General features: G+C 43.9%; 1 protein-coding gene across 4 annotated transcripts; it reads right to left on the minus strand.

The window, feature by feature from the left end:
* Window positions 1-5092: 5092 nt before the first annotated feature.
* Window positions 5093-50236, minus strand: s100p (S100 calcium binding protein P). Of its 4 annotated transcripts, none has more exons than XM_078202214.1 (6): window positions 50144-50236; window positions 32171-32281; window positions 11957-12052; window positions 11184-11351; window positions 8773-8968; window positions 5093-5577 (listed from the first exon to the last, which is right to left on the minus strand). In XM_078202214.1, exons 1-6 carry the CDS (start codon window positions 50194-50196, stop codon window positions 5290-5292), a joined length of 912 nt encoding a protein of 303 aa, XP_078058340.1. In that variant the 5' UTR covers window positions 50197-50236; the 3' UTR covers window positions 5093-5289. The 4 variants fall into 4 exon arrangements, with proteins under 4 accessions (XP_078058340.1, XP_078058331.1, XP_078058354.1 ...); XM_078202205.1 differs by having other exon boundaries at window positions 32171-32296; window positions 50144-50226; XM_078202228.1 differs by lacking the exon at window positions 11957-12052.
* Window positions 50237-72089: the final 21853 nt, after the last annotated feature.

The following is a 72089-nucleotide window of genomic DNA, read 5'->3' on the forward strand; positions in this document are numbered from 1 at the left end:
AGTCATTCCAGCTGATTAACATAAATTAGTTATTCAAATAAAAATGTACTTGTGGTGAACCATCGTTGGTTCACCACTGGGGGTTGTTACTATGTTACTGTTGGGCTAGGGTGTTGTTACTGTGGGGGTTGTACAATGTTGTTGGGTTAGGGTGTTTACCTGTTATAAGAGTTATCATGGCACATTCCAGTGGGGTCCCGCCTCCGGTGGCGAGGTATAAGACCCCCTGCTCCGGCAGGACCCCTTCAGTCTGAACTGGTGTATTCGTGTTAGTAGTTCCATTGTTACTCTATTAAAGCCTTCAATACCGAAGCCTTGGTTCCATGTGCTTATTGTCGCGCATCAATTTAATAGAGTAACAGAAAACTCACAGCTGTACAACAAGAAAAGAAAAAAACAGAGAGTATGGAACAGATCCTAAAACCGGATCGTCTGACACTGGACCCACGTGCGGTCGGTGCCGCTAACACATTCGACCATTGGTGGAAGTGTTTCGAGGACTACCTGGCAGCCTCGGTAGCTATCACTACAGACAGTGATAAACTCCAGGTCCTCCACGCTAGGGTAAGCGACACGATTTATCTAGCCATTCGTGCAGCTCCCACTTACCCGGGTGCCGTCAAGCTCCTAAAAAAAAGATACACGAAGCCACCCAACGAGATACATGCTCGTTACCTCCTCGCTACACGACGTCGGCAGTCGGGCGAAACCATGGAGGACTATGCCAATGAGCTCCTGCAGCTTGCCAGGGGTTGCGATTGTAAGGACGTATCAGCCGAACAGTATATGTACGACCTCGCCCGAGACGCGTTCGTAGCAGGGGTAGGGTCCTCGTACATCAGGCTTAAATTGCTGGAAAAGGGGAAACTCGACTTGACCCAAGCAATGGAGATGGCCGTGATGCTGGAAGCGGCGTCGAAGAGCTTGGCGCTGTACCCCGAGGACCACGTGCAGTCAACGTGGCTGGAGCAAGCTCAGCCCCCTCCTCGCCCCGCTAACCCGCGCTCCCAGATCGATCCGACGACGGCGGCAGCTCCAGGTGGCCAGCGATGCTATTTTTGTGGTGGGGCCAAGCATCCACGGCAACAGTGTCCGGCAAGAACGGCAATCTGCAGCCAGTGCGGTAAAAAAGGCCACTACAGCAAAGTCTGCAGGTCCAAGCCTAAAAACGGCAGTGCAGCTTGGTCTAAGTCTAAAAACGGCAGTGCAGCTTGTAACCCTCCAGAACGGAGACAATCTCCTTCGGCATCGCAGTACCCACGAGGTCCGACCACGTGCGAATCCAGGACGGCGCCATTGTGGCTGACGGAGGAGGAGGAAGACCACCAGGAGTCGCTGCGCTTGGCGCCCTCGCCCACGTGCGATTCATGGGGGCGGCCATCATGGTCCACGACGACTAGGAGCGACCAGCAGGGGTCCTCAGCATCCACATCGGCAGCATGCAGTGGCGCCCAGGGGCCAACGGTGGCGTCGATCTCCCTGGATCAGACCAGGCACTACAGACTCGAACATTCTATGATGGATGTAAAGGTTAGTGGTCGAACTGTGAATTGTCTGTTTGACAGTGGGAGCACCGAAAGTTTCATACACCCTGAAACTGCTAAAAGGTGTGGACTCCGGGTTCTCCCTGCCAAGCAGACAATTTCCATGGCATCTCGGTCCCGGTCTGTACCGATCCAAGGACGATGTATGGTAACTCTTGAGGTACAGGGCACAATTTACGAGCAATACAGGCTCCTTGTGTTACCTCACCTTTGCGCGCCAATTCTCCTCGGACTAAACTTTATGGCCCACATGAAGAGTGTGATCCTACAGTACGGTGGGCCACTCCCTTCACTGGCAGTAGGGAATCAGCCGCAGCCTCCAAATTGCCCAAAGCGCCCCGCATGCAATCTATCCACCCTGAAAATTACTACACCATCCCTTTTTAAAAATCTGGTTCCTGGCTGCAAGCCCATCGCTACTAAAAGTAGGCGTTACAGCGCTGAGGACCGGATCTTTATTAGATCTGAGGTTCGGCGGCTCCTCAAGGAAGGGATTATACAGGCCAGTGCTAGTCCGTGGAGAGCGCAGGTCGTGGTAGTCAAAAGCGGGAACAAACCTCGGATGGTCATCGACTATAGTCAGACCATTAATCGTTATACGCAGCTGGATGCGTATCCTCTCCCGTGCATTTCTGATATGGTCAATCAGATTGCGCAGTACCGAGTGTTTTCTACCATAGACCTTAAGTCCGCCTACCATCAACTCCCCATCCGCCCAGAGGACCGACAATATACGGCTTTTGAGGCGGATGGTCGTCTATACCAATTCCTCAGGGTTCCATTTGGTGTCACCAATGGGGTCTCGGTCTTCCAGCGTGCTATGGACCGAATGGTGGACCAGAACGGGTTGCGGGCTACCTTCCCGTACCTGGATAACGTCACCATCTGCGGCCATGACCAGCAGGACCACGACACGAATCTCCAACACTTTCTGCGCACTGCATCTCGCCTGAATCTGACCTATAACAGGGAGAAGTGCGTATTCCGTACGCGTAAGTTAGCCATCCTCGGATACGTGGTGGAAAACGGGGTCATTGGCCCTGATCCAGACCGTATGCGCCCACTCACTGAACTTCCCTTGCCCGCTAGCACGAAAGCACTGAGGAGATGCCTCGGGTTCTTTTCGTATTATGCACAGTGGGTCCCCAACTACGCGGACAAAGCTCGTCCGCTCATTAAGTCCACGACCTTCCCACTTACGCCGGAGGCCCAATTGGCCTTCAAGGTTTTGAAAAGCGACATCTCGAAAGCCACGATGCACGCGGTGGATGAATCCATCCCTTTCCAGGTGGAGAGTGATGCATCTGATTTCGCCCTAGCCGCCACACTAAACCAGGCAGGCAGGCCCGTCGCGTTCTTCTCCCGCACCCTTCAAGGCCCCGAAATTCGGCACTCAGCGGTGGAGAAGGAGGCTCAGGCCATTGTGGAGGCAGTCAGACACTGGCGCCATTACCTGGCAGGGAAGCGGTTCACCCTGATCACGGATCAACGATCCGTGGCGTTTATGTTCAGCAACACGCAGAGGGGCAAGATCAAGAACGATAAGATCTTGCGGTGGAGAATTGAGCTCTCCACCTATAATTACGATATTATGTATCGTCCGGGGAGGCTCAATGAGCCCTCGGATGCCCTCTCGCGCGGAACATGCGCCATTATGCAGGAGGACCGCTTGAAGGCTCTCCACAATGATCTGTGTCATCCTGGAGTCACCAGACTCTACCACTTCGTCAAAGCCCGCAACCTGCCCTACTCGGTGGAGGATGTCAGGTCAGTGACGAGAAGCTGTCGGATTTGCGCAGAATGCAAACCACACTTCTATCGACCAGACCGGGCACAATTGGTCAAGGCCACTCGCCCTTTTGAGAGGCTGAGTGTGGATTTTAAGGGCCCCCTTCCCTCAACGGACCGGAATGTCTATTTCGTCAACATAATAGACGAGTATTCCCGGTTTCCGTTTGTTGTCCCCTGTGCGGACACGTCGACTGCCACCGTCATCAAGGCATTCAGTGAGCTTTTTACCCTGTTCGGGTACCCCTGCTACATTCATAGCGACAGGGGCTCGTCGTTCATGAGCAACGACTTGAGGCAATTCCTGCTCTCATTCGGGATTGCCTCTAGTAGAACCACGAGCTACAACCCTAGGGGTAACGGACAGGTGGAAAGGGAGAATGCTACAGTCTGGAAGGCTGTCCTACTGGCACTGAAATCCAGGGGCCTTCCAGTCTCCCGTTGGCAGGAGGTCCTTCCAACTGCGCTCCATTCTATCCGCTCCCTCCTGTGTACGGCAACCAATGCTACTCCCCACGAGAGGATGTTCTCATTCCCTCGGAAGTCGTCCTCGGGAACCTCATTGCCAGCCTGGTTGACGTACCCAGGACCCGTCCTTCTGCGGCGACATGTGAGGGCTCACAAGTCCGACCCCTTGGTCGAACCGGTCCAACTCCTCCACGCCAACCCTCAGTATGCCTATGTGGCATATCCTGACGGGCGAGAGGACACTGTCTCCATTAGAGACCTGGCGCCCGCAGGGGACGTAGCAACTCCTGTCGCTCCTATTCCCCCAGTCACGAATCCACTACTCCTCATTGCTTCCCCAGACGTGGCGCGGTCAGCACCGGGACCAGTGCATAACACTTTTACTCCCATGTACAGCTTGCCTGAGACTCGGAGATCGGCGCCACCATCATCACCACCACCACCACCACCAAACGTTCCAGGATCCCCTGCACCATCGCCTCACCAGGGCCGGCCGGCCCGGGAGTCCTTGAGGGGACAGCCAGACGTTGCTTTGGAAAGAACGCCACCACAAGCACCTGCTCCGGTTTCGCAACCGGTGTTGAGGAGATCGCAGCGTCGGTGCGGTCCTCCAGACCGTCTGGACTTGTGAATTCTGTGAATTGTCTGTTTATTTGACCTGTTTTTCTTGCACCCCGCCACCTTTTGTTCTTAAAGGAGGGGTGAATGTGGTGAACCATCGTTGGTTCACCACTGGGGGTTGTTACTATGTTACTGTTGGGCTAGGGTGTTGTTACTGTGGGGGTTGTACAATGTTGTTGGGTTAGGGTGTTTACCTGTTATAAGAGTTATCATGGCACATTCCAGTGGGGTCCTGCCTCCGGTGGCGAGGTATAAGACCCCCTGCTCCGGCAGGACCCCTTCAGTCTGAACTGGTGTATTCGTGTTAGTAGTTCCATTGTTACTCTATTAAAGCCTTCAATACCGAAGCCTTGGTTCCATGTGCTTATTGTCGCGCATCAGTACTTCACATCGCGGCCTTAGAAAAAATGGATTGAAGGTACATTATTTCAAAACATGTTTTAAAAATCTCCCATTTCCACATGAAAGTTGTAGAAAACACCATAATAATCATGAGTAAACAGATGGGATAAATGTTAATGCTAATAATTATGTAAGTGTTTGCAAGCACTGCTTTCATCTGCTAACTCATTCTAAGAATGTGACTGTTTATCGTGCATTAACACCTCTGATTTTGGCTGATCAGATTTTATGATTATAGTTATCCATGTGCAAATTATTAGTAACACATTGCTAAGTCATTGTTTAATTGTGGAGATACTTGAGTGCATTTTACATATTTTGTCAACAGACGTTCTAATAAACATCACATGAAAATGTGTAACAGAGATAAGGAATCGTTTTCTGGTAGCATTTTGGCATAGCGCTCTTTGACATAACTATTTTGAAGAAACTTTGGTGAAAACTAGCTTTTTTTTCTCCAGGCTTTTCATTTCTTTGTCTGCAACTGTTCCTTGAGCATAGACAGGTACTGTGTCAACTTCACCATGACAATAAGTACAGTTCCACAACCAAATATAATAACAGGGCAAATAAAGGAATGTAACAAAGCTTTAGGAAAATCAAATCTTGTCAAGAGTACATTATTTTGTTTTCCTTCTGGGTCGTAGTAGCAAGGAAAAGAGATAGACTGGAATTGCGTGTTGTTGTCTGTTATAGAAGCTATTAGCATTTCAGTTTCTGAATGATTCACATTACACTTTGCAGCACAGAAACACTGAAAAAGAAAAAAGAAAGAAGATTCATTTTTATCTTGCAAATTTAGAGAAATCAACGTGATGATTCACAGCAGCTAAGTTTAAAAGACAGCACATAATTTCCCACTGAAGAATTACAATCTATAATGTTGTCCTGCATTCTAAAATGAATGTAAAGTTGGTAAAGCTGCCTTGTCACTTGCCCAAACCCGGCCTTGGAAGACCTGAGCCATTTCAGGTTTGGAACTCAGTTGAATGTAGTCGGTGAGCGATGGATGCAAAATGAATGCTCTGCTGCAGCTTACCAATTGTTGTGGGACAACAAATTATAAAATCATACAATGGCTACAGCACAAAAGGAGGCCATTCAGCTGATTGGTCCTTGACAAGGGCAATTCATCTAATCCAAGTCCCTCACACCCACTCCTCTGCTGAGCCAGCTGGCAGTTTAGGTCTATGGGGAGATCAGATACCAGAGTGATGCCAGGGTGGTGGTGCGAGAACAGGGTGGCAGGATGTGGGAATGCGGATTCTCACTATCCATATATTTCAATGCTTCTCTCTATGTGTGGGATCAGCACTCAGTAGGTTAAAACAGCTTTTAGTTCTGCTGAACAGAAATGGATTGTAAAAGGATGAGAAACTGAAAAAATGGGAATGTCACTCAGCCATGCTTAAAGGGGCTGGGGCATGTTCATAGAAACCCTACAGTACAGAAAGAGGCCATTCGGCCCATCGAGTCTGCACCGACCACAATCCCACCCAGGCTCTACCCCCATATCCCTACATATTTTACCCACTAATCCCTCTAATCTATGCATCCCAGGACACTAAAGGGCAATTTTAACATGGACAATCAACCTAACCCGCACATCTTTGGACAATCTATAATGTTGGTTTGGTCATTGCGTTTAAGAGTAATAAAGTCATTGTGCTTGGGTGTACCATAGATCCATGTTAATGGAATCTTGAAGGAGGCTGATGAACATAAGTATCTTGTTGAATCCATCTTGTCTGAAGTTTGCATTGTGTGTCCTTACATATATAATGTAGTTTAATGTGAGAGTGCATGCAATGTAGTGATCAAAAAGGTAGAATTGGTACATAAATGTTTACAGCAACCACTGTAAATGGGGGCACCAAATTATAGAATCATACAATGGCTACAGCACAAAAGGGGACCATTCAGCTGGTTGGTTCTTGACAAGAGCAACTCATCTAATCCAACTTCCTCACCTCCACTCCTATAGTGCAGTCAGGTTGAAACTGTGAAACTTGAAATTTTGAGCTTTTGTAGTGAATCGTGAACTCAATAATAAAGAATCATATACATAGAGTTGTATGTTTTGATGAAGTATTCATGTTGGATTGTACAACACAACAAATTTGTTGCTACAACTGATGTTTGTGCTTAATTAATGAAAAAATAAAACAGGAAAGCAGACAACTGAGTAAAGAACTGCAGTATTTTTAGAACCAGATACTTGTCCCGCATAAAAGAAAAAAAGTTTGAGTTCTCTTATAGAATAGCCAATACAGATTAGCCTTCCCAATACCTGAAACATGCTCTGCTTATTTGTACTGCAAAATGACAATTATAGAATCATAAAATCCCAAAGCACAGGAGGAGGCCACTAGGGTAAATGTATGGGGTTACGGGAATAGGGCCTGGGTGAGATTGTGGTCACACAATATATAGACCTTAATTAGACATTTAAACAGCAGAAAAAGCCAGAAAAAGCCATTTGCCCATATACAGGTCCACCTGAAATTGCATCAGGGAGATTCTGCCTTCAGATTCCAAAAGGTAATTGAGGGCTTCTTCCTCAATTTTCAGCTGCTGGCCTCTCAATTTATACCGAGAAATGGGTGGTGTTAAAATTGATCACATTTGACAATTGTGGTCACAGACCTTTGGACACGAAAATAGTCATTTTGCCATGCATGCTCTGTTTGTATTCCTTGTACACTTTTTACTGAAACAATTTTGCAGCCATTCATTTTTAAGATTTGAATTCCCTGTCAACCTGAATAATGCTCTTGAAAGCCTGTGGCATTGCAATAGTGTGAAAAATTAATCCAAGCTACCCCAGAAATTGTTCAAATACCTCAACTAGTGGAGCACTAAACCTATAAGAAAACCAAATTCTTGCTGGCAAAAAGATCACCATTAGGTGTTGGATTGGAGATGCAGGCTGTGGAGAAACACATCAGAATGAGTAGGACTATATTAGACCTAACGAGCATTCAACAACCTTAGAAGTTATTTTCACTTTGGATGCGAGCAGAAAACTGGCATTCGTAGATAGACTGCCCATTCCACACCCTGCCTGATTGCTTTCCTGGTTCATTAAGAAAGATGAAAAAAAATTAGTCTGGTTGCAGTGGCTCCTTTGAAGACTACAGGTAAGGGTTCTCTCTGTGAGACAACACTGGATAGATTGAGCTCAATGCATGACCTGCCTGTTGATCCTCAGAAATTGCAACAACAGAGAGAGGATTCCAATTTATAATTTAAAAATGGCTTTAGGAAATGGAGTGGACTGTTCATTTTTAATAATAACCCTGTTATTATGCCACAGGCATTCAAGAGCTTTATTCAGGTACAGGTAAATAGAGAATCCAAATCTTAAAAATGCCCCGCTATTTTCTGCTGGCAAAATGTAACCTTAGATTACCAATAATGTGTCAGAAAATTGTTGCATCCTTAGTTGACTCTATGCTACATTTCAGGAACTTAAATGATAGAAAATGTGCCTGGATCCAAACGTGAAGCTATATTTTTACTCTTTATTCCTCTCATACAATTTAGGGGTGAGTTTCTAAATTGTGTTCCTGGTGGTGTGCCTTGCATATAAGTTTATATATAGGAAGTTCAGATGAATATCATCCATGATTTTCCAAGCATTAAGATTAATGGTCAGGAACTTCCTGATATTTCTAGGAGGTGTGAAGTTAAACAAGCAATGATATAATTTATCCTGTTCAAGCATTTTCACAAAAGAAGATAAATACATCTTTACATCCAGCAAATACACGACTAGTACATTATTTTGCCCTGATTTGATCATCATATATTGCCAGGCCGTGATCTCTTCCTTGCAATACCACCATCCATCTCCCCCCCCCCCCACCCCCTCATTTGTCTCAGATATTCATTTGGTTGGCTCAGTTTCACTATCAAGAAAATGAGATCTAGTAGCATTGTTTCCTACCTCAGAATTGATGCGTACACTTTGTTCTGAGTGGTGTAGCAGAGCCCTCAACCCTGAAGAGGACAGGTTAACATATATCTGAATGCAAGGATACTGCGATGGCTTCTGACAATTTGACACACAGTTCTGCATGCAATTTTTGCAGTTTGTAATTCTTGCTTCAAGAACAGTACACTGTGATTCCGCATTCCAAACACTAAGCAACACAAAGAAAAACTGTAAGTTAGAGTATTGCCTTTGTTTCTTCAGTTAATTAATGGTGAGCAAAACGATTTAGGGCCCGATTCTCCCATCCGGACAGGCACGTTTTTTGATTCGTTGGGCTGGGACATGCACATGTCTGTCATTTCGCGAGATTTGCACATGCATTCCCGACGCATGTGCGTCTCCCACAGCTGGAGAGCAGGTACAGTCGGGACCGCGCTGGAAACTTGCGGGCAGATAGGTAAGTCATTTAAATCTGTTTTTAATGTATTTTAAATGTGATTATCGGGCCCGGCACGGAATTCTCCTGATAGCATCTCCCACCCTGCCAGGAGTATTTCACTCTGGCGGGCTTTAGAGTGGCTCCCCACTTGCGGGGAACTAGTGGGAGACCCCACCGGAGTGAAGGGGGGCTATCGGGGCTCCCCAGGGGGTCGGGTGGCGGGGAGTGGTGCCCCCTGGGCATGGGCACCCTGACAATGACAGCTTGTGCCCCCAGCATTGCCCAAGGGGCAAAGCGCCCAAGCCCAGGGGCACCTTGGCACTGCTCAATGCCCGGTGGGTGCTTATTGCGGGCAGTACCAAGAGGGTGGGGGGCCCAGTGCCACTCTGCAGATAGGATCGGTCGGGGCTGGAGGGAGGCCAGTGATCGGAGCTGGCTGGGGGGAGTGGGGTCTGCCTCCCAGGAGGATGGGGTGAGGGACTGGAGATTGCGGCACTCCATGACAGGGGGGGGCGATTGGCCCGGGAATGCTTGTGTCGACAGCGATTGGGTTGTGGGGGTGGGGGGTGGGGGGGGGGGGGGGAGCTGGGGAGGCACTGCAGGGGTCCTGGGCTGGCCAGCGATTGAGCTGTCCAGCTAACTGCAATCTGACAGATTGGGGCCACTACACATGCACAGAGGCCCGGAACTGTCAGACTCTGGCGTGAATAGCCACCCCCCCCTCCCCCGAGGTTTTAATCATTGTGACCTCTGCAGTGCACAGAGTGTGGGAGATTCGAGTCTGAATTCCCACTGAAAAAACTATCGTGGTTTACACCATCTTTCTCCCCAATTCAGCACTTTGGGCGGCACAGTGGCACAGTAGTTAGCGCTGCTGCATCACAGAGCGCCAGGGACCCAGGTTTGATTCCCAGCTTGGGTAACTGTCTGTGTGGAGATTGTACATTCTCCCCGTGTCTGCGTGGGTTTCCTCTGGGTGCTCCAGTTTACTCCCTGAATGACGTGCTAGTTAGGTGCATTGACCCGAATAAGCGTTGGAGTGTGGCGGCTAGGGGAATTTGACAGTAACTTCATTGCAGTGTTAATGTAAGCCTTACTTGTGACTAATAAATAAACTTTAATTTTAGAATTTTTTTGGGAGAATCGGGCCTTTATTGATCCAATAATACTTCCTGTAAATGAATTTAAATCCATTCCATCATTCACACAGTATGAATTTCAGTTTTGTAACTGATATCCAACACCAATAATTCCAAAGAGTTTATCTAAACTGCAAAAGTGTAAGAATAAATTTTCTAAGGGTTTTTTGGTTCATAAGGAAATAGATAGTCAAGTGAAAATTTCATAGTTTTTTTGAAAAAAACTCATTACATATTTTGTGAATGATAATAATTGGACAATGAACTTAAACACTCTAATCCGAAATCGGGTCTTAGCTGTAGATTCATGCCACAGGCTTCCTGGATCGGAAATGTGGCTGGCAGGGGTGTGGGAGAAACTATTAAGTCCTTCATTTTTGTCACCTTGCAGGTAAACCAAGGACCTACATTAATATGATATTTAGAGATATCGATATTCTCTGTCCTTTGTCAGTGGGAGAATATAGCTCAAAATTGAGTTTAACATGGAATTTAAGCTATAATTTTACCAAAAAGATTCTCACTTTATTGTACTTCTGAAATGGGACACATATACACATTTTTTCCTGAGTATTTTATGCCAGTCCTGCACAGTGACAAAATATACTGTCTGTTTAATCTTCATTTCAGCATTGGTAATGCAACCATACTGTATACATTTGGAGGAAATTAAAACTATTTTGAATCAATCCAACATTATAATTTAGTTACCTCATTTTAATTAAAACATACTATATGTAATTACTTAGCTAATTTGGTTCAGAAATTGGAGAACAATGTTTATTAGTTCTAACACCATCTATTCAATATGCAGATCCATCAAAAATAGATTTTTTTTCCAGTACCTTGCGTTGTAGGATTGGACCAGTTTTGTTCCCAAAAGGAAGGCAATCACTACTGAACACACCAGCATTCCCAAACCCAGATATATGGCCCTGTCCTCTCCTGCTTTCAGGGGAGAAACTGCTTTCCATTTTTCCAGAGTATCGTGCGCTGTTCTTTTTTTATAGTTTCTGAAATGCAAGCAAATGTGTTAGTATTGCTGATCTATTGCTTGAGGTAATAGTTTAGGGCCAGTGCAGATTTCTGTATACTTGTATTATTAGCTGTCGAGTCACAGGCGTAAAGGTTGACATGTCCAGAGTATTGGCTCACAATTGAAAATAAGCAGATTGAAAAATAACGAATTAGTGAAACACAGGAGATCAAATAGACAGAGAACCCCAATCGATCCTGGCACAAGTGCCAGGATTCACCAGCTGGAGACCATACCAAAATATGCAGCATGACGGGGAGGTCACCTCATTTAAATAGCTTCGATCATCTCAGTCTGCAGTCAGGTGGAAAAGGACATAAGGTACAGTTGGGGGTGATGCTAGGTCTGGAGGAACAAAGAGAGGAAGGATGGGTGGTGCCCCCACCACCCCCCACCCCCACCCTGCCAATTGTTGTCTGAAATGTTCCAAATAGTTCTCTGTACAAGAAGGCCACAAAATAAGCAATGTTTCATGAAAAGTGCATGCATATTGAGGATGTAAAGTTGAGCATTATCTGGTAGATTGGATGGTAAATTATAGTTTTATATTATATAAATAGATGATAGGTAAATTGCTCCTACCGAGAGGCGGCAGAGACACGACCGGCCGAACGGCCTCCTTTTCTGCAGTTACAATTCTGTAATTCTGATTCTGTATGCCTGTTACTAGTTACATCACTGCCAATATAAACAGACACAAAGTGGAAAGTTGATGGTAAATCAGAAAATAATATTTTCAGATTAATATTAAAAAATATTTTCTTAACCATCATCTCCAGATTATACTAGTACAAACATACCTTTGGTTTGGTTTCATCTGCCTTCCTAGCTGCCAACTCAAGCTTCACCCATAGGTGTGCAAAGCTGTTGCATTAGGGCCCAGCTGCCTCTCCCCAAGCTGAACTTCCTTCCCTGCATTTTTTGCTACCAGTCATCTTCCTCATCTCTGTGACATCAGCGTATATTCTGCTCCTATCTCTCCCTGTTCTGCCAAAACTCTAATCCATGCACAAAATGACTAGATGATAAGGCTATTAGACTCATTCAAGTTCATCTGTACAGGTCGATGTTAACACTTTCTACCAATAACATCATTTGATTTCCAAGTGAATACAGCATTTTTGCCTCTGCTGCTCTATCTGGAAGTTTATTCCACCCATTTTTGTATGAGGAATTTCCTAATATCAGTCCGAAAATAACCTATAATTGGTTTGAACCTGTGACCCCTTTTTTCTACTCCCATGTGGTGCATGTAAAATAATATTCTGAGTTAATGTTTTGTATAACTTTATCAATTTAATATACTTGTATAAGATACTTGACAAAGTCCCACATGGCAGGTTGGTTAAGAAGGTTAAGGCTCATGGGATACAAGGAGAAGTGGCTAGATGGGTGGAGAACTGGCTTGGCCATAGGAGACAGAGGGTAGTGGTCGAAGGGTCTTTTTCCGGCTGGAGGTCTGTGACCAGTGGTGTTCCGCAGGGCTCTGTACTAGGACCTCTGCTATTTGTGATATATATAAATGATTTGGAAGAAGGTGTAACTGGTGTAATCAGCAAGTTTGCGGATGACACGAAGATGGCTGGAATTGCGGATAGCGAAGAGCATTGTCGGGCAATACAGCAGGATATAGATAGGCTGGAAAATTGGGCGGAGAGGTGGCAGATGGAATTTAATCCGGATAAATGCGAAGTGATGCATTTTGGAAGAAATAATGTAGGGAGGAGTTATACAATAAATGGCAGAGTCATCAGGAGTATAGAAACACAGAGGGACCTAGGTGTGCAAGTCCACAAATCCTTGAAGGTGGCAACACAGGTGGAGAAGGTGGTGAAGAAGGCATATGGTATGCTTGCCTTTATAGGACGGGGTATAGAGTATAAAAGCTGGAGTCTGATGATGCAGCTGTATAGAACGCTGGTTAGGCCACATTTGGAGTACCGCGTCCAGTTCTGGTCGCCGCACTACCAGAAGGACGTGGAGGCATTGGAGAGAGTGCAGAGAAGGTTTACCAGGATGTTGCCTGGTATGGAGGGTCTTAGCTATGAGGAGAGATTGGGTAGACTGGGGTTGTTCTCCTTGGAGAGACGGAGAATGAGGGGAGATCTAATAGAGGTATACAAGATTATGAAGGGTATAGATAGGGTGAACAGTGGGAAGCTTTTTCCCAGGTCGGAGGTGACGATCACGAGGGGTCACGGGCTCAAGCTGAGAGGGGTGAAGTATAACTCAGACATCAGAGGGACGTTTTTTACACAGAGGGTGGTGGGGGCCTGGAATGCGCTGCCAAGTAGGGTGGTGGAGGCAGGCACGCTGACATAGTTTAAGACTTACCTGGATAGTCACATGAGCAGCCTGGGAATGGAGGGATACAAACGATTGGTCTAGTTGGACCAAGGAGCGGCACAGGCTTGGAGGGCCGAAGGGCCTGTTTCCTGTGCTGTACTGTTCTTTGTTCTTTGATTATCTCTCAATTCTCTCCCCAGCTTTTCAACATGTATACTAGTGACTTCCTTCCCACAATGTCACAGCTTTTTGCATATGCTGATGATTTGACTCTAGTTTTCCAGGTTAAAGAACTCCAGGACAGTGAGAAGATACTCACTGAAGATGTACACTCTCTGGAAACCTACTTCAGAAAATGGAGACTTTAATCAAACACTGCCAAGACTGTTGTTTCAATCTGCCACCTGAACAACTTGAAGGCCAGGGGAAAGCTTCACGCCCAGCGCTGTGGCTGATCACTCCAAAATACCTTGGCATCACTTCTGACCGTACACTACCCTACCAGCAATACCTGCAGAACACCGTAGCCAAGTTCAAGACAAAAGTGAATCTTACACGAAAACTGGCAGGTACCACCTGGGGCAGCAAAATCAACACTCTCTGCACTGCTTCACTCACCCCGGTCTGCACAGTACTGCTACTCAACCTGGCTCAGCGGCCACCACACAAATGCAGAACGAATCCACCTCCGGGAAACTATGAGTTTAACTTCTGGAACATCAAGACTGATACAGCTTGAGTAACTTCCTGCACTGACACATACTGAAACTCCTGATATCCGCAGGGAAAACAATCTCCTCAAAAGAACACCACTAGCTGACAGTTTATGAAGCACTCACACTGATAAAGGATTTTTTAAAAAACATGCACAGTCTGAAATCCTGTAGTCCCTAGATATTCCACACGCCACAAACTGATGACCATCCCATTTCTCGATGCCACACCTCCTGGTTGACTATAAAGATCACCAACCGCAACCAGATTAGTGACACGAGTGGAGAAGTCTCAGATTGGAACCTTGCACAGAAAATCTGGACAATTCTCAACTGCTTGAGGACAGGCCATAGAAGATGTGACCACTTGTTCACATAATTGGAACATGAGGAACAGCACAATTTGTGACTGTAGCCATCCAGGTCAGACCATAGCCCAAATATTGAACTCCTGCCCCAAGAGATCCATTTCTCATGCAATCATTCACACAGCATTAGCTGAAGCTGTTGAATGGATTATTAACCGTGACATTAAACTCTTCATTAGCCATATGAAAACAACATTTCTCCTTTACAAACTGAAAAGACCAAATTGTCTATCCAACATTTCCCTATATATCAGATGCCTGATATTGGGAATAGACTACAATGAACTTGTATGCACTGAGTCCAACATTTGAATGTCTCCCATGTTTCATGCTGACCGGAAATGGACACAATATTCAAGGTGAGATCTGACCATATATAGTTTCAACTGCACTTCCTCTGATTTATATTTCCCCCGTGTAGTTCAACATCCTTTCAGCAATGTTGGTTGCGGCTCTGCATTATTTGGATGTGCTTAGCTCTCAGTCGAGACCCTAAACTCTCTTTCAGTTTCATCCTTATCAATTTCATCTCCATTTATGGAATATTTGAGTCACTCATTTTCTTTAATAAATGCAGCTTTTTACATGTGTAGACATTACATTTCATCCACCAAGTATACATTTTGTCCCAAATTTATTCTGGCAGAAAAGAATTGCAGGGCCGTTTCAGCTGATTATTTTAAGGGGGGGGATGATGCAGTCTAGTCAGGGATCAGTTGGACCGTTCATGAGGACAAAACATTTTACCTTGTTAAACCGTATATTTATACACCTTTAACTAAGGGGCAGAATGAAGTACATAAAAATAATATTACACTTAAAATATAATGTATTGTACAACATGTTCCTTCTATTACAAATAGTCAGAGAATTAAACCAGCAACATTGGAATACAATGCTGAGTGTTAAACATGTGAAACTGAGATCACAAGTGAGCTTTGCGCACTAACAGTGGGAGAGAACATCCATCTGGAGTGCGACACAAGCAGAGTGAATGTAGGCATCAGGAATTTGGAGCTGAGTGGGTATTGAATTGAATTGAACTGGTAAATATTTCGCTTTCTTTGCAAGTTCACCTGAAGCCTGATTAGGGCCTCAATAGGTGTGAATACATTTGAAGTTGAACTGGTGTGTGAGTCACTTCAGCTCTTTGTAAGAAAGGGGCTTGAGCATGCACTCACAGTGAGCTTTGCACATGGACAGTGGAGGAGAGAACAACCATCCGGAGTGAGACACAGCTAGAGGGAGTGTGAGGATCAGAAACTTGGAGCTGAGTGGGATTTTGCTGCAGAGGGGAAAGAGAGGGGTTTATGCTTTTTCTCCTCATCTTCTAACTTTTAAGTCTTCAGAGAATGGTCCTGCCCTGCTGCAGTAGTAGAGGACACAAGGAAGAGAGCTGATTGGTAAGTAGTGGGCGGCACGGTAGCACAGTGGTTAGCACTGCTGCTTCACAGCTCCAGGGACCTGGGTTCGATTCCCAGCTCGGGTCACTGTCTGTGTGGAGTTTGCACATTCTCCTCGTGTCTGCGTGGGTTTCCTCTGGGTGCTCCGGTTTCCTCCCACAGTCCAAAGATGTGTGGGTTAGGTTGATTGGCCATGCTAAAATTGCCCTTAATGTCCTGAGATGCGTAGGTTAGAGGGATTAGTGGGTAAATATATAGGGATATGGGGGTAGGGCCTGGGTGGGATTGTGGTCGGTGCAGACTCGATGGGCCGAATGGCCTCTTTCTGTGCTGTAGGGTTTCTATGATAAGGTTGGGTAAGTATTTAATACTTTTGAGTTTCAGAGGTCTTTTTTGTGGTTCATAGTTTATAAGGGTTATAATCAGTACTAACAAGGAGCAGGAAAGAAGGGCTCTGGAGAATTGGATAATATCTGATATTAAATATCTTCCAAAAGTTTAATTTAAACAGGTTAGTCATGGCAGGAGAGCTCCACGCCGTGGTGTGCTCCTCATGCTCCATGTGGGAAGCTGGGAACATTTCCAATGCCCAGAGCCAGGTTGAGTGCAGGAAGTGTCTCCAGCTGCAGCTTGTGGCAGAACAAAGGAACTAAGAACAAAGAAAAGTACAGCACAGGAACAGGCCCTCCAAGCCTGTGCCGATCATGATGCCCTAAATTAAACTAAAACCCTTCTGCCTTACTCAGCCCATATCCCTCTATCCCTCTCTCTATTCCCTCCCTTTTCATGTACTCATCCAGATGCCTCTTAAATGTTGCTAATGTGCCTGCTTCCACTACCTCCTCTGGCAATGCATTCCAGGCCTGGGAAGCCTGGCTTTCAGAGCTGGAGCAGCAGCTGGGAACACTGTGGAGCATCTGCAAGGTGGAGATTATCATGGATAGCATGTATAGAGAGCTGGTCACACTGAAGGCTAAGATTTCCGACAAGAAGGGAATGGGTGACCACCGGTCAGTGCAAATGGGCGTGGCAGGCAGTGCAGGAATCCCCTGTGGCCATTCTCCTGAAAAACAGATATACCACTTTGTTGAATGATCTCTCAGGGAAAGCAGCAATAGCCAAATTTGTTGCACCTCTGTTGGTTCTGCTGCAGAGGGGAGGAGTGAAAAGTGTAGGAATGCAATTGTTCTTGGGGATTCAATTGTAAGGAGAATAGACAGGCATTTTTGTGGCCACAAATGAGACTCCAGGATGGTACATTGCCTCCCTGGTGCTGGGGACAAGGATGTCTCAGAGCGGTTACAGGATATTCTGGAGGGGGAGGGTGAAAAGCCAATGGTCGTGGTATACATTTCTACAAACGACATATGTAAAAAGGCAGAATGTAGGGGGTTAGGAAGAAAGTTGAGAAGTTGGACCTCAAAACTAGTGATTTCAGGATTACTAATAGCGCCACGTGCTAGTCAGAGTAGAAATAGCAGGATATACCAGATGTATATGTGACTGAAGAGATGGCCTGAGGGGGAGGGCTTCAGGTTCCTGGGGCATTGGGACCAGTTCTGGGGGAGATGGGACCAGAACAAACTAGACGGGTTACACCTGGGCAGGACCGGGACTGATGTCCTAGGGGGAGTATTTGCTAGAGTGGTTGGGGAGGGTTTAAACTAAAATGACAGGGGAATGGGAACTTATGCAAGTAGTCAGAGGAGGGGGAAATAAAGGACAAAAACCGAAGCCAAAAATTGGAATAAGAAAGGTGATTGGCAGAGAAACCAAGGGCAAGATTCAAACAGGAACCTCAATGAAAAATAGTGGGAAGAACAGGACCAGTAATGTTAAAAAGACTAGCCTAAAAGCTTTGTGCTTTACCACGCGGAGCATTCGCAATAAAGTGGATGAATTAATCGTGCAAGTCGATGTAAACAGGTATGACAGTCGGGATTACGGAGACATGGCTGCAGGGTGACTCGGGATGGGAACTAAACATCCAGGGGTATTCAGTATTTAGGAAGCACAGACAAAAAGGTAAAGGCTATGGAATTGTATTGCTGGTTAAAGAGGAAATTAACACCATACTGTGGAAGGATATTAACTCTGAGAATGTGGAATCTATATGGGTACTGCTCAAACACATGGGGCAAAAAACATTAGTAGGTGTTATATATAGACCCCCAAACTGTAGTGGTGATGTGGGAATGACATTACAGAGGAAATTAGAGATGCACTCAATAAAGGAACATCTGTAATTATGGGTGATTTTAATCTGCATATAGATTAGGCAAATCAAATTGGTCACAATACTGTAGAGGAGGAATACCTGGAGTGTATACAGGATGGTTTCCTGGACCAATACATTGAGGATCCAACTAACAGCAGACCATTCTAGGCTGGGTATTGTGTAATGAGAAAGGAGTAATTGGTGATCTAGTTGTGCAATGGATCAGCGACCATAACGTGATAGAATATTTCATCAAGATGAGACTAGGGTCCTGAATCTTAATAAAGAAAACTATGATGATACGAGGCATGAGTTGGCAATGCCAGATTGGGAAATGCTACTTAAAGGGATGACAGTGCATAGACAATCACAAACATTCAAGGAATGCATGGGTGAACTGCAACAATTGTTTATTTCTCTCAGGTGCAAAAGCTAAGCTGGAAAGGTGGCCTTACGATGGCTTACAAGGGAAATTAGAGATAGTATTAGATCCAAGGGAGAGGCAAACAAATTGGCTAAGAAAAACAACAGACTTGAGGATTGGTAGTAGTTTAGAAGTTAGCAAAGGAGGATGAAGGAACTGATTAAGAAGGGGAAAACAGAGTACGAGAGCATAAAAACTGACTGTAAAAGTTTCTATAAGTATATGAGGAGAAAAAGATTGGTGAAAACAAATATAGTCAGAAACAGGTGAATTTATAATGGGGAACAAAGAAATGGCTGACCAACTGAATACATACACAGAAATGTTGGGGAACACACACTTTAGTGAGAGGGAGGAACAGAGATCAATATTAGTAGAGAAATGATGTTGGGGAAACTGTTAGACTGATGGCCGATAAATCCCCAGGCCTGATAATCTACATCCCAGAGTACTTAAGAAAGTGGCCCAAGAAATAGCGGATCCATTGGTGGTCATCTTCCAAGATTAGGGTGACCGTTGGAAGGGGTAGGCAGTCAGTGCAGGAATCCCCTGTGGTCATCCCCCTCTCTAAAAAGTATACCATTTTGGATACTGTTGGGGAGGGATGGCCTATCAGGGGATAACAGCAGCAACAGCCAAAGCAGTGGCACCACGGCTGGCTTTTTTGTTAAGCTGGGAGGGACAAAGAACACTAGAGCAATCGTTATAGGGGATTCTATAGTTAGGGGTGCAGATAGGTACTTCTGTGGATGTGAAAGAGACTCCAGGATGGGATGTTGCCTCCCTGGTGCCAGGGTCCAGGATGTCTCTGAACAGGCAGAAAGCATTCTGAAGGGAGAGGGTGAACAGCCAGAGGTCGTGGTACATATTGGTACTAACGACATAGGTAGGAAGAGTGATGAGGTCCTGCAGCAGCAGTTTAGGGAGTTAGGTTGAAAGTTAAAAAGCAGGATCTCTAGGGTAGTAATCTCAGAATTACTCCCTGTGCCACGTGCTAGTGAGGCTAGGAATAGGAGGATAGTGCAGCTCAACACGTGGCTAAACAGCTGGTGTAGGACGGAGGGTTTCAGATATCTGGACCATTGGGGTGTCTTCCAGGGCAGGTGGGGACCTGTACAAGAACAATGGGTTGCATCTAAACTGGAAGGGCATAAATATTCTGGCCGGGAGGTTTGCTAGTATCACACGGGAGGATTTAAACTAGTTTGGGAGGGGGGTGGGAACCAAAGCAAAGGTGGATTAACTGAAGGAGAACCAGAGAGTAGGGCCAGTAAAACTCAGAGAAAGAGCAGGCAGGGTGTGGTTGCTAATTAAAGAGGGCATGGTGTACTGAAGTGCATTTGTTTCAATGCGAGAAGTGTAAGAGTTAAGGCAGATGAACTTAGAGCTTGGATTGGTACTTGAAACTATGATGTTGTTGCTATTACAGAGACTTGGTTAAGGGAAGGACAGGATTGGTAGTTTAACATTCCAGGATACAGATGGTTCAGGCGCGATAGAGGGGGATGTAAAAGGGGTGGGGGAGTTGCACTACTGGTTAAGGAGAATATCACAGCTGTACTGCAGGAGGACACCTCGGAGGGCTCATACAGTGAGGCAATATGGGTAGAGCTCAGGAAAAGGAAGGGTGTAGTCACAATGTTGGGGGTTTACTATAGGCCACCCAACAGCTAGCGGGAGATCTCAGAGGAACAGATATGTAGGCAGATTTTGGCAAGGTGCAAAAGTAACAGGGTTGTTGAAGTGGGAGATTTTAACTTCCCCTATATTGATTGGGACTCACTTAGTGCGAGGGGCGTGGAGTTTGTAACTAACAGAGTTTGTAAGGAGCATCCAGGAGGGCTTCTTTAAACAGTGTGTAGATACTCCAACTAGGGAAGGGACCATACTGGACCTGGTATTGGGGAATGAGCCCGGCCAGGTGGTGGATGTTTCAGTCAGGGAGCAGTTCGGGAACAGTGACCACAATTCAGTAAACTTTAAGGTACTGATGGATAAAGTTAAGTGTAGTCCACAAGTTAAGGTGCTAAATTGGGGGAAGGCTAATTACAACAATATTAGACAGGAACTGAAGAATGTCGATTGGAGGCAGATGTTTGGGGACAAATTAACATTTGGCATGTGAGAAGCTTTCAAGTGTAAGTTGATAGGGATTCAGAACTGGCACATTCCTGTAAGGATGAAGGATACGTTTAGGGAACCTTGGATAACGAGCGATATTGTGAGCCTAGTCAAAGAGAAAAAGGAAGCATTTGTCAAGGCTAGGAGGCTGGGAATACATGAAGCAAGTGTGGAATACAAGGAAAGTAGAAAGAAACTTAAGCAAGAAGTAAGGAGGGCTAAAAGGGGTCACAAAAAGTCATTGGCCAGCAGGATTAAGGAAAATCCCAAGGTTTTTTATACATATATAAAGAGCAAGAAGGTAGCCAGGGAGAGGGTTGGCCACTCAAGGACAGGGGAGGGACATGCATGGAGCCAGAGGAAATGGGTGAGGTATTAAATGAGTACTTTGTGTCAGTATTCACCAAAGAGAAGGACTTGGGGGGATGATGAGTCTGGGAAAGGGTGTGTAGATAGTTTGAGTCATGTTGAGATCAAAAAGGAGGAGGTATTGGGGTTCCTGAGAAACATTTAGACAAGTCCCCAGGGCCTGTTGGGATATACCCCAGAATACTGAGAGAGGCAAGGGAGGAAATTGCTGGGGCCTTGAGAGAAATCTTTGTAGCCTCACTAGCTACAAGGGAGGTTCCAGAGGATTGGAGAATAGCCAATGTTGTTCCTTTGTTTAAGAATAATCCAGGTAATTACAGGCCGGTGAGCCTTACGTCAGTGTAGGGAAATTATTGGAGAGGATTCTTCAAGACAGGACTTACTCCCACTTGGAAATAAGTGGATGTATTAGCGAGAGGCGACATGGTTTTGTGAAGGGGAGGTCGTGTCTCACTAACTTGATCGAGTTTTTCGAGAAAGTGACAAAGATAATTGATGAGGGTAGGGCAGTGGATGTTGTCTACATGGACTCAATAAGGCCTTTGACAAGGCCCCTCATGGCAGACTGATGCAGAAGGTGAAGTCGCGTGGGATCAGAGGTGAGCTGGCAAGGTGGATACAGAACTGGCTCGGCCATAGAAGACAGAGGGTAGCAGTGGAAGGGTGAGTTTCTGAATGGAGGGCTGTGACAAGTAGCGTTCCTCAGGGATCAGTGCTGGGACGTTTGCTGTTTGTAATATATATAAATGATTTGGAGGAAAATGTAACTGGTTTGATTAGTAAGTTTGTGGATGACACAAAGGTTGGTGGATTTGCAGATAGCGATGAGGACCATCAGAGGATACATCAGGAGATAGATCGGTTGGAGATTTGGGCGGAGAGATGGCAGATGGAGTTTAATCTGGACAAATGTGAGGTAATGCATTTTGGAAGGTCTAATACAGATAGGAAATATACAGTAAATCGCAGAACCCTTAAGAGTATTGATAGGCAGGGGGATCTGGGTGTACAGGTACACAGGTCACTGAAAGTGGCAACGAGGTGGAGGAGGGAGTCAAGAAGGCATACGGCATGCTTGCCTTCATTGACCAGGGCATTGAATCTTAGTTAGGCCGCACTTGGAATATAGTGTACAATTCTGGACACCATACTACCAGAAAGATGTGGAGGCTTTGGAGAGGATACAGAAAAGATTTACCAGGATGTTGCCTGGTATGGAGGGCATTAGCTATGAGAAGAGGTTGGAGAAACTTTGTTTGTTCTCACTGGAACCACAGAGGTTGAGGGGCGACCTGATAGACGTTTACAAGATTATGAGGGGCATGGACAGAGTGGATAGTCAGAAGCTTTTTCCCAGGGTGAAAGAGTCAATTACTATGGGGCATAGATTTAAGGTGCGAGGGGCAAGGTTTAAAGAAGATGTACGAGGCAAGTTTTTTACACAGAGGGTGGTTGGTGCCTGGGGAACTTGCTGCCGGGGGAGGAAGTGGAAGCAGATACGATAGTGACTTTTAAGGGGCATCTGGACAAATACATGAATAGGATGGGAATGGAAGGATATGGTCCCCGGAAGGGTAGAAGGTTTTAGTTCAGTCGGGCAGCATGGTCGGTGCAGGCTTGGAAGGCTGAAGGTTCTCCTTATCGAAAGTTCCTGTGCTGCAATTTTCTTTGTTCTTTGTTTGTCTTCATTCTAGAGACTCTGGAACAATTCCTACAGGTTGGAGGGTAGCTAACGTAACCCCACTATTTAATAAGGGGGGTATAAAGAAAACAGGGAAGTATAGACCAGTAAGCCTGACATGAGAAATGGGGAAAATTCTAGAAACCATTATCAAAGATTTTATAGCAAAACACTTGGAAAACAGTGGCAGGATCAGACAGAGTCAGCATGGATTTATGAAAGAGAAATCATGCTTGACAAGCCTATTGGAATTCTTTGAGGATATACTAGTAGGGTTGATGAGAGGGAGTCAGTGGATGTAATTTATTTGGACTTTCAGAAGGCTTTTGACAAAGTCCCACATAAGAGGATAGTGTGTAAAATTAAAGTACATGGGGTTGGGGGTAGTGTATTGAGATGGATAGAAAATTAGCTGGCAGACAAGAAACAGCAAGAATAAACGGGTCTTTTTCCAAATGGCAGGCAGTGACTCGTGGGGTAACGCAGGGATCAGTGCTGGGACTCCAGCTATTCACTATATATATTAATAATTTAGATGGGAGAACTAAATGTAATATTTCCAAATTTGCAGATGCAGGTGGGAGGGTGAGCTGTGAGTAGGATGCAGAGATCCTTCAGTGTGATTTGGACAAGCTAAGCGAGTGGATAAATGCATCGCAAATGCTGCATAATTTGGATAAATGTGAGGTTATTCACTTTGGTAACCAAAACATGAAGACAGATTACTACCTGAATGGCCATAAATTAGGAGAGGGAAATGTGCGATGAGACCTGGGTGTCCTCATACACCAGTCACTGAAGGCAAGCATGCTGGTGCAGCAGACAGTTCAAAAGACAAATGGTATGTTGGCCTTCATAGCAAGAGGATTTGAATGTAGGAGCAGGGATGTCTTGCTGCAATTATATAGAGCCCTGGTGAGGCCACACTTGGGGTATTGCGTGCAGTTTTGGTCTCCTTATCTAAGGAAAGATATTCTTGCTCTGGAGGGAGTGCAGAGAAGGTTTACCAGACTGATTCCTGGGATGGCAGGACTGATGTATGAGGAGAAATTGAGTCGGTTTGGGTTATATTTGCTGGCGTTGAGAAGAATGAGGGGATCTCCTAGAAACCTATAAAATTCTAACAGAACTAAACACGGTAGATGGAAGAAGGATGTTCCTGATGGTGGGGGTGTCCAGAACCAGGGGTCACAGTCTGAGGACACAGGGTAGACTGTTTAGGACAGAGATTAGAAGAAATTTTTTCACCCAGAGAATGATCAGCCTGTGGAATTTGCTACTACAGAAAGTAGTTGAGGCCAAAATATTGTATGTTTTCAAGAACCAGTTAGATATAGCACTTGGGGTGAAGGGGATCAAAAGGATTTGGGGGAAAAAGCGGGATCAGGCTATTGAGTTGGATGATCAGCTATGATCATAATGAATGGTGGAGCAGGCTCGAGGGGTTGAATGGCCTCCTCCTGCTCCTATTTTCTATGTTTCTATCACACCTTCTTCTGCTCCCTTTGAAGTTCGCTCTTTTGACTCACAGTGTGCCGCACTGCAGCTCTTTCTTTTATTAAAACAACAATTTGCTAAACAAAGCACTGCAAGTCACTGCTTTTGTGTCTTTTGGTTACTTTGGAAACATTGCTGACATATTAATGGCCTTGAAGGGTACTTAAAACCAGTTTTTAAAAATCTCAGCGTGTGGTGCTTGAAATGTAAACAATGACCACCCTTTCTGGTTTCCTTTGTAGGTTACTTTCCTTCAGTGGATCAAATTGTGCAACTGGGGTATTTGTTTTGTCAAGATACAGACTGAAGTAAATCTAACTGCTTTCTGTCTGTTCTAAAAGAGGGCGGTAAATTTCCTTCGCTCTTCTCCTGTCACAGACACCCTGTTTCACTAAACGTTTTGCCGAGGTTACAGCGGCAGTACATGAGATAACCAAGCGAATTCACCCCCACTAGCATAGAAAATATGAAAATCGCCAGCTGCCTCAATGGCAGTCAGCACACTCTGTGGTAAGTTCAGCGGCACTTCATTGAGGGCAACTCTTGCAGGAGAGGGAAATAAATGATTTTACAAAACCAAAAGCTATCTTTTCATGTTACTACCAATGAGAAAATTAATGCAGCGTTAGTACTGGTGCACTTGGTACAGCATTACAATACTATAAATTTATAACTTGGTTGTGACTGGTGGAAACTATTGCGGGGGAGATCACGACAAATTAACTCTATCGTTGTTCTCACTTACAATTTGCTAACTGCATTTTTGTTTTAATTGCTGAGATTTTCATCTCACACAGCAAGTTCTGTGGGAACTCACAACTGTCAGGAATGTCATTTTTCTCCTACAGCTGTTTATCAAAACAAAGCATCAATGGGAGCTTGGTTCAGTGATGATACTTTTGTTTCTTGGTGTGGTTAAAACAATAATATCGTTTAAAGCACATAACCCAGGTTAACTTCTGTTTAGCACTAAGGGGATGCTGCAGTGTCAGAGATGCCATTTTTCAGGTCCGATGGCACGCCACCGCTTCATCTGCTATTCAGATAGGTGTGAAAATAAACACACACAATGATAGGGCTCTTACACGTGTAGCAATACGACAGCAGGGCACATTTTCAAGCTGACAACCCCTGCAAAAAATGATAAATGAACCTCTTGTCACACTGACAACTCAAACAACAAATCCTCCGAACACATTATGCATGCACATTTCTTCACGTACAAGAGCTGCTGGTTGAGTGTTTGGGAATCACCTGAAAACTGTTAACAAACTGAAAACAGGAGGAAGCACCTGCATTGCAGGCCATTGGATCCCTCTGCATGGAGTATCCCAGGTAATCAAATAATCTGGGGAGAAAGGCTGAGGGTGAAACTTCAGAACTCTTTAAACTCAGGGGCAAACTTAAACCTGCACATCTCTTTTCACTCACAAGCTCACTGAAATTTGGTTCAATAACTGCACCCAAACTCCAGTCAGACCATGTGAAGTCAGAAACTTGCACTCAACAGCCAGTTAAACAACAAGTTTGACGCCCAGTGGATTTCCCTCTCCCCCCACCCCCTTTCCACCCGCAAAATTACTTTTCCTGGCCACAATTTCTAGCCCACAGTTTATTTTTTGTCTTTCCGAATTAGTTGAGGCAATCAGGTCCCAATTTAAAATTTTGAGTTTCATACATTCCAGTCAGAACACGCCGCAATCGTTCCATCTATCAATTAAAAACTATTTGATGTGTCCGCCCTCAAAAGCTCCCTGGAAACGTACGTATTAGACGGCATCCTCTTTTATCTCCACTTTGTTGACAAAGATCATTATTGTTGTCTGCAGAGACATAACCGCCAGCCACCACCAAGGGCATAACCCCGTCACAGCGCCACCACCAACCAGGTACGGAATTACACGCACGCCCCAAGAACATCCCGGACAACTGGTGTCTCCGGATTTCAGAGTTCTGGATTTCAGAGGCTTATGGTGCAATTTATCAAATTAAACTTATTTACTTCTCCTTGTCGTGTCCTCCTCATGATTTGAGAATTCTTTACATAAAGGGCAGAACCTGGACATAGACCCGATGTCAGCTAGGGTCACGCCGATGCCAGACACCGTCCCATCTCCAAAGAGTGGGCCAATGGCTGGGGTGGTCACCGATCATCAAGGAGAGAATTAAGGGTCAGCCCGCCATGTGGGTGTGTGTGAGCTGTGAGGGCGGGGGAAGGAAGGACGGTGAAGGGGGTAGGGCAGTGGTAAAGGGGGAAGGGATGAAAGGGGCGTGTTGCTGCCAGGGCTGCGAGAGCACGGGAACAAGAAGAGAGCGGATACTGTGATGGTGTGCAGCAGCAGGCTGGGTTACACTCAGGTTTGTCCCCAAACAGGCGCTGGAGTGTGGCAGCTAGGGGATTTTCATGGGATGTTTACAGTAACTTCATTGCAGTGTTAATGTAAGCCGACTGTTGATTAATAAATAAACTTTACCTCTATGTTTGCTAAATTTGCTGATGACACAAAGATAGTTTAAAGAGTTAGTTGTAAAGGACGCCTAAGGAGTCTTCAAAGGGATATGGATAAGCTGAGTCAGTGGGCAAAAAATTGGCAGATGGGGTATATTGTGGGAAATGTGAATTTGTCCACTTTGGGAAATGACCCTCATGTGAAAAACATTTAATACCGTTGTACCTTTCAATGCCACACTCATTGGGTGCCAACCCCCCCCCCCCACAACAGTTGGATGCAATGTCTGGGGCTAGCATGCCACACAAGCTGTAACAGTGGCTTGTAAAAGGTGAAGTATCCAGTCATCCAGCAGGTATGTCATTCTGACCCGGTACACACGATTGGCAGGGTGCAGCCTCCACCTGTGGTTCTTTCCCTGCTGCTGTCTGCCCTCTGAAGACCCTTGCTCCTCAGCAGGCTGGCCGCCTTCAACCACTTCTTGTGGTTCCTGCCCCTGTTCAGCTGGCCTCTTCCTTCTCCTTCTTCTCACTGGAGAAGATATCTCCAAGAGAATAAACTATGCCCATATTGTACTCAGCAGCATGTTATGTTAGATTACAGTGCTGAACAGTTTATCATCAATACCTCTGATACCATCCAGGAATTCATACATTCTAAAGGTTTGCCTTTGAAATGGCCTCCTGCTAAAGTCAGGCTTAGATCCACCTCCAGCCTTCATATCCACCCTTTCCAACAACAATGAAAAAACAATGTTCCTACATGATGTGTTTCATGTGCAGGCAATGTATTATGGCATGGGGGGACATATTATTGCAGTCAATTGGACTGCTAATAAGCTTAAGCAATCAGCAATTAGTAATTTCAAAATGAATGTGAGGACTTTCAATTTTGGAATCCATCCACCCACCCTACCATTGCTGACCAGTGTGATGAAGTCAAGTTCGCCACCCCGGACGAGAGCAGTCCTATTTGCAGAATGTAAAAATTAGCCCTTTATGTCTGTCTTTACTGCAGAAGACGCAAAGAACATCCCAGAAATAATAGTAAATCGAGAGGTGAAAGGGAGAGAGAAACCTAAAATAATACAATCGCCAGGGAAACGTTGCTGAAAAAATTATTAGAAGTAAAGACTGACATGTCCCCTGGTCCTGATTGTTTTAATCCTAGGGCCTTAAAAGTGGCTGCTGACGTAGTAGATGCATTGGTTTTAACTTTCCAAAATTCTCTTGATTCTGGAAAGGTCCCATCAGATAGGAAAACGGCAAATATATCCTCCATGCAAGAAAGTAGGGAGGCTGAAATCAGGAAATTACAGGCCAGTTAGCCTAACGTCTGTCAAAGGAAAACGTTGGAATGGATTATTAAGGAGGTTATAGCAGGGCACTTAGAACATCATAACGCAATCAGGTGGAGTAAACATTACATTGTGAAAGGGAAATCATGTCTGACTAATTTATTAGAATTCTTTGCAGAAGTAATGCAACATGGATAAAGGGGAACTCATAGTGCAGTGTACTTGGATTTCTGGAAGGCATTTGACAAGGTGCCACATCAAACGTTACTACTCCAAATAAGAGCTGATGGTTTAGAGAGTATCAAATTATCATGGATAGAAGGTTAGTTAGCTAACAGGAAACGGGTGGGATAAAAATGGCTCATTTTCAAGATGTAATGAGTGGGGTGCTACAGGGATCAGTGCAGGGGCCTCAACTATTTACAATCTATATCAATGACTTGGAGGAAGGGACGCACAGTGGCACAGTGGTTAGCACTGCTGCCTCACAGTGCCAGGGACCCAGGTTCAATTCCCAGCTTGGGTCACTGTCTGTGTAGAGTCTGCATGTTCTTTCTGGGTTTCCTCTAGGTGCTCTGGTTTCCGCCCACAGTCCGAAAGACATGCTGCTTGGGCGTATTGACCCAAACAGGTGCCGGAGTGTGGCGACTAGGGGCTTTTCACAGTAACTTCATTGCAGTGTTAATGTAAGCCTGCTTAAACTTTTACTCTAAACTTACTGATGACACAAAGATAGTTTAGAGAGTAAATTGTGAAGAAGGTCTAAGGAGTCTTCAGATGGATATGGATAAGTTAAGTTAGTGGGCAAAAAATTGGCAGATGGAATATATTGTAGAAAATGTGAACTTGTCACTTTGGCAGGAAGAATTGAAAAGCAACATATTATTTTAATGCAGAGATTGCAGAACTTGGCGGTACAGAAGGAAATGGGTGTCCTGGATCATAAAAGTTATTATGCAGGTACAAGTGTTTAAGGTGGCAACTGTTGTTTATTGCAAGGCGAGTTGGATACAAAAGTAAGAGTTTTGCTACAATTGTGCATGACACTAGTGTGACTAAATCTGGGGTACTGTGCACAGTTTTGATCTCCTTATTTAAGAAAGGATATAATTGCATTGGAAAAGTGCAAGGAATGTTCACATGACTGACTCCAGGGATGAAGGGGTTGTCTGAGAAGGAAAGGTTGGGCCTGTATCCATCGGAATTTAGAGGAAAGAGAAATTGAAACATAAGATTTTGAGATGTGCTCACAGGATGGATGCTGAAAGGCTATTTCTTCTTGTGGGAGGAACCAGGAGACACATAAAAATAGGGGAAATCCCATTTAAGACAGAGTTGAAGATGACATGGTGGCACAGTGGTTAGCCTCACAGCGCCAGGGTTCTGGGTTCAATTCCGGCCTTGGGTCACTTTCTATGTGGAATTTGCCCATTCGCCACGTATCTGCATGGGTTTCCTCCGGGTGCTCCGGTTTCCTCCCACAGTCCAAAGATGTGTGGGTTAGGTTGCTTGGCTATGCTAAATTGACCCTAGTTTCAGGGAATTAGAAGGGTAAATATATGGGGTTACGGGAATAGGGCCTGGATGGGATTGTGGTCGATGCAGACTTGATGGGCCGAATGGCCTCCTTCTGCACTGTAGGGATTCTATGATTTATGTAGAGAAATATTTTCTCTCAGAAAGTTGTTAGACTGTTGAATTCTCTTCCCCAGAGAACAGGAGAGGTCGGGCCACAGAATATTTACTTTAAACTTTAAATTTTGTGCAAGTCTCTTGAATGATGGGTTAAAGGCAGACAAATTGTGAGGTGGGATATAGATGCATATGAGTTTGTTCAAGATTGGACTTTTAGTTAATATGAGGACCAGTGAAGCATCCGTGATTCATCTTTATGGTAGATTTTCATCATCCACCACAGAAAGATGAGGTCATGAGCTGCTCATCCTCCAGGGTAAGAAGCCCTCTGGAGAAACGTTCTTGGACATCCCGTCCATCTTCGCTGATGTCTTGAGGCCTGAACTGAATCCCTCCATACCACTACAGTCTGAAACAGCCTTGAAAGTGCATTGTGGAAGGTCCATGCCTACTCAAATGTTGCCCTTCTACTGAGGGGACAGCAGTTCTAGCATCTCTGTGTCTCTGTCAAAGAGCTGCATATGGATGTGAGCAGCAATTTCTTCAATGGATAGCCCTTATCTCCTCTCAGTCAACCAGGTAGTCTCTCAAGTGGCATGAACAGCTGCTACTCCTGTAATTGCCTAAGAGTGAAGGAGTTGTAGCAGCCGCTCAAATACAGTGTATAGATCTGGTGGAAACACTTTTGGTTGTCACATATCAGTTCAACTTTGAGAGTGGAATCTCTAGCAATGAATGCCCTGGTTGTGTTGCCAGTGCCTTGATGGTCATGTGGGTGCAGTCAATAACCCCCAGCACCTGAAGAGTCCAAAAATTGTGAAAATCCCCATGTCTTTGTAGTCCCATTGGTGGAAAACTCAAAGTAATCCGATACCCTGTCCAACAGGGAATCCATTATCTCTTGTATGCTGTGATTTACAACTGCCTGAGAGATACCAGTGAGGTCAGCCACTGTCCCTTAGAAAGATCCAGAAGCAAAGAGATTAAGTGCCATGGTCACTTTGACAGCTACTGGCAGGATGTGCAAATATGGCCCTCCACCAGTGAACCCAATTCTAACACCATCTGCCTTGATAGGTTTTTCCTTTGGTAACATTGATACTCTGTTAGATTTAGAAAGCTAATCTTTGTTGTTGATATACTTATCTAGAGGGTGTCCCCTTTTTCCCTCTCAGCCTCTCATTCATCACCTCTGTGTGCCTCAGTGCCACCCACAAGCACTTTCTGTGAGAGCAATTATTTCTTGTTGCTGTTCAACCTAAATCTAGTCAGCTCAGCCACAGCTCCATATTTAGCCTCTAAAAGCAATGATCCAGTTGCCTGGATCCTCCCGTCCACCCCCCCCTCCCCCCCCCCCCCCCCAACACTATGCTCCTGTAGGGTCACTCCTCCCAACTCCAAGTTCTCTGGTGCCTACAGTTTCCTCTATGCTGCCTTTGTACACTCACTGCCGAGTAGTTATCTCTCTGCATCATTCTCCTTTCAAATTATGTACAATGGACCTGTCTCAGTGAGTCTTGCTGGGCTGCTGCATCCTACTCGACCGTACATTGTCCCAGTGCCTGCAATCAAAGATCACTTTTAGTCCTTTAAGTGGCTATTAATTGCCTCAATTTCATAATTAAGTACTGAGCCACAGCATTTGGATGGCTTTCCGGCATCCAGTTCCCAAGGTCTTCATAAAAATCAATGGAAGCCAGCATACTGTACCCATATCCAATTTTGTCCACGTTGAATCTTTATAGTGCAGAAAGAGGCCATTGGCCTATGCCAACAACAATCCTACCCAGGCCCTATCCCTGTAACCCATTGTATTTACCCTGCTAATCCACATGTTACTAAGGGGCAATTTAGCATGGTCAATCAACCTAACATGCAATTCTTTGGAGTGTGGGAGGAAACTGGAGCACCCGAAGGAAATCCTTGCAGACAGTCACCAGAGGCCGGAATTGAACCCGTGTCCCTGGCGCTGTGAGGCAGCAGTGCTAACCATTTGTCCACCTTAGGTCAAAACTTCTGCCCAAAGTTTACAAATATTAGCCCCTGCAGCTTTAAACAATACTGGCTTATCTTAGACCTGCATACTTCTTGACCTGTTCGAAGGTGTGTGACAAAAGCTTTCAGATAGAAAGACACAATTTATGAAATCTGCCGCAAGTGAAAATAATATTTAGTGGTAAAGGTATCACTAAACTGATATAACTTCACCACAGACATAAATATTTGAAAAGTTTGATATTTGTAGAGTTCCCATTCCCCTAAATTTCTGTTGTGTCACGCACACATTTACTACATATGTTACAGAAAGGAGAAAACACAGTAATTAGATCTTACCTCCCTTGTTGCCCTCTGTGTTGTTGCCTGGACCACAAAAACATTGTAGGCGCTGAACCACCACTGGTACATCTCACAGAAGAGGAGGAAATCACATTGCGTCGAAGGGACCTATAAGGAAAGTTCCTGAAATCAATTAGAATAGACTCGTTTAAAAACTCAAGAGTTTTGCAATCTCTGTGCTTCAGGGACTCAAGTCATGTAATAGGCAGTACTCATTGGCAATTTCTCAGAATCTTTTCCCCAACTGGGTGATATTTTTCAAGCAAGGTTGATTTGTTTTCTGATTATTTGATGCAATATGTTCCTGACGAACCTGTTCGCTGCCATAAAACTGAAGTTTCATTATGACTTAAAGCCCCATCCTTCACAGGTTCTCTGGCTGGTCCTGACGGCCGAAGCCATAGCAACGTGAAAGGGCGCACAGGTGCTTCTATGCAACAAATCATTGCTCATGTGGAAAGTAAACTTTATGCTTAAGCTCTCCCGTGTTGATTAAAAGCTCTGGTGTACAACAGGGACCAGTGAGAAAACAATGGATTGGAGACAGGGAATCACTAGGTTTGTTGAGAGTTTGGGGATTGAAACCAGAACTGAGAGATTTTGAATGTAATTCTGTAATAGTTCATTTTCCACGAAGGGACAGGAGCATGACAACATAAATAATAATAAACATCATGATGTGCCACATTGTCCCGACATCTTTTTTGAGAGCAAAAAATGTCACAGGGATTAAGTACGTTTGATGTTTCTAACATGAGGGACAATCCAACAATCACAATATTAAACTGTTCATTTTTGCGTGCTTTGTTTGAATGCAGGTCCTTTGCTAATTGTCTGCTGATGCTTCATCTTGAGCTGTTTTCATGGCAGTTCTTGTCAGTAGTGCTTTTCCATTGCCTTCCACTCTGAGGGGCAGGAATGGACCAGATTGGGAGTCCAACCCACACTGTTGGTGTTATTCTGAACCTCAGGCTAGCCAACTGAGCTGCTCAGCCCCTGTTAAGGTGTATATTTTGGAAAAAACATTATACTGGGGCACTGCAATCAGATTTAAAAAAAAATATAGGCTCAAATAATCCAATCAGGGTTGAACCCCTGTGTTTTGAGTTCTGATCGGACACAAAGCTACCCACTTTGGGGTGGCAGGGTGACACAATGGTTAGCACTGATGCCCCACAGCACCAGAGACCTGGGTTCGATTCCTAGCTTGGGTCACTGTCTGTGCAGAGTCTGCACGCTCTCCCCGTGTCTGCGTGGGTTTCCTTTGGGTGCTCCTGTTTCCCCCCACAGTCCGAAAGATGTGCTGGTTAGGTGCTTTGGCCATGCTAAATTCTCCCTCAGTGTACCCAATCAGGTGCCAGAGTGTGTCGACTAAGGGATTTTCACAGTCACTTCATTGCAGTGTTAACGTAAGCCTACTTGTGACACTAATAAATAAACTAATAAAAACATTAAAACACTTGCTTTCCTCTGATTTTTCAGACAAATCTGATGGAAGATCTTGCAGACCTCACTCAACACAGGAAAGCTTGGGAAGTAGCAGGGGGAAATTGGGTGGGAGTCGTATAGTTTACCCAGCAATTAGACAAGGATTTTTCTCTCTAACATTTCCTGAATAACAATTCAGTTAAGTAAATAGAACCATCCAAAGTCTCGAACCCTAACTCAGAGTTTGAGACTTTTTTGTAGGGTCCTGTGGAGCAGGGGAATTGTCAATCAGAAGTTTAAACTTCACAGGAAATTCCTATGAAGTCAGTGCTTTGGGGCTTCCAAAGGATCCTGCAGTGCACCTGAGGGGCGTGCCTGACCTCGAACGATTCAGAGACTGAAGGATCTGGGCCATAATCTCTATGAAAACAGATTACTAAATTGTGGAATTTTTCTGAATCACAATGATTAAAGATCTCATAAAAACTCATATCATATTTATAATGTTACAGCTGTAGAATGGTAGAAGTGTTCTGCAGTCAACAATTACTGCACCTGTCCTTGTGTCAGACCAAAGTCAAACGTTTTCAGAGCACACTGTTCCTGGCTATTGTCTGAAATTGAGCTGCCTCATAATCTAACACCAGACATTGGGGTTGATTTTGATGTGGAATGTTGATCAAGTGGGGTGTCCTTTCCAACTGTCCAATAACAATTGGGGTGGCACAGTGATTAGCACTGCTGCCTAATGTGCCAGCGACCTGGGTTCAATTCCGACCTTGAGTGACTGTGGAGTTTTCACATTGCATGGATTTCCTCCGGGTGCTCCTGTTTCCTCCCATTGTCCAAAGATGTGCAGGTTAGATGGAATGGCCATGCTAAGTTGCTCCTTAGTGTCCAAAGATGTATGGGTTAAGTGGATTCGCCATTCTAAATGCGCAGGGTTACGGGATAGGGTGGAGGGGAGGGCCTGGGTGGGATGCTCTTTCGAAGAGTCAGTGCAGATTTGATGGGCTAAATGGCCTCTTTCTACGCTGTGGGGATCTATGGTTCAAATGAATTTTGAAGCTCGAGCCCCATTCTATAGAACAGGCAAATTCCCAGAGCTTCTAATACGACTTACAGACAGCTCAATCTTTGGGAAGGTAGACTATTTAACAAGACAGGTGCTCATCCTGGGTGTTCACCAGAAGGGGATTGTTGAAAGTATTGGTGTTTAAGCTAAGCAACAGATATTAATGGAGGGAAATTCCATACACACCCATAGCTGCAAGGAAGATGAATTTATGGAACAAGTCAAAACTCTCAAGAAACTGAAGAGAAAAATAAGTACTAGACTTGATTCCAATTTTCCCTGACAGCAGCTATGAATAATTTTAAATAGTACAGTCCTCCTCCCAACCTTCAATGTCCATGCTTTGTGGACAGATTGAGCAAGTGGCATTGGCAGCACTGATTGACATGAAAATGGCATTGGGAGTCTAAATGCTATCACAAATATTGCATTTAAATCATTAAATTACAGCCTTGCCTAACCCTGGCAGGACCGCTGAACAATTAAGTTGAAGTCTGTCCAAAAGTGACAATAGGTGAACCTTCAACAGTATGACAGCAAATTTATCCCCCAATTTTAATTCCACTGCCGACTCATTTACAAGTGCAAACAAGGGTAGTAGTAGGATGAAAATTGCCCAGTGATAATTGGTTTCTCTTCAAATGGGAGGGCAGATGTTGGGTATGTTGGAGGTTGAGTAATTCTAAAATGAAGTAGAGCACTCTTGCCTAATTATAACCTGGTTTGCTGCTGAAGAGTGTCGGCTAAACTGTATTTTTCAGGTAGCTACTTACAATAGTTACTGCACCAATGGGCAGATGACTCATGGGTGCACTATTTTTTTCTAAAGGGGCAACAGCAGTGTAATTCATTTTGAGTAAATTCTTCTCGGCTACTGAATGAGTGTTCAAAATTTGTTACCACAGTTTTAGCTCAGTGACAGTGAGTGACACAAATGCTTTAACCCTAGCTGTGGCTTTATCGAGGTCTGCTCAGTGATAACATATGCAAACAAAAATAATGTTTACTCTTAATAAGGTGGAAAAATGAATGTGTTTGCTATCTTAATATGACGCAAGCCTGTTCAAAATAAAACCTCTATGTTCAATTTCTATCAAACAACCAATAATATATTTAGATTGTGTTCTCTGTTTAGTGAGTCAACATTAATAAGAAAAGGAAAACTAAAAACAGAACAAACACGTATAGCTTATGTTAAAATTTGAATGGACTTGCTTTTACACTGTTTCATTTATGTATTTGTCTGTCTGTCCTTGTATCTGGTGAATAACCTGTAATTATAATCATCTGAAGAAATTTACATCATGTCGCAAAATAAAAGTCTAACATTTAGTTAGGTCACGGTCATGGCAAACAGAATCAAATAATACATTCTGATTCAATACGAACTAATATTGCAATAGTAATGGCAGAAAAAAACAGCAGCTGTAATGTACCACATCATTCAAGTGGTAGTGACTGAGCTAATGTGAATGAGTCTCTGCTGAAAGTTTGATTGTGAAATGTGATATGTTGTTCAGGTTTGACATTTAGCTGGTTAACGGAGAAAGGTTCCAATTTAAACCGCACGTATTTGGAAGTGAGAGTGTAGAACTGCTGTGTTATAGAATTACCAGGACCAAAGAAAATAACACACACAGCTGCGGAGAGAGTGCAAAGAGAAAACCTGACAAACATCTTGTTATTCCATTAAATGGTGACCAGTAAAAACAGGCATGTGCAATCTGACATTACCCCATCCGGGAAGCTCTATTTCATGCTGCCTCTTTTGCTCCTTTCTGAGTGCAACTCTGATGAGAAAGTGAGATAAAATGTGTCCTCTCTCTCTCTCTCTATAACTCTGTGTTGTAATACAACAATCCCACACCATCCTGTGGAAGAACCCAAAGGTGAATCATGATTAATGGGAGAGCTGGAAATAGAAACCAAATGGATGAAAAACAACAAAGCCTGTAGCCCAATGTTATTTCAGCTGAGGACATCAAAGCTGACAGACCTTTACTCACCTCACAGATTTGAGAGGAAAAATAACAATCTCCTCTGACATCAGCAAAGAAACAATTCTAAATATATTTAAGAATTGAGATAAGTCATGCTGTGAAAGCGATCTAGGTATTTCTCTAGCTGGGATATTCCTGACATGGATTCTCCTGAAATGCCGACTTCCTGTAGCTACGGACACAGTGTGGCTTTAGATCTTCTGGAAGAACCCCCAACATGGTCTTTGTCGCCAGATAAATCCAAGAAAAATGTCAAGGACTCTTCATTCATTGATTTGACCAAATCATTGCATTCAGATCATGAGGCTCTGTGGATTGTGTTCCAAAGATTTTGAAACTTCATCACAATCCTGCAATTGTTTCATGATGATATGATTGCAATTGCCTTGAGTGGGAAATCTTAAAAATAGAACACCTTCAATGTCAGACCGGGATCAAGTAAGGCTGTGTGATAAAGCCCTCAATCTATTTACAACCTGTATGACAGAGCCTGTTTAGCTCATCAAAAGTCAACTGCCCTCCAGTGTTAGTGGCCTCCTTGCCAACACTATACTGACCATCACAGATTTATATGATCTATAGTTTGCAGAGGATTGTAGTGTCATTTTCCACTTTGCACCAGATTTGTAAGATACTCTCAGTCCCTTTAATCCTGCATTCAAGAAACTGGGCTTGTTGCCAAAACAAAACTCTAATATCAACGTACACCTGGTCAGCTAAATGTCCCACCTCCCATACAAGTTGAAGGAAAGACCCTGGAATATGTTGAGCACTTGCCACATATTGGCAGCCACCTATCTCAAATGGCCACCATTGACAAGGAGATGCAACTCCAGATCAGCCTTCTACAAATCATGGGAATAAGTGTTTGACAACAAAGACTTGCAACCCTGTAAGTCTTGGTTACAGCACAGTTCATTACTACACTACTGTGCTGCGGTGAGACCATAAACTGAGTATCACTGGTACATAAGAGTACTAGAGAAATTCCATCAGCAATGCCTCCATCACATCCTCTGGATTCAACGGGAGACCAGTTGAACAATTAATCTTGATGACGGCTCCACAAGCATTCAGGCAAAACTCTTGCAAAGTCAACTTTGATGGACTGGACACTCTGCCCAGATGATTGAAAACCATCTTCCCCATGTGGTCCTGTTTTCTGAACTGTCAAATGGCTAACATTCCAGGGAAGTACAAATAAACCTTTCCAAAGACTCTCTGAAATCCTTCTTGAAGTGCAACAGCATTGACATTAATGTTTGGGAGAAGCTTGCTACATTGTTCAGAATAGTGACAACTTGCCCATCAAAGCAGGCTTTGAGTCCCAGCGTAGAATCATAGAATCCTACAGTGCAGAAGGAGACCATTCAGCCCATAGAGTCTGCACCGACCGCAATGCCATCCAGGTCCTATCCCCATAACCCCATGCATTTACCCTAGCTAATCCCCCCCGACACTAAGGACAATTTAACATGGCCAATCCACCTAACCTGCACATCTTTGGACTGTGGGAGGAAACTGGAACACCCGGACGTAACCCACACAGACACAGGGAGAACGTGCAAACTCCACACAGACAGTGACCCAAATCAGGAAGCGAACCCGTGGTCCCTGGCGCTGTGAGGCAGCAGTGCTAACCACTGGGCCACCATGCTGCCCGCGTCTTAATAATGAAGCAATGTGGTGGCAGAGAAGGAAAGAAAGAGAGAAAGTCCTACATGCAGGATCCAACTACCTCATGGACATCCTGCCCCATATATCCAAAAATATGTGGGTCAGGAATTGACCTGTTCATTCATACTTGAGATCTATGAGAGAAACTGAGTAGACATCATCCTCAAACAAAGAGACAGCCAACAACACTACAACACTATAATAAATTTAAAAACTGCTGTTGCCATTAACAGCTGATTATGTCATTAATTTATTTAATTTGTAAAGCATCTGGTGCAAAGGCTTACTGTTTGAACCATATTATAAGCCCTTCAGGCCAACATTTTTTCCATAGATTAAAATCAAAAGAATAGATCGGAATATAATCATAAATGCATTCTATACATCTTGCAGTCTAAAGTTTATTTATTTGCATCACAAGTAGGCTTACGTTAACGCTACAATGAAGTTATTATGAAAATCCCCTAGTCACCACACTCCAGTGCCTGTTCGGCTACACTGAGGAAGAATTTAGTATGGCCAATGCACTGAACCAGCACATCTTTCAGACTAAAGGAGGGAATCGGAGCACCCGGAGGAAACCCACGCAGACATGGGGAAAACATGCAGACTCCACATAGACAGTGACCCTAACCAGGAGCCAAACCCAGGTCCCTGGCTCTATAAGGCAGCAGTGCTAACCACTGTGCCACTGTGCTACCTTAAAATGAAGTCTAATATTAAATAATACTTGAGTAAAATCATACCAGAATAGCACAATCATATTCCATTTCAAAGCAAAGGTTTAAGTTATCAACCAATCTAAATGCAGGATAAATTTACAAGCAGCACCAGTAAGAATCTGTCAAATTAGGAACAAAACCTAACACAAGGGAAAATTAATTGTATGATATTGGTAGTAATTTTAACCACCAAGAATGGGTAGATTTGGTTCAGGTGGGAGGTAAAAAATAATTTAAATTTCAAACCCAGCCAGGAACCAGATTATGAAGATTATGGCCCACACCTCCACAATTTCCACCTTCCTTCCCTCTATATCCTCAAAATATCTCATCCAATCCTGGTTACGTAGCTTATTTTTAAGGACAGCCAATCTATCTGATATCTCCTCTTTATCAATTTTAGCTCATCCATGTCTCAAATACTTTTTCTTTCACCATGACTTGGGCAGATTTACCTTGGCAAAGATTTTAAAAGTTTATAATTTGAGGAAAATGTCGGACTGTGGGGACAGAGCAAAGAATTGGAATTAGTTTTAGATTGTTTCAGCAAAGAGCCACCTTCTCTACAACTAGCTGAATGGCTTCCTTCAGTTTTGTAATTTTTATAGATAAAACATTTTAATCACACAAACATTTTATCCCTGTATTTTTGGTCAAAAAAGACTCTATTGTTCCAATCTCAAATGCAGTGATGTTAAGGTTGCAATTTTATTTAAAAATCAATGCAGTTAAGATAATTATTTATATCAACATAATGTTGGATATGGTATGAATACTTCAGCAACCAAAACAAGCATTTTCAGGAATGCTTATCAAAATGCATGAGCAGGAATAGTGACACAATGACAGTCGTCTGCTGTTACTCAGTTGGTAAAATATACCTGAGTTTTAAGGTTGTGGCTTCAAATCTCACTTCAGTGACTTAGGCACAGAAGTCTATAACTTTTGCCTTTAGTGCGACATTTTCATGAGTTAAGTTTTTTTTTCTGATTTGCTGGTAAAGCCTATCTGATTTAAGTAGAAGGTGAGAAAACATTTTTCATTCATCCAGGCTACATACAGGAAGTCTAGTGGCACAGTAGTAGTGTCCCTACCTCTGAACCGTAAGTTCTGTTGTGTTTAAGTCCCACACCAGAACTTGTTCACCATGAAAGGAGTGTTCAATAGGCTCATAATTAGTTTGGGCATCCTCATGTCATTCCCCAGAAGGGAAAAAGAAATGTCTGAAGATGTCCTTAAACAAAGCAAGGCTATCTTGAAAAATTAAAATATAAAAACGCTTTTTTTTGTTTACATCATTTCTTAAGAATTTATATTTTCTAAAACAAACCACCAGATTTTATAAATGAGTGATTATGGAACTATCCAGCGCAGTTATCGAAAATTATTCAAAAAGAGAGATGTACTTACATTATCAACAGGTAGGTAGAAGACTTGCAGGAATATATATTCTGTGGGATATATGATATGTGTGTGTTGAATACATGCATGTATTCAATGTTTAAGACACGTGGCACTTGCCCCTGGGGAGATAAAGCACTCTTTCTAAATTTCAAAGTTGTTTACTGACAACAGAGTCATTAAAATATAATGAAAAACACCTCAGGTAATCAATCATGATAATTCTAAAACAGGTTTTATTCAGATCTGCATCTGAATAGATGCACTCTTTAACGATGAAAATAAGCACTAATTCTGATATCTTTTTTACATCTGCAGCAAACAACTAAACTTGTCCCAAGGTTTACCGTGCTTCTATGGAATAATACAGACTGAAACATGAAGGGGGGAGATTTGTGTTTAAGGAATAATGGAGGTTTACCCCCTGAGAGAATCTGCATCAGTTTAGTGAGCTGTCTGTTATTAGTCCTAGAGCTAAAATATACTATTTGAACTTGCAGGAGGACATGTCTATAAGTGAACTGAATATTTCTTCCCCCCCATTAATACTTATTGAAATTGTGCCATTAAACACTTGGCATGTAATTTTGTTTTATTTTCCTTTTGAACTGTGCAAGAATGTGCTACTTTCTCAAACCATGTTACAATACAATGTAAGTACACTCAACCATGAGTTAGACAAAATTTACAAATACATTCATTCATTGCAAGTCCCATGTAAGTCTATAGTTATTCAGGCTTGGGTGAGCTTATTTATTAACAATGTCAGAAAGCTGTTAAATATTGGGCGAGGAAGGTGTCAGGCATGAAGTTGGAGTGGATTCAAGAAGACATGGTTAGATGGGGTAGGAATCATTTCAATTCAGGAAGTTTGGATTGGATGGTCAGTAAGCAAACAGAAAGTAGATCTATACATCTTGGCATTTTCCTACGTCAAGGTGCATTCCATTTGCCACTTGTTCTTGATAGATGGTTCACATAATTTTTAGTCCCAATTTTAATTTGAGGCATGAATCAGACATGCAGGGTCAACCCCCACGAGCCTCAAGCCTCATTTTAAGATGAGTGAGGAGCTGCCCTCCTGATTACGTGGCTAACTGGGATACACATGATATTTTACCACAAGAAATTACAAAGGGCTGTACGTAGCCCAGTCTATCACGCAAACCAGCCTCCCATCAATTGACTCTGTCTACACTTCCCACTGCTTCGGAAAAGCAGCCAGCATAATCAAGCACCCCATGCACACCCCAACATACTCTCTTCCACCTTCTTCAGTCGGGAAAAAGATACAAAAATCTGAGGTCATGTACCAACCGACTCAAGAACAGTTTCTTCCCTGCTGCCATCAGAGTTTTGAATGGGCCTACCTCATATTAAATTGATCTTTCTCTACACCTTAGCTATGACTGTAGGACTACGTTCTGCACCCTCTCCTTTCCTTCTCCCCTATGTACTCTATGAACAGTATGCTTTGTCTGTATAGTGTGCAAGAAACAATTCTCTTCACTGTATCCCAATACATGTGACAAAAATCAGAGGTGGCCACACAGGCTGCCAAATGCTGTTTAAAAGGCTCGCCTTCACCTTGGTTCTCTGGGATTCCATCCCAGTTCTTTCCTTACATTTTAGGGTCTCTAGTCCTTGCCTCTTGCACCTCATCACCTCCTTACCCACTCCCCATACCAACTCCAAGTCCCCGTACCCTCATGCCAACCCATGTCCCCATCTACCATCATTTGCCCTTACACCCCCATGCTAACTCACCCAGTATTCACTATGATAGATCGCAGGTGCCATGTTGAAAAATAAAATAAAGGTCTAAATAAATATCTGTTACAACCTTTGCAATATTAATAAAAGTCCCAAATGAAAGACCATTCAAACATTTAAATGCCCTCAAATACTTAATTTCTTATAAAAACAAACAGATTTGTATTCTAACCTCACATCAAAGGCAGCTTATCCTTAATAACCTCTTTGAGATATCAATCAAACTTTGAACTTAGGACCTCCCTGCTGACATAATTCTAGAATGTGGAAAGCAGCCAAGCATTAATAATGACATAATGTCATTGGGAAAATGTCAGCGAGCAGCTATTATAACTGCAAGAACATATATTTTCAATCCTCAGTAACACAGGCAGCCTTTTAAATTATTTTTTAAGGGTTTGGGATTTAAATAACTTTACAGTTTGACAGTTCTATAGATCTTATCCACCCACGAGCATTTACATCTACCCTAAAAATGCATGATACCCACACTGTGAGTTAAGGCCATTCTGTAGTGAAAATGGGATCTGTTTGAACTCAACACTGAGTTCAAACGGCTTTGCCGTGTTTGGGCTTCCTCAAGCATGAGCCACATTCTGCCTCCTTTCCTCTACCGAAAAAAATGGGACTTGTCAAAATGGGGGCAGGAGTTCTGAATCTGAGTCCTGCCCACCATTTTCAAAGGTCCAGGGAGTCTCCATTACTCTGTGGAAATCTGGCCCAAGTCTGTCTGCCAGAAACAGGTTTTCTGTTAATCTTCTGCCAAAGTTACATTGTCAATTGGGAGAACCATAGAGAACTTTCCTAGTGACTGCACTTATGTTCTTTTAAGATGCACTTAACCAATCTTTGATCTTTATCAGAACAACACCTTATTCATCTGGTGAATAAGAAGCTGGCTTCAAAAGAGCAATGGAAAACTTACCAATGAGCTCAAGCTTTCCAAATCCCACGTTATCCAATGCATCTAAGCCATTTATTTCAGTGACTCATTGATGCGACTGACATTGTGAAAATAGCTCTTCAGAATCTGGGGCTTTCCGTAGCCCACAGTGGAATGCATGCCAACTCTTGGTTGGTTAGAGTTCCGATCCGGTCTTATTCGGGAATCAGAACAAAATTCTTTAGTAGCTTAGGAACCTCCCCGTACACATCTTATAGATATAAGAGGGCAGACAGAATATTCACTTACTCCTGAGACCAAAGATTTAGGTGTAAGTTTGATAGCGGAACATGGCTCAATGGAACTATGTAGCTCACTTCCATGCAACTCTCTTGCTTCCTGCCCCCTCTGACTCAATGAGGACCGGGTGGAATGGTGGGAATTTCAACATTGAAGAGCACATGGATTTTTGTGCAGTTGGAAGGTTAAATTTGTTGAAAATGAGAGCATGTCAAATGTGCCAACATTTGGTGAGTGTAGTCAGCTGTGCATGTGAACCCTTCACCCCTCTATAGAGACAGGTTATCAATATAAGACATGGATACAAAAGTGCTGAAATCTCATTGTAAGAAACTCAGAGGTTAAAAGATGATTCTAAAGTTACCTCAAACTGCAGTGTACAACATGTTGATAGTGAACCTGACATTAAAAAAAGTAAACAAACCTGAAAACAATAACGACAAGGAGTTCCATTCCTCAGAAATAAAACACAGACATTAAAAAGGGCAGCTCAGTTTGGCTTGCTGGTGAACCCAAAGGCACATTAGGTCCTGATAACAAGAAGGCCATTATTACGGACACAAGGGGCAGAATCTTACGGCTGTTCACGTTGCTGGGATTTTATGGTCCCGCTGCAGTGAATGGAGATTTGGCTGGGCGCCAAATTCTCCGTCCTCACTTGCAGCAGCAGGGGGCGTGAATGGCCGGTAAGATCTTGCCCAAGGATTCCCAAACCATCAAACCTTGACACTGGTTCACACAGGGATGTTGGCAAACTGTGCCTCCCATATGTGGGAATATATCTAAGAGGAAGTCCAAGCAAGTGAAGGCTCTACTGGTATCTGACTTCTCCGTATCGGTGCTTTTATCAACTGTAAAATATAAATTGCCCAAGTGGCAAGTGTTCTGTTGAGTGAAACCTCCTTAAGCAAAAGCAGCCAATTGTATAATAATCGATGTTACATCGCAATTTTGCATGATACCAATTCGAACCGAAGCTCCCCTCTGCACTTGCATCAGTTAAGAAACATTAGCCTGGCAAAGTAAAAAAATTATTTGTGGATTTCATCTGACAGGTTTAAGAGAAAAGAGACAGATGGTTAAAATGGCAGTGAGGCATCAGCAAATGAAACTCAGCACAACAAAAGTAAGCAAAGAGTACAGAGAAAATACAGAGGTAAATGCTTAGAACTGGGATTTACTTACACAGGCGCTTAAAACAAACCATTGACATTATGTTCGCGTGTTATGAAGCCCTGTCAAATGAAAGCTTAAAGCCTGTTAATCTTCACCGTCATCTTGAGATTAAACATGGGGAATACGTAATCAAGCCAATTAAATTTTTTGAAAACAAGCTCAAACAATTTCAGAGTAGTAAGAAAATTATGGAACGCACATCTACAGGCAGTGATAATGCTAAGGCGGTGGAGGCCTTGTACTGGGTAGCTCGGCTTATAGCAAAGACAGGGAAGCTGCACACAATCGGGGAGGAGTTGATATTGCCAGCGGCTAAGGAGATGGCGGGTGCTGTGCTGGGAGAGAAGGCCTGCGAGTAAATTAACATAATTTCATTGTCAGCTAAGACAGTCCAACACAGAATCAATGAGTTTTGACTAATAACGTGACTGATCAGCTAATAGCGAGAATACAAGCAAGTTGATTTTATGTACTTCAACTGGATGAATCGCTGGACATTGCAAACCTTTCAGACTTGCTCACCTATGTAAGATATGAGCACAATGGAGAGATACATGAGGAGGCCTTGGCTGCAAAGAAAATGCCTGTTGATCTCATGACCGTTTTGGGGGAAGCGGTTAAAACAGTTAATTTTATCAAGGCCTGCCCACTGGATTTGCGAATGTTTGCAGCTCTATGTGACGAGATGGGCAATGATCGCCATCAACTACTTCTGCACACCAAGGTCCGCTGGTTGTCCCGAGGACATGTACTCACACGTTTTTTCGAATTGTATGATGAAGTGAGAATTCTTTTACTTGATTCAAAGTTTGAACTCTCACAACGCTTCAGTGATTTTCAGGGCCTTGCCAGATTGGCATTTTTGGCAGATATTGTCGATCAATTGAATGGTCTCAATCTGAGTTCAGGGAAAATCAGTGACAGGTTTTCATGCGCAGGACAAAATAGAAGCGATGATCAAGAAAATAGAGATGTGGGCCAAACGGCTTGAGCAGTCAGATCATTTGCGAATCTGCCAGATTTTTTGGCTATGGTAGAAATGCAGCTTCAAAGCAATGTGAAACATGACATCAGAGAGCACCTGCAAAGTTTGAAAACACAGCTACCCGAGTACTTTCCAGTTCCCAGCACAAGGTTCAACTGGATACGAAATCCCTTTGCGAGCCTTGATGAGGCCATCCTCATAAGCCTGACCTCAAGAGAACAAGCTGGTTGTTCAAGCTTGTGCTGCCAAATAAACCTGCTGGACTTTAACCTGGTGTTGTGAGACTTCTTACTGTGCTCAAGAGAACAAGACAGCTTTGTGGAACTGTCCTGCGACAGTGCTTTAAAGCTGGATTTTTCTCAGAACTACCTGACTGAACTTCGGCGTAAAGTTGCTTCAGAATACCCAGAATTCTCCGACAAGGCAGTAAAGTTTCTGATGCCTTTTCCTACAACCTACCTTCCGGAAATTGGTTTTCCAGGGTCAAATATCAGAATAAACCTAACGTTGAACCAAATCTCTGATTGAGACTGTCATCCTTGGAACCTGGTATCCAGCATTTGATGTTTGTCAATCAACATCAGCTTTCTCATTAGGTAAGTGTTATCTGTTTTCACTAGTTGGCCTACTGCAGGTAAATGTGCTGTACGAGAGCAATGTATTTCTGAGTGTGTATCATAAACTATTAGAAATAGCTGCATTTTTATGATCTGTTGTTGTATAGGTTAGACTCCCGTCAGCTGTAAAAAAAAGCTCCGCAAAAGCTCTTGATGACCATCTAGTGGTCCGCATAAAAGAAAAGGATGGGAATCACTGCTCTAGCTTACTTGTGAAGTGTAGCCATGATGTGAAGATGCCAGCGTTGGACTGAGGTGGGCACAATAAGAAGTCTCACAACACCAGGTTAAAGTCCAACAGGTGTATTTGGTATCAAGAGCTTTTGGAGCGCTGCTCCTCACCTGATGAAGGAGCAGCGTTCCAAAAGCTCATGGTACCAAATAAACCTGTTGGACTTTAACCTGGTGTTGTGAGACCTCTTACTTGTGAAATATACATCACCAGGTGAAATCCCAATTATTTGTCTAACTGGACCGATCAAAGTGTGAGTATCTACATTGGTGCAAGATAAGCATCAGTCCTGTATTGGTTCATTCTTGGAAGAAATCAACTTCTCAGAGACTATATCATTCAGGAGGTCCAAAAATATTTCACTGTTCAAAGTCTTTGTAGTTTGTTTCCCAAAGATCTTCTAAATCGCAAATGAATTCTTCAATGACAAAAGCATTGTTGAGGTCCCTGTCTTGACACTCACCTACAAGAGAATCTATTCTTACTGACCAACATGAGCTGCCAATTATGTATCCGTGGCACAAGCCAAATAAACTAACCTGATTCCTTTTTGATTTAGCAGCAAAACAAAGGCTGGTGTCTCCCACAGCATTAGTGGCTATCTCTGGAAAGCCTTGTATATTGTTTTGCTCCCAAAAACAAAGACAAAATCATTCCGTTTCAGCTAATTGCAGTTAGTTTTAAATGACCATTATTGTTTCCTTTCTATTATATATTACATCGCTAATTTTTTTCTGTTTAAGGTATGTATGAGCTCTGTTTTCATGAAAGGCACCTCCATGTTGTAAAAGTTAATTTTTACTGCAGAATCAAATCGTGCTATTCTTTAGCAGTAAAGTTCTTAAAATAGATAGACCACGAAATTCCCTTGGAGTTGCTCTTGCTCCATTCGCATTAGTGCACAGAAATAGACTAAATTTAACCCCATTTTCTCTAACACAGTTCCCTTGCCCTTCCCTATATCATCAAAATTCTTCAATTTCAAATCCTTAAACCTTTCTTTAATTGATGTCATAGTGTCTGCCATTATGGCTTTTTAAGTTTAAGTTTATTTATTAGTGTCACAAGTATGCTTACATTAACACTGCAATGAAGTTACTGTGAAAATCCCCTAGTTGCCACAATCCGACGCCTGTTCGGGTACACTGAGGGAGAATTAGGGCCAATGCACCTAACAAGCACTTCTTTCGGACTGTGGGAGGAAACCAGAACACACGGAGGAAACCCACGCAGACACGGGGAGAATATGCAGACTCCGCACAGACAGTGACCAAACTGGGAATCAAACCTGGGTCCCTGGCACTGTGAGACAGCAGTGCTAACCACTGTGCCACCTTGCTGTCCGATTCTGTGTTCTAATAACCCTCTTCATGAAAACATTTCATCTGACGTTTCCCTCTAATTATCTGATGATAACCCCGAGACCATGTCCCTTCAAATGCCTGTTCTTATTCAAATGCTGCAATGAATATACATCTAAAATGATTGCAGCAGGAAAAGTGGACCTTAGTTTGATGTTTCCTCTGAAGTACTGAACCTGTGACAATATATTGGTCTTGCACTCATGTGTCAACCTTGAATATGTGCTGAAGTTGAACTGATCATCGGTCAGAACATTGAATACAGGAGTTGGAACGTCTTGTTCATCGGTCAGAACATTGAATACAGGAGTTGTGAAGTCTTGTTGAAGTTGTACAAGACATTGGTAAGGCCACACTTGGAATACTGTGTGCAATTCTGGTCACCCTATTATAGAAAGGATATTAATAAACTTGAAAGAGTGCAAAAAACATTTACTAGGATGCTACCGGGACTTGATGGATTGAGTTATAAGGAGAGGCTGAATAGACTGGGACTTTTTTCTCTGGAGCGTGGGAGGGTGAGGGGTGACCTTATTGACGTCTATAAAATAATGAGGGGCATAGCCAAGGTAAATAGTCAATATTTTTTCCCAAAGATAGAGGAGCCTAAAACTAGAGGGCATAGGTTTAAGGTGAGAGGGGAGAGATACAAAACTGTCCAGAGGGGCAATTTTTTCACACAGAGGGTGGTGAGTGTCTGGAACAAGCTGCCAGAGGTAGTAGTAGAGGCGGGTACAACTTTATCTTTTAAAAAGCATTTAGATAGTTATATGGTTACGATGGGTATAGAGGGATATGGGCCAAATGCAGGCAATTGGGATTAGCTTAGGGGTTTAAAAAAAAATAAGGGTGGCATGGACAAGTTGGGCCGAAGGGCCTGTTTCCATGCTGTAAACCTCTATGACTCTTTGATAACCTTCTGATCCTAAGGGGAGAATTGTACCAAAGGTTTCAGCTGATATTGTCCAAATCTCCTCTATGGCTCAGTTGTGAGCACTCATCACTTGTAAGGTGTGGCTAAATCTATATTGAACTTTGATTAGATTTGCTTAGAGTACTGTGTGCAGTTCTAGACACCATGGGGGGGAATTCTCCCGTTCAGCCCGCCACGGGTATCGTAGCGGGCAGGGAGGCGGATCACGCAAAGGTCAATTGACCTTGGGTGGGATTCTCCAGTTTTGGGGCGAGCACGGCCAGAGAATCCCACCCCATATATTACAAAAATGGTCATGGAGTCCCATAAGAGGGTGCAGGAAAGATTTACAACACTGATAGCAGAAATACCTGGGTATATATATCAGGGAAGAATTCACTTGTTGAGTCTCTTTTCTCTCGTAAAATAAGACTGAGGGGTCTTTAAAGTTATAAAATGTTTTGATAAAATGGATACAGAGAGAGTGTTTCCTCTTTTGGGGAAGAGTAAACGAGAGGCTGTCAACATAAGATAGTCACAAACAAATCCAGTTTGTTTGGAATTCCAGGAATTCAGAAGGAACTTCTTTACCCAAAGAGTGGTGAGAACGTGGAACTCACTGCCAGAGGGAGTGGTTGAAGCCATTTAATATGGATGCATTAAAGGGAAAGCTAGGGGAAACATCTGAGGGAGAAGAGAAGAGGGTTACAATGATAGGTTTAGTTGAGGTAACTTGGGAGGTGCCTCACGTGGATCATAAGTGCCAGTATGCATTATAGTGGGGCCGAATGGACTGATACCATGCTGCAAATCCTATGTAAGCATGTTTTATGGCATTGAATGAGGGAAGAAAATACTTTTTTAAATTTGCCGTGCTGGTTACGCAGGTCTTACATTCAAACCCATTATACGTTATGAAACGAGGAGGATGCTTTGAAAATACCTACAATTCTGTTTATACTGTATTGGAGAATATATTGTAAAAGTTGTTAAATGTATGACTGACTGGTCAAGTATTAGTTAAGGTCATCTTACAAATCCTAATACAATATCTTCCAAGTAATGCTGCTGAACAATGAAGTTAGGAACATTCAGTCGGTAGCTACTGTTTTTTTTACATTAAATGGTAACCATCACGGAAAATAAATGAGATATGATTTTTATTTTGTGCATTAATTTTCTCAGTGGAGCATATTTTCATCTCTTGAGACTTTACACGTGTGTTTCCCACATCCTCCAACAGGATGATCAACCAAGAACACAGGTTTATGAGACTTCCTGTCAGTTCAGACGGTTGGAACCTGCTCTAAATCTATCAGAACATAAAAGTTTATTTCAGTTATCCACGAGCAGATTAAAAACCCACAAACGTACGTACCTCAGGAGAAGGTTATTCCCGGAATTTAAAAAAAAAGGTTGAAACTTACCCTATCTTTTTCTGCGGCTCCTTGAGAAAGAAATATGTTTCATCTCTCAGCATGTTATGGTTTGTCTCTGGTTTCGACTTTGCTGCTCTGAAATTCTTGATACTGAAGAAAAGGAAGGGTGGGCATCATTCCAAGCTGAAACAAAAACAGGAGGTTTTCTTAATGCAGCTGTTAACGATCTGTTTCAACACTTATTATATTATGGCTACATTGAGTGACCATTCTTCTTCCCCCCCCACCCAAAAAAAATTTACATCAATATCCTCCACAATTAATCAATTGATTGTGGCGTTGTCATATGTTAAATTAAATTGCAAGCAGGTCTTTTTTGCTTCAATGAAGCATTATATTAGATTACTTTATTTTACAATGCTGCTTTGGTGTGTCACTACTCCCCTTCACAACACGTGCAGACAGAATGGTGACATTCCAGGACATTGTGTGTGATTAATAGCTGAACAGTATCAGTGTAAATATTTTTAAATACATTCTTGGGATTCTTGGGCATCACTACAAGGCTGGTGAAAAAAGCCCTCAGAAGGCAAAAATCACCATGCCTTCTTCTTCTTTATAGTGGTTTGATACATATGGGTGGCTTGCCAGGCTACTTCAGAGGCTAGCTAAGAGTCAATCTAATTGGTGCGGGACTGGAGTCAAGTTTAGTGGGTAGGGACAGCAGACTTCCTTCCCTAAAGGGAAATCGGGATTTTCTGGCAATCCGGCAGTTTTGCTTTTGGTCACTTTTACTGGTACCAGCTTTTAATTTGTAGATTTTTAAACTGAGTTTGATTTGTCAAACTCCCATGTTGGAAATTGAGCTCACATTCACTGATGTATTAGTGCAGGACTCTGGATTACTAATCTATTGACATTATTCCTCCTCTACAAATACTTGGTTCACTATAGTACTTGAAACTGTAACAAGATGACTCAGAAATTTGAATAATTTTCACATAGAATCCGCTTGAGGTCACTACTTTGTAAATAACATTAGTTGTGGAATACAATATCGATAAGACTTGTGAATTTAGTAATTATTATTGTTAGTGCTTTATCAAATGACATTAATATGATTAACGTGCACTATGCATTTTGTCTGGCTGCATTACATAGTATCTATTTATTTGGAACTATTGTGTCCTGGTTAACTCCAGTAGATGTCTCTGTTTCCATAAAATACATGTTATTGCAATGTAAATATCCAGGGAAGGTAATTGCGACATACCACAAATGAACAAAATGAGTTGTGTGCCAGATGATAAAGTTGTGCCATTAAGAAAGCTTCAGGCTAATTCCTTATTCATTTCTTGATATGTTTTATAAATGATTGAAAGTTGAATGGTTTTATTTTGTTGCAAAACAATATTTTGATACATAGCCTATATCTTGAAAGAAATAGCTCAACATTTTAAAATGGGCATTTCATTATAAAACAAAGGGGAAGGGATTCTCCAATCACTACGTGTAGTTCCAATCGTTAAAAATACTCTTTTTTACTTATAATGGGGCAAATTTCCTTAAAGGGGGTCAGCAGTAGATAGAGTTGTATGGCGCCTGTCCAAAGCACTCAGCAAGGTAACCTGAACCATTTTGCTTTGATGGCTTCAGCATAATATGATTTGTAAGCTGCCAGTTCAAAGCATGCTTCCCAACATGCAGCTTGTTGAAATGGAGGTGGGGAATACACTAGGCCGATGAAGTTTAAAGGGTTGGCATGGTAGCACAGTGGTTAGCACAGCTGCTTCACAGTGCCAAGGGCCTGGGTTCAATTCATGCCTCGGGTCACTGTCTGTGTGGAGTTTGCACATTCTCCCCATGTCTGCGTGGGTTTCCTCCCACAGTCCAAAGATGTGCGAGTTAGGTTGATTGGCCATGCTAAATTGACCCAAGTGTCAGTGGATTAGTAGGGTAAATATGTGGCGTTACGGGAATAGGGCCTGGGTGGGATTGTGGTCGGTGAAGACTCGATGGGCCGAATAGCTTCCTTCTGCTGAAGGGATTCTATGTCTATGTTACAACCTATAATATTTTATGCAAAAGATTATAGGGAAGATTTAGCTTTTTCATTTGCTGCAAAATTTGGTGCAGGTTTGTGCTTTTCCCATGTGATTAGCAAGAACTAGAAAATCATGCTTGGCATTAATCTTGACGACAGCCATCAGGCTAAAGTTAACTGCTGCATGTTATTTATCTGAGCACAGCATCTTTAGCTATGACAGTCTTTTGTCATTTACCCTTTCCTGATCATTTGCCTTTTATTTTGAAGTTTGCCTTCCAGGAATGTATCGACGTCCCTCCTACTCAAATCCTTACTTTTGGTAATTATTTTCATTTTGAGCTCTCCAATTATATTTTCTGAATCTTACTGTGCATTGAATGTGCATTCTCTTTTATAGCAGACATTTACTAACTCTTGAACAACATGAGGGCGATGACTAAAACTGAGGAGGATCTCATGAACCTGTCCAAGCTGGAGTAGCAAGCAGTGAAAATCAATGGCCCCTCCAGAGGTGTTGGAAGATTTTGAGGTTGAGGGCTTATCCAAACAGGATCTATGGCTATTGTTTGCATGCTTTCACGGACCACAGAAAAATCCACTTTAAGACACCTGATCACATCAAACTGCTTTGTGATGCCTACCATTTGCTGCTGTCTAACTTCTCAGAGCCATCACATTGTCTCTTTTCTCTTTATTCTAGGTCCATCTCAGAAACCACAGCCCAAAGATGAAGGGGTCTGGGAGGAGCAAGTCCTTTGGGAAGGCACTGTCAAATGCTGCATCACACCTTAGCACCAACCTAAAGACTGCAAAGACTGGCCCTTGACTAGATTAGAGGATGTATTAGGGAAATTGAAAGGTCTGCACGTAATGAAGAACTCCACAGCAGTGGGTACTGGTGATATGGGTAGCCGGGAAGATGTCTCAGTAGAGGTTAGGTTCTCTTTTAACTCTGTTGAGCACAAAGATGTAGATTGGGGTCCCCAAAACATGAAGATAATTGCTTATAGTTACATAAGGCATAAGGTATTGGGAGGCCTGACAAGGGATTTCACCACAGCAGCAGAAATTGTGGAGTACACTTTCTGTCCCAGGGCATTAGCATTCTGCAGTACATTTTGAAGAGTGTAGTCATCTTTAGAGTTACTGCAGTCAGATCTGTACAAGAGAGGACAATTTTTCAGCCTTTGCAGCTTCGGTAGGAACTCAAATGGCTGCCATGCAGATTCTGAGCTCCATCTTTGAGAGATGGATGTCCACCTTGAACAGATTTGTAAACACAGAAACTTAGAAAATAGGAGCAGGAGGAGGCCCTTTGAGCTTGCTCCGCCATTCATTACGATCATGGCTGATTATCCAACCTAATACCTAATCCTGCTTTCTCCCCATAACCTTTGATCCCATTTGCCCCCAAGTGCTATATCCAGCCGCCTCTTGAATAAATTCAATGTTTTGGCATCAACTACTTCCTGGGGTAATGAATTGCACAGGCTCACCACTCTTTGGGTGAAGAAATGTCTCCTCACCTCTGTCCTAAATGGTCTACCCTGAATCCTCAGACTGTGACCCCTGGTTCTGGACTCCCCCACCATTGGGAATATCCTCCCTGCATCTACCCTGTCTAGTCCTGTTAGAATTTTATAAGTCTCTATGAGGTCCCCCTTCATTCATCTGAACTCCAGCGAAAACAATCCTAACCTAGTCAATTTCTCCTCGTACATCATCACTCTCTCCTCATACATCTCCATTTTGTGGTTCCACACTTTCAAGTACTCACTCATCCTCTGCTGTCTGCTCTCCTGGATCAATGGACATCATTAGTTGTGGCCTAAAAGACTGGTTCTGGTGCTATAGGAGCAATGCGAGTTGATCCTTCTCAGGGAATCAAAGATTTCCTCCCTTAAAATCCCCTCAGCCAATACCAACCCCGGTGTCGGAAAGTCAGCTGGACCAGACTGCTCGAGCATCTCAAGAGAATACAGCCTAAGAGGTTCTCCTCATAATAGAGTTAGTGATCTTTCATTTTTAAAAAAATGAATGCTGGAAACCCTATCAAGCCAGGCAGCATTTGTGAACACAAACAACTAACAAACATCTCAGGCATTGTTCTTGAAGAGAGGCCGGTTTCCAGAATTTTCTACTATTGTTTAAGAAAAGCACTATGAATTAATCATTTGGGACACAAAATAATTCACTACAATATTGATCTTGGAATTAAAATCATTAGCTTTATTACATTTACTCTTTTGGATGATTTATTTCAATTGCAGCTTTGCATTTTCAGAATGGCATCAATGTGCATGTTAACTAAATTGTTTCAAAGGGCTGACTTATACGAAGCATCGGATTCCCTGCCTTGGATAAAAGAACAATGCCTGAGATGTTTGTTAGTTGTTTGTGTTCACAAATGCTGCCTGGCTTGATAGGGTTTCCAGCATTCATTTTTTTAAAAATGAAAGATCACTAACTCTATTATGAGGAGAACCTCTTTCAAGCTGAGGGGATCACCAACTGCCCCACAGCCAATTAGCATCCATTTGGCCATTAAGAGACTGGAGACAAGACATACGCTCTTCTGGATCAGGAAGACGTGTCTTAAAGAGCTGCTGACCATGCAGAGGCCCTCACTCTTCAGCACATTGGGAATGCAGTGCTGCTTCATATAGGTGAAAAAAACATGACAAATCCAACCCGGCCAATTACCGCCCCATCAGTCTACTCTCGATCATTAGTTAAGTGATAGAAGGGGTCATCAACAATTCTATCAAGCAGCACTTATTCATCAATAACTGCTCACTGACGCTCAGTTTGGGTTCCACCAGGGTCACTCTGCTTCTGACCTCATCAGAGCCTTGGTTCAAACATGGACAACATGGATTCTAGAGGTGAGGTGAGAGTGACAGTCCTTGACATCAAGGCTGAATTCAACCAAGTGTGGCATCAAGGAGCCCTCGCAATACTGGAATCAATGGGTATCAGGGGGCAAACTCTCTGCTGGTTGGAGTCATACCTGGCACATAGGGAGATAGCTGTGTTTGTGGAGGGTCAGTCATCTCAGCTCCAGGACATCTCTGCAGGAGTCCCTCAGGGTAGCGTCCCAGGCCCAACCATCTTCAGCTGCTTAATCAATGACCTTCCCTCCGTCATAATGTCAGAAGTGGGGATGTTTGCCGATGATTGCACAATGTTCAGCACCATTCAGGACTCCTCATATACTGAAGCAGTCCATGTTCAAATGCATCAAGATCTGGACAATATCCAGGCTTGGGCTGACAAGTGGCAAATAACATTCACACTACACAATGCCAGGCAATGACCATCACCAGTAAGAGATACGCTAACCATCGCCCCTTTACATTCAATGGTGTTACCAGCATTGAATCCCCCACTCTCAACATCCTTGGGGTTACCATTGACCAGAAACTCAACTGGATTCACCACATCAACACAGTGGCCACAAGAGAGGTCAGAGGCCAGGAATACTGTGGCGAATAACTCACCTCCTGACTCCCCAAAGCCTATCCACCAACTACAAGGCACAAGTCAGGAGTGTGATCGAATACTCCCCACTTGCCTGGATGAGTGCAGCTCCAACAACACTCAAGAAGCTTGCCACCATCCAGGACAAAGCAATCGCTTGATTAGCACCACATCCACAAACATCCACTCCCTCCACCACCGATGCTCAGTAGCAACAGTGTGTACTATCTACAAGATGCACTGCAGCAATTCACCAAAGATCCTTAGACAGTATCTTCCAAACCCACAACCACTTCCATCTTGAAGGACAAGGGCAGCAGATACATGGAAACAACACACCTGCAAGTTCCTTTCCAAACCACTCACCATCCTGACTTGGAAATATATCCTCGTTCCTTTGCAGTTGCTGTGTCAAATTCCTGTATTCCCTCCCTAACGGCATTGTGGGTCAACCCACAGCATGTGGACTGCAGCGTTTCAAGAAGGCAGCTCACCATCACCTTTTCAAAGGCAATGAGGGATGGCCAATAAATGCTGGCCTAGCCAGTGATGCCCATGTCCCATGAATGAATTTAAAAAAAGGTATGGTTGGGGTCTCATTAAGTGCCATGTTGGCAGGGCCTGGCATGGGGATGGGGTGTCTGGGAGATGATGGAGGGAGGTCAATATGGGAGAGGGGCGGTGATAACCTTTGGGGATTCCTTCCAATGAGCCCAGGGAAGCCATGAAGGAGGGCCACCTCCCACTCCCCCTGCCAGTAGCCCGCACAGGGAAATTGGTCAGGCTGGCTATTTGGCCTGAGACTCGCCCATCACCAGTTAAAACCCACTCAAGAGCCTCAGTTGGCCAACCAGCAGGCTTGACACCATAAGTAGCCTGGATTTTCATTAATATTCTGCCACCCTGCCGCTGGTATAATTGCGGTGAGGGCAGGGGTGAACGGGAAGGCAGTGGGCAGGCCACACTTTGAATTTAATGAGGCTCACTGCCTTTAAACCCATCAGCATGGGTACATGAAAACTAGGTCAGTATTCCTGATGGAATTAAGACAGTGGTGAAGGATGGCATGGTTTGTTAATGCAGAAGGGCTTTTCATTGTTTTACAAGGAAAGATCAAGCAGATCACTGAAAGCACTGCCCTAACAACTGCTCCTTAGCCTCTCTAGGTACAATTCATTCTGTGGTCCCTCCTTCATGTGGCTCTCCTTCATCTTAATTCAATTCTTCCTGGTCTGACAATACTGCTTCTTGTTGCTGTGGCTTCTTTAACTCCACTGCTCTATGAATTGCAGCAAATTGCAATGATGCAGCCCACTTTGTCTGGACTTATATGTATGGAGCCACCTGAGCTGTCAGGCATTTGAATTTTGGCTTAGAAATGCCAATGACCATGACCATCCATTGGTTATAATTGCACTTGCGTTGTTGAGGCAAGGTAGGGTTGCAGAGGTTGGGTGTAAGGAGGTTATTAGATCTGTGTGCGCAGGATATGCATCGCCTCCTAGCAGCCATTGTCTGATCCTGCTAGATGAAAGGATTGAGCAATCCCTAATGTCCTTCAGGGAAGGAAATCTGCTGTCCTTACCTGCTCTGGCCTACATGTGACTCCAGAGCCACAGCAATGTGGTTGACTTTCAATTGCTCTCAGGCAACTGGGGATTGGCAACAATGATGACCAGTCAGCGACGCCCATGTCCTATGAATGAATAAAAAAGAAAGGAAGCGTGGATGAATCTTGGATAAAAGTGCCATGGCAGCCTCCCAATGAAACTGGCATAGACTTGCATTATCATTTTGCGATGGTTACATACGATTTGAATATTGATAAGAGTAGAAGCATACTGTAAAAGCATTGTTCCCATCCACTGAACTAGGTACAATGGCTGCCTCAACATGCAATAACCTCTTGATCAAGTTTTGAAATAACCAGAACATTAATGAAAATCAATTTACATGCAAAATTCTCATTTGATATTTTCACGTAAAAGCTTGCCAACAAACTCTGAATTAATGTAAATGCCATTGATACAAGTTAGTTTAAATTTAATTATTAGTGTCACAAGTAGGCTTACATTAACAGTAAATGAAGTTATTGTAAAAATCCTCGAGTCTGTGTGGAGTTTGAACATTCTCCTCGTGTCTGCGTGGGTTTCCTCCGGGTGTTCCGGTTTCCTCCCACAGTCCAAAGATGTGTGCGTTAGGTTGATTGGCCATGCTAAAATTGCCCCTTAGTGTCCTGAAATGCGTAGGTTAGAGGGATTAGCGGGTAAATGTATTGGGATATGGGGGCGGGGCCTGGGTGGGACTGTGGTCGGTGCAGACTCGATGGGCCAGATGGCCTCTTTCTGCACTGTAGGGTTTCTATGATTCTATGAGTCACCACACTCTGTTCGGGTACACTGAGGGAGAATTTAGCATGGCCAATGCACCTAACCAGCATGTCTTTCAGACTGTGGGAGGAAACCAGAGGAAACCCACGCAGACACAGGGGGGGCATGCAGACCCCACACAGACAGTGACCCTAGCTAGGAATCGAAGGCAGGTCCCTGGTGCTGTGAGGCAGCAGTGCTAATCACTGTGCCACTGTGCCGTGCCACAAGTTGTACAACTGTGTGGCTATATAAGCCATTGTAACATCCCGGGGGAATTATTTTGACAATTGTAATAAGAAGGAGGTATTGGTGAACCTTTTCTCATTTATTTCCAAAGGTTCATCGTTATGACATCAGTACAACCCATCCCATCAATTATGCAAAGTGGAGAAGGAAAATCTGCGTCATCTGGTCCTTCCTCTTCAACTAAGTTAAGATTGACCAAACATTTTTTTCACAGAGACTGAGCTTCTTTAACTGCGACATTTTTGGGGAGAGAATTTAAATTAAATGGAACAGAGAGAACATGTTAGGACATTTGCTCAAAGGTACTTTTTCTACATTCTTCACTGTTGGACATAATTATGCAAACAGGGCGCACATCTGGTGGAAATAAACACAAGGCTCATTTAGTTTAATGATGAGCACTGATGTATAGCCACAGTGAACAGAACCTACTGTCTTGCACTGCAACCAGCAGAATCTAGTTTATCAAATAATCTGGGCACTAAATGGCAGTACTGTATATGATTTTACCTCGGTGATTTCCAAGATACAAAAGTCTGAGGTCACGTACCAACCGACACAAGAACAGCTTCTTTCCTGCTGCCATCAGACTTTTGAATGGACCTACCCTGCGTTAAGTTGATCTTTCTCTACACCCTAGCTGTGACTGTAACACTACATTCTGCACTCTCTCGTTTCCTTCTCTATGAATGGTATGCTTTGTCTGTATAGCACGCAAGAAACAATACTTTTCACTGTATATTAATACATGTGACAATAATAAATCAAATCAAATCAAATCAAATCTTACATATAGTGAGTTCTTAATCTCGGCCAGGCTAATTAGAGAGTTGCTGGGCAGAGGTTAGGTATTTTCCCTGCTGGAACAGTAATCAGAGGATGTCTCTGAGCTCACTCCTCCACATCTAGTGACTGGCAGATGAACAAGGCAATAATAGAATTCTCGCTCTGCCGTTGCTATTCTTATATTCCCAGTTGGTAACAGTAGTGCTTGCATTTAAAAGGCAGTTTGTCATCCTAAACAAGTCACCTGAGTATAAACCCTGTTTAAATGCAAATGCCTACACTGATATTCTAATCAGGTTCTTCTGACTCTCGGCAAAAACAACGCACTAAACGTGCAGAAGAAACTCCTTTGAAGTTAAGTAATTGCATTTGGGATGCTGGGGGGCAGCTTTAATTCCTTGGATGGAAAGTGTTCCAGTGAGTGATCAGCAGTCACAGTGGGAAGCCCAGACAATTTTAACAGCCATGTCAAAATAACTGTGAAGCCAACAGGAAATAAGTGGGAAGTTCACAGACAGGCATTGGAGAGTGGTCAGAAGGCAATGTGGACAGGGCAAGGGGAGGTTTATGCATTCCTTCTGGTGCCCGGAGAAACATTTCTGGAATGGTCTTTCTAATCATCTGCCTTGCCCACTGGGATGGTCACTTCATGAGGCTTTGGAGAGGGTACAGAAAAGGTTTAACAGGCTGTTGCCTGGTTTAGAGGGTATTAGCTATGAGGAGAGATTGGACAAACTTGGTTTGTTTTCACTTGAGGCTGAGGGGCAACCTGATAAAAGTTCACAAAATTATGAGAGGCATAGATAGAATGGATAGTTGGAGTCTTTTTCCCAGAGTAGAAATGTCAGTTACTAGGGGACATAGGTTTAAGGTAAAAGGCAAAAAGTTTAAAGGAGATGTGAGAGGCAGGTTTTTTACCCAGAGGGTGGCAAGTACCTGAGAATGCGCTGCCAGAGGAGGTGGAAGAAGCAGACACAATGGCAATGTTTAAAAGGCATCTTGACAGATACATGAACGGGCCGGGAATAGAGGGATACGGATGGCGTGACGACAAAATATCTTCAGTTTAGAAAGGCGTCATGTGTTGACACGGGCTCGATGGGCCAAAGGACCTGGTTCTGTGCTGTACTGTTCTTTGTTCTTCTCACTGACTTGCTGCTTAAGATTGCATTGGGGTCCTCTTGGTGTCATGAATATATGAATCCCCCCCCTAATCCAGGTGTACTGCTGATAAATAAGACATGTAATAATTCTAGCCTAACAGAATGCAGAGGCTATTCTCCCAATCATTTATCTCCTGCCTGGTTTCCTCCAGGTGGGGAGTTAAGATTCCCCCCACTAATATTTTATTAAAACGTTCAATATGATGACAAAATGTTTTTTTAATTCATTTGTGGGAAATGGGCGTCGCTGGCTGAGCAGCATTTATTGCCCATCCCTAGTTGCCCGAAGCAAGTTGAGAGTCAACCACATTGCTGTGGCTCTGGAGACACATGTAGGCCAGACCAGGTAAGGACAGCAGATTTCCTTCCCTAAAGGACATTAGTGAACCAGATGGGTTTTTCTGACAATTGACAATGGTTTCATGGTCATCAGTAGATTCTTAATTCCAGATATTTTTGATTGAATTCAAATTCCACTATCTGCTGTGTTGGGATTCGAACTTGGGTCCCCAGAACATTGGCTGACTTTCTGGATTAAGAGTCTAGCGATAATACCACAAGGCCATTGTCTCCCCAATGTAATGTAACATTGACCATTTTAAAAGACGTGCACATTGAATATAATACTGAGAAGCGTATCATGCCCCCCGTATAGTTAAATTTCATAATGTGATGTTTGATTACTTGAACTGATTCCAGATAAAACATGCCTGGTTCAACCGGAATCTCACTCCAGCTGCAACACTTGAAATTTCACCAGTTGTTATGCTGTCAATTCCTAACTCTCTGAATACTGTAAAACTACCTTCATGGTAATATCACAGACATGTTGATCATATAAATATTACATTTACATTGAATCTAATTACTGTTGGATCAGCAGTAAGCTATTTGTCCAAAAATGCCTTCAGGCAAAAGATTAATGTCTGGACAGAAGACAGGACCCCATCAAAACAGCAATGTGCCAAGTTCTATTGTAAACAATTCAGTTTCAGCTCTGTTGCGTACATTGTAAACCTTTACTCCCAGGACTGAATTGTAAAACATGGAGAACTAAATCACAAGTATGGGATGCATTCCAAGCTCAATTTATTTTAGTTCTACATTTTGGATGGGACACAAGTTCAAAATAGATTCTGCATGCATGGGTAAATTAAGAACAGTCAAAGGAATTTACAGTTCTCACAGCAAGCAAAAGGTTTAGCCTTACGATTTGAGTTTTGTTAAGCTGGGTATATCCGCATTTACAGTGCATTCTTGTCAATATTAAAACCGTGGGGTTGAAGAACAACATCTCCCTGGGAATACAGGTTTGATGTCAGGCCTTGACTCTGGATTGAGGCTGCGTTTGACCATTGGGAGAAAAGTTCTGGACAGGGGAAGGAAGACAAGGGTGGGTGGAGTCTATAGACCCCCAAACTGTGACCTCTCAAGAAGTCAGAGTATAAATGGGGAAATATCAAGGGCATGTTTGAAGGGAACTGCAATTATCATGGGAGATTTTAATCTGCACATTGATTGGACAAACTAAATTAGCAGGGGTAGTGTAGAAGAGGAATTTGTGGAGTGCATCAGGGATTGCTTTTTAGAGCAGTACGTAGTGGAATCTACTTGGGAATGGATTATTTTAGATTTGGTTTTGTGTAATGAAGAAGGATTAATAAGGGATCTTGTGGTTAAGGATCCCCTAGGGTGTAATGACCACACTGTGATAGAATTCCAGATATAGTTTGAGAGTGAACACCATAGGTCCATAATCAGTGTCCTCAACTTCAGTAAGGGCAAACATAATGGTATGAGGGAGGAGTTGTCCACGGTGAACTGGGTAAACAAGCTGAGATACAGGTCAGTAGATCAACAGTGGCAGACATTCAAACAGCTGGTCCAAAATGCTCAGCAGGAGTTTATCCCAATCAAAAAGGGAATTCCACAAGAAAGAGGCAAAATCCATGGTTAATATAGGAGGTCAAGGATAATGTTAAGTTAAAAAGCAGGGTACACAAAGGGGCAATGGATCGTGGTAGACCAGAGGACTGGGAGGTTTCTAGAAGTCAGCAGCAAAAGACTAAAAAGCTCATATGAAGGGAGAAAATGAATTTTGTGAGAAAACTTGCATGCAGCATAAAAACATAACGGGGTGATCTTACCGGCTCGTCCCACCAGTCGATCGGTATGGCGAGCCAGTAAGATCAGGCGAGTGGTGAAAAATTGGGTTCGCTCCCAGTTACTTGTCTTGTGCGATGTTACTGGCACTGAATTGTTGTCATGAAGCTGATATCAATATTTATGAGCTTTTTTAGTGAGTCCCGGACACTAACAACCAGGCTCAGTTATCCTTACCTGCTCGCTGGATGAGGTCTTCACCAGCAAGGATCACATATGACCCCACCAATGTGGACCTGACGTGATGGCCTCGCCAATGGGATTGGGCACTGAGTAGTGTCAAAGGTGTGGGGCCTGAGGGGGTGAGGCCTGTAGGGGCGGACCCATGACAGGGGCAGCGCCATGACAGGGGGAGGCAGGGGGGAGAGTAGTGGGGGGGGGGGGAGAATATTGGGCACTCTGCATTGGGGAGGTTGGTGATTGACATCGGTCGGGGTGATGACTAGGGGTGGGTGTGGGGATCGGCCGGGGCAGCGATCGGGGGGTGTAGGATGTCTGTGGGTGGCAATCATGAGGGGGGGGAGTGATGTCTAGGTGGGTTGGGGAGGGGGAGTAACATCCCCCAGGGCATACACAGTACACTGGGAGAGTGGAGCGCCTGCACAATGGCACCCCTAGAGCTCAGCAGCCGGCTTCCTGGTGAGATTAAGCTCTGCCCCCCTCCCCCTGCTGATGTAAGTGACGCACAATTTCGTCTGGGAGTTCGCCCAAAAAATGGGCGCAATTCATTCCCGTTTTCATGCTCATTTGGCACTTACAATATTTTTAGTAAGATTGCCCCCTGAGAGCTTCTATGGATATATAAATACAAAATGGGTGGATAAGGTAAATATGGGACCACTACCAAACAAAGCAGGTGAATTGATAACAGCAAACAAAGAAATGGCAGATATGCTAAATATATTTTTTGCATCAGTCGTCACCTGGAAGGCGTTGCAAATATCCCTAAGTTATCAGATGGGCTGATTTCAAATAACATGGCAGAACTTAGAAAAATTTCAATCACAAGGGATTGAGTAATAGAGAAACTCAAGGATCTAAAGACAGACAAGTCACCAGGGCCCGATGAACAGCACGCTAGCGTTTTAATGGAAGTGGTTGCAGAGATAGTGGACCCATCGGTTGAAATTTTTTGTAACTCACTAAATTCCGAGAGGGTACCAGAGGATTGGAAAACAGCCAAGGTGACTGATTCCCTTGTTCATAAAGGGAGAAAGGCAGAAGGTAGGAAACTATTGGACAGTTAATTCAACATCTATTCTTGGTAAGACACTGGAGTCAACAATCAAAGGGGAAATAGCTAATCATTTAGGAAAGCTGACTATTATCAAACCTGGCCAACGTGGCTTTATAAAAGGTAAATCATGTTTGGAAAATTTGCTCAAATTCACTGAGGGTGTAACAGTGAGAGAGTAGATGGAGGGGTTCCCCTTGGAGGCATCTGCCTCTCTCCCTCCTTCTCTCCCTCTGACTGCAGCCGATGGCAAAAGGCACAGAATAAATGGCAGCTCCACACCTTGCTGGAGTCTTGATGTTATGAACCCCATGAGTCCAGAACAGACCTGCTGCAAGGGCTTCACCATTGAGAGGAGAACACAACTGAGCATCTTTGACATCCAGTTGCCTCATAATTATTAGTGTGTTCCTTTAGTCGGCCACTTGTGTTCACCTTGAACTCCACTTAACTGAAAAAGGGATCTTACTGTTTAACTGTGTGGTCAAGATCAATTTGGAAAAATGGTGCGCATCACCTTCCAGACTCGCACTATTACCTTCTACCCTCCCCCCATCACCCACCACCATAGATTTTAACCTTTCCTCTTCCACCTGTCACCCTTGAACCACCTCCCCATTACCCTGAACCCTATCACCGTCCACCTCCACGTGTCTTTCTTCCCCTCAAAACCAACTACTGTTACCATCCCCATGCCCACCCCAACTCTGCCCACACCTGTTATCCAAGTCACCTGTCTTGTACCCCCTCAAGGCTCACCTAATGATATCTTCACCTGTCAGACTCTCATCTTGGTTCTGTTACTATACCGCATCCCACTTCCTTCTCTGACTGTGGCTGTATGACCAGTGTCCTGAGTTCTCCCCGCAGGACCCCACCATCCACATCACTGACACCATCTTCTATGACACTCTCCCCCTTTCCCAGACACTTTCTGCCCCCCCTTCCCTTAGCATTCTCCCCCCCCCCCCCCTCCACACTTCCCCCATAGCCAGCCTGCCTCCCCTGTCCGGCCTCTGTTCCATTCTTCCAGCCTTAGCCTGGCTCCTGTTTCCAGTTTCCGCTCCACCGTTGCATCCACCTTTTGCATTCCTCACCTGCCTCCCGTTTCCAGCCTTGGCAGAGCTTTGGCTCCCAACACCCCATATGAGTGAAGGTTATGAGTGGTCCCAAGATGGTAAAAGCAGTGTCGACTGACCTTAAAGTCCATGGAGAAGTCTACCTAGATGTACGTCACTTATGTATGTCTGTGAAAGTGAATATTCTAAATTCCCCCTGCTGCGCGCTTAATTGGACAGGGAGAAACATTCCAGTCTGTTGGCCTTTTAATGAGCATTCATAAGATGCAAATGTAGTTCCAACTTAGCTCCACGGGATACTTGACCCGCCTTTTATAAGCCAAGAAAGTTGGGAGTTCAAGATTGCAAACTAATTTCCCACTGCTAGAAAACAGATTTTTGATCTCCAGCCAAATCTTTCTCTCCCACCCGCCACAATTCATGCTGCTGGCTGGAGCCAAAGATTCCGCCTCTGGAGTAAATGCATCCCCATTTACTAAACTGGTACTGGTGGAATATCCCTCCACATTTCATAGAATCATAGGATCCCTACAGTGCAGAAGGAGGCCATTTAGCCCATCGAGTCTGCACCGACCACAATCCCACCCAGGCCCCATTCCTGTTGCCTCACATGTTTACCCTGCTAATCCCCTGACGCTACAGGTCAATTTAGCATGGCCAGTCAACCTAAGCTGCACATCTTTGGACTGTGCGAGGAAACCGGAGCACCCGGAGGAAACCCATGCAGACACGGGGAGAATGTGCAAATTCCACACAGACAGTGACCCGAGGCCGGAATTGAATCTGGGTCCCTGGCGCTGTGAGGCAGCAGTGCCAACCACCGTGCCACCGTGCGTGATCGCTAACAAACTGTCAATGTTCAGGGCAAAAAGTTTCTTCTGAATTCGAACATGATACATATTTTTAAAACCCTTATGTACATTCTACTTCTGAGGCCACCCACACACACACATCTCTCTGAATCGGACAAATCTCCCAATAAGTCAGTGCAATTAGATTTCTGCTTCTTTGAATTTTATTTCCAAATGGCTTGAATTCTGTGTAAACTAAATGAATTTAGGGCAGTATTTTATTCGCTAATGGCACAGCTCAATATGAGGCTATTCTCAGCTTCTGCGGTGGTGTAATTTCCCATCTATAGCAAGAATTGCCAGAGGGGTTCCAATCATTTTGTAGTACTCATTAATTTTCAGCCTGGCTCTTTACACAGCCTTGGGGGTGAAAGTAAACTGTGATGGCGTAGGTTTTCAGACGACCAAAACATTAAAGAAAGAACTTGCATTTATACAGTTCTGTCACATTTTCAGGATGTCCAAATGCATTTCACAGATGACTTAATTGCTGTTGAAGAGCATTCACTGTTAGTGAATGGGCTCCGTGGGCCAATATGGCAACCAATTTCCACACAACAGGGTCCCACAAACAATAATGAGATGAATGACCAGTTGTTATTGGGGATTAAATTGGATAGCCCTCGAGACAGGCACACAGATTGTGACGTGTGATTAATTGATTCAAATGCAGGAAGCATAAGTACTTCCTGCACATTATTATAATTTTAACATGCATCCCAGCAATAACTAGACAGTTTGTTAGTTACATGCATCAGCAGGGGTCCCAAAATCGTTTCTTCCTATCACCACTCAAAAGCTACTCTGCCCTCCTTAAAGCTAACCTGCACCTCTTAAGTTATGGCTGGCGCTGGTGCTGGGGTCACACAGTAATGAATCTGTCCTGGGAAAATGAGAAATGATACAAAATGGAAGAGAGTATCTAAAGTTTTGGATGTTGCAACAGAGATCTTGGCGGAGGAGGTGGAATGGAAGAGAGATGTCTTGTATTTGCAGGAGTGAAGGAGGTCCTCTAGATTGACCCATGAACAAAAGACAGTGGGGGCAGATAACCATGAAGGTCGGTGTTAAGGATGAAGCCACAAGGATCTGGATGGACTGCTACAAGAAGTTGATCGGCCTCACACAAATGGCCAAGGTCAGTGAATATATCTCACATCATTCCATATCCTACCCAACTGCACCACTAGCCTCAAACATTTTTGACTTCACTGTATTCACCAACCAATAAACTCGATCAGTCAGGACTCATTCCTGACATTCGCATATTATCAAACACACCCATGCAATTAGTGCTACTGCAAGCTTCACCCCCACATCTTGTCGAGGTCTGCACACACTGGCAGCTATTCAACTATAACAACCAGATCACCCATACAGATGGCATGGCACTCACTGATATAATCTCCTCTTTCTTACAGGGCAATAGAGGGCAGAAGGCTGCCCATTATGGTTACGACCATTGCTGAGGCCATGGCTAGAGTTGGGGCTGAAACCTTTGAAGATGATAATATCCACATACCTAATCCTCCTTCTCACATCTCATCTCACTCTGATTCATAAGCTGCAGAGAGTATAAGCATGCACTTCTGACTTTTCCCTGCTTTCTTCACCACAATCTTACTTTTGTGCCTTTTTCCTTACAGGTGTCCAAGAACTGCAACCTGGTAAGGCAGTAGAGGGACAGTATGAAGGCAGTGATGATGAAGACACACCATCACTTGTCATAGTGACAGGAAACTGTGACTGAGTGAGGGCGAGCTACAACTTCACCAGTTGACAATGGACACATTGAACTGTTTAAAGGAGACATGGTTTAAAAAACACACACAAAAAAGCACTGATTAAAACAGCTGTCAGGAGTCACCTGATAGCTGATACTGTAAAGTTGACCATTTCCCTGGAACGTCTATATGAATTGTACAGCAGACGCGTTACATGGAATTTCACACCTGGGGAGTGTCGAGGCCCACTTCAAACAGGGACACTCATGCAAGGAAGGCATTAAAGTTGCATAATGCTGGACTTTGATCAGATACTCACCAGACATTCAAAACCCATGTGGAGGGCAAAGTTGATTTATGTCTTGCAATGTGTCAAAGGTTCTGTAGATGAAAAGATCAGGAAATTAGATCACTTGGTCTACAAAAATGATTGCAAGATATGCTGATCAAATCCCTTTCTGGGAATATACAGTGAGGAGTTTTAAAAACCAGTTCTGCCCAGCAGAATCAGAAATGACCAGGCAGGAGGTAAAAAGAACATGATAGTCATCTGAAACATTGCTAGAAAAGAGCAGAAAAGATCATTCTCTCACTCACTCTTTCTCTTTCTCTCTCCCTCGACAAAGTGCAAACCTGAACAAAGGTAACTTTAGAATTCTGCAGGAAACCACTTAACTTCTAACAGCCACATCATTCACAATCTATTCCTCAAAGACAAGCAAAAGACTTAATGGTATATTCTTTTAACTTTTCTTGGATTCTAACTTTCTTACTTTTGATATCTGTGTGTCATTGTATCTTTTTTATTTTTCTCGGGTTTAGTAACTAATAAATTTACTCTTTCTTTGACTCAAAAACCTGGTTTGATTGACTCCTTATTAACAAATCCATAATTTGGATTGGAAAAGGCATTTACAGGAAAATATATTTTTAAAACTTTTGTTGAGTGCAACTGAGGGAGCTGAATGGAAAGAGAGCCGGCTCACCCATCCCCAGCCTGTCATAACACACTCGATTTCACACTCGCAAGAACCAACACAGATATTTACATTACGCACATTGTAAAGAAATGATGAGAGGTGCATGTAGTGACACATTGGGCATAACTGATCTGCAACTAGAACAGGGGGCAAGGAGAGCACAGGTGTTAGCTTGCTTGGAGAGCGAGGTCCCACACAGGTTCTACTACAGAGACTCAGATGAGAATTTAGATGAGACAGCCGACAGGAGAACATTGATGGGTACGCACAACAAAATACTTGGTGCACTGGAAAGCCTGCCAGAAAGTCTGCATTTTATATCAAGGAGCAGAGAAGAGTCTAGCAATTTGGCACAGTGATTATAGTCCATCCATTCCAGTGTGGAAGTGGTGGCCAACTTGATTGTCTAACTTCCAGATCGAACGATAATGTTGTATCTGATGGGTGATGCCACAATAACCAATATAGCATAAACTGCAGCCACCCTGTATCTGAGTGCTGCACTGGAAGTTCAGCTAACTATTGAGCAAAGTTAACTTGTTGTCATGGAAGCTGAGACACTGCAGTCATTTACAGTGAACAAAGGGGCTTTCAGGATATCACCAGTAGTCCAGCAAACTGGCCTCCAACAAATTACTAGGATTGCTTCAGTGCTCTCAATGGCTCCATGGAACATCAACTGGCTGTCCTCACATGATCCCAGTTTTTGCCCTCCCACACTGCCTCTCTGCCAGTACCGTTACTGTTGTCTGTCAGCCCTCTATCCCAGACTGCTGCAAGCCTGTTCATCGGCAGGCCTTCTTGGCTGCTCAAGGTCATTCTCCAAGGCCATCTGCAGTCTCCCTAGTGAACATCAGTGGGCTTCCACCAGCCATACTGCAGCTATTGGATAAGCACTGCCTCGGAGCATTAGGAAAGGCAAAGGCACAGCTAAACAGACAATAAGGGAACGGACACAAGTGATTATGTTTGCAATATGGTATGACTTCATTGAGAGATTTGATTTGGAATGTTGCCCAAATAAAGTGGCTGCCCAACATTAATATCCGATGGCAGGACGCCATGTCTGGAGTAGATTTTCCCCAAATATTTTCCCACTGCTTTGTTGGCAGTGCACATGTTAGCCTGCAGGCTCCATCATATCATCCCTCTGCCTTCATGAACTGCACAGTCTTCCACTTCGTTAATGTGCAACTGCTGTTTGATCACTTACTGATAATCATCTAGGCTTGTTTCCTGGAATTTTCATTACATATTCCTATTGCAATGATCCTCGATTCCTCCCACACATTGTCCCGTGTAGCAAGTGAGAGATCAGTTATCTGGGAGGAAGACATATTCCCTGCATACTTAGTTCATGACTTCTCTAATGAACTCCATGGCTCAACTAGATCCTCACTGAGCAGACCAATTGACCCTTCAAGTTTTAATTACCCATCCAACACTGTTACCCAGTTTATCCCCTTACCTACTGTACCCCCTCACAGAGCCCACTCTCTTACCCACCTTACACCTTAACCACTTACCTTACCTACCCTTGCCCTTTACCACCTTACTGTCTCAACAACTTAACCTATCTGAAATAGAAACAGGAAATGCTGGAAAATCTCAGCAGGTCTGACAGTATCTGTGGGGAGAGAATAGAGCCAACGTTTCGAGTCAGGACAACCCTTTGTCAGAGCTGCTTTTAACTTACTTTATCTACCTTCCCCCTTATCCACTCTACCCATCAGACGTTTGAATGGACCTATCATACATCAAGCATCTCTACCCCTTATCTGTAACTGCAACACTATATTCTACACCCTCTTCTTTCCTTCTCCTTTATGTACTCAATGTACAGTATGTTTTGTCTGTATAGTGCGCAAGAAACAATACTTTTCACTGTATCCCATTACATGTGACAATAATAAATCAAATCAAATCCCTGACCTACTTACCTTACTCAGCTGACCCCCTACCCACCCTACCTCTTTACGCACTTGCCTTCCCCACTCTATCCTCTTATCCAATTTTGTTCTGTCCATAGCTTTTTAAAGAAGCTTGGGGACTTTTAAATTCTTACAGCATATACAGCAGCCATTGCTGTAAAAAGTGAACTATGCAGATTCCTTTTGCTAATGTCATCAGGTTTTGTATGCAGAAGCAGTTTGGAAGGGTCCTGTCAGATATCCAAGAAAAATTGGACGAGTGTAAGTGTGTATTTTTTTTGTCTGATCAGGCTTGGAAAGAGGTAGTCTGCCCCCGAACAGAAGATTTAGGCCGATGAATCGAGCTCATGCACAAAGGCCGGAATTCTCCCAAAAAAGTTCTAAGTGTCGAATTCACGTGAAAACTGGAGTAAATCATGCTGTTTTTTTCAGTGGGAGTTCAGAGAAGAGTCTTTAACACTCTGTGCATTGCTGAGTGCACTAGCGTGCATATCATTATAATTCAATGGGTGGGGCCTATTCCCACTAGAGAGGCCAGCAGCATATCGCTGAGAAGGCCACTGCGCACTGCCGGCTATGCAACCCCCTCCACAGCCCAATCGCTGGCCCCCCCACCCATTCTCAGGCCCAGGCCCTCCCCCTCCGGGCCCACCCTGATCTCCACTCCTCGCCCCCCCCCCCCCCCACCGACAGTTACACCCCCCACAGGGCCAACCACCACCCCACAGCCCCGACCCCCCCCCCCCACAGTTCCGAGCCACCCCACAGCCCCGGCCCCCTCCCTGCAGTTCTGTTCCGACCACCCCCCCCCCACCCCCCCCCACCCCCCCCCCCCCCCCCCCCCCCCCCACCCACCCCCACCCACCCCCACCCACCCCAGCTCATCCTGATCACTGGCCTCCCTCCTTCCCCCACCAATCCCGACAGCAGAGTGGCAGCAGGACCTCCCACCTCCATTGACTGCCCCACCAGACCCTCCCCATCAGGCCCCTCTCCATAGGCCCCCCCCCTTTGCAGTGCCCCATGCCCGATGGGCAATGCCAAGGTGCTCCCTGGATATTGGCACTTTGCCCTTTGGGCAGTGCCAGGGGTCCAGATTGGCAGTCTTAGAGTGCCAATGCCCAGGGGAAACCCCCCTCCACTGCCCAATCCTCTGGGGTCTCCGACTCCCCCCCCCCCCTTCACTCCACCGGGGTCAGGCTGCTAGTTCCCTGAAAATGGGAAGCTATTGTAATCCCCGTTGGAGTGAACCACTCTGGCGGGGTGGGGGGAAGATGCTAGTGGGCCTGGAGATTTCAGCCCCAGGCCCGCTAATCTCATTTAAATGACATGAAAATGGATATGCTAATAATTTCCCCACCTCCCCGCCGGTTTCTGGCGTGGAGCAGACGCTGCTGGAAATCTGGCATGGAGAGACGCTATCACAGCGGGAATGTGTGCGTGAACCCCACGATTCGGTCGATGCAAGAATCTCCCGGCCCGCTGTGCTACAAATTTAGCACAGGAGATGGGAGAATCGAGGCCAAAAGTAGCAACATCGGACCAAATGTTTTAAGAGTTTTATTTTTTAAATTAAAGTTTACACTTTCTGTTTATTTTTAGCTAAAATGTAAGATATAAATGAGATTAGCAAACGGGTACCTGAATCTTGTCAGCTTGATCTAGTTGGTAGCTTTCCTGACTGTGGAAGTTATGGGCTTCAACATTATTCCAGAATGTGAGGAATTCAGACTGGCAGTCCTGAATTTGTCAGAGATACAGTTACTTCAAAACCATGTGCCATGATGAAGTCCATCACCATGTTCTGTTCAGAAGGATATTAAAGATCCTTTGGCGCTATTCAAATCAGAGTGAGTTCTGCTGGCGCAGCCAACATTCTGTTGTCAACCATAACTACCAAAAAAAATCATTGATTATTTGTCTCATTACTACTTATGG

Source organism: Mustelus asterias, chromosome 3 (genome assembly GCF_964213995.1).
Source record: "Mustelus asterias chromosome 3, sMusAst1.hap1.1, whole genome shotgun sequence".
NCBI lineage: Eukaryota > Metazoa > Chordata > Chondrichthyes > Carcharhiniformes > Triakidae > Mustelus > Mustelus asterias.

What these genes read in the sequence shown, in the direction of transcription:
- s100p (XM_078202205.1), bottom strand. Translation starts at nt 50,196, where the DNA reads ATGCTGAGAGATGAAACATATTTCTTTCTCAAGGAGCCGCAGAAAAAG. An exon ending in CGTGTCTCTGCCGCCTCTCG is followed by an intron (nt 11,352 to 11,956) that starts GTAGGAGCAATT and finishes CTTGCATTTCAG; the next exon opens with AAACTATAAAAAAAGAACAG. An exon ending in GTGTACGCATCAATTCTGAG is followed by an intron (nt 5,578 to 8,772) that starts GTAGGAAACAAT and finishes TTTCTTTTTCAG; the next exon opens with TGTTTCTGTGCTGCAAAGTG.